The sequence below is a fragment of the Adiantum capillus-veneris genome, chromosome 21, assembly GCF_014529385.1.
Source record: "Adiantum capillus-veneris isolate H3 chromosome 21, ASM1452938v2, whole genome shotgun sequence".
Lineage (NCBI taxonomy): Eukaryota > Viridiplantae > Streptophyta > Polypodiopsida > Polypodiales > Pteridaceae > Adiantum > Adiantum capillus-veneris.
Window position 1 is genome coordinate 96,800,342 of NC_140951.1, and position 72,089 is coordinate 96,872,430.

The following is a 72,089-nucleotide window of genomic DNA, read 5'->3' on the forward strand; positions in this document are numbered from 1 at the left end:
ACTGTGAGAACTCACCCTAAGAGAGCCATGCAGTAAGTAATGTGTTCCACTCATAACTAAAGTGGGACTCAGGTGTAAAAGAGGGGCCTCCCCTTTTTGGCACCAACAATAATATCAAATATCAAATACTAAATTCCACAAGAGGCATCGTGGAGTTTGGGGTAAAATTTTTAGGCCTTTCTTGTGTAGATACCGAGATTTTTTTCTTCCCTCTCTCTTATGCTATGCTCTGTTACTTTGTGTACTCCATGATTATGTCTACATCTCTTACAATCCCTCTTACACTCTCTTACACTCTTTCCTTGTCAATTTATTCTCTGTGTGTGTGTGTGTGTGTGTGTGTGTGTGTGTGTGCGTGTGTGATAGTTTAGGTGTGTGTGTGTGTACTTGGAAAATTGGAAGAGATGGTGAATGGTTGACAAGCAGGTGTGCAAGCAAGATTGGGAATTGGGAGCAACCGTTCTTCCCATCTCACTTCCGAGAGAGAGAGAGAGAGAGAGAGAGAGAGAGAGAGAGAGAGAGAGAGAGAGAGAGAGAGAGAGAGAGAGAGAGAGTCATCCTTAAAGGTTAGATTGACCTATGGGACCAAATACAACATGTAGCGAGCTTTAAGACTATGGATACAATGGTGGAAATTGACAAATTCAATGCATGATTTTTTTTGGGAGAGAAAGGAATGTATACGGTGGCCCGAGCTAGAATGTAGGAATTCATTAAGTTTAATGTGATCAAACTTGCTTTTCTAGAATGTCAAAAACGTAAGTTTGATGTGATCAAAAGCTGAGCACTCCAGTAGAGTATGATGCTCATACTCTCAAGTTTTCAAGAGACATAATGTATATACAAAAAGAGGCTCTCCTACATTGTCTCAATATCTAGTCTCACATTTAAGGGAGTAGGATCTAGGCCAAATGGTTAGCATGGTATAGATTGTACGTAAGGGAATAGTTGGGGAGAGAGGGATAGAGACATCAATGGCATGAATCATTTTTGGAGAGAGGGATAGAGACATCAATAGTTGGGGAGAGAGGGATAGAGACATCAATGGCATGATTTTGGACCACGTCCTTTAGCTTAGCATAATGGCCAAAACTCCTACAAAAATAAACAAATAAGAAACCTTATTTTGCTTTCATTTGTATTCCTATTTAAGGTGAAAATGATGTAAAAGTGCACATGAATAAAAAGTGTGCACCTTATCGTACTAAGTTGTTTATGCATCATTGTGATTAGTTTATGTAGACTATTATCATGCTTACGCACAAAACATAGATATAGATGCAAGCAATTGCGACATCTAGAGAGAAGCATGGATGGAAGGGTCAATCACATTCTTGATCTTAAAAGAATGCAGACTCGTCTCTTTGAAGCTTGAAGTTCTCCTAGTATATTGGAAACTATGAGTCCTAATCTTTTCACAGCTCCACTCTTAGACATGAAAAGTTTTTTGATTGCACAATATAGCAGTTATGGGTCTTCATCTTAAAAAACTTGGTGACTTACCTAATTTGTACTTCAAGATTTGGTAGCACTTTTCTCAACCTTGGGTAGACGAAGGAAAATACATATTTCCTACTATATAGGAGATTATTGAAGGAGTACGAGCGGAAGTGCGACGCGAGAGAGAGTGCGAGAAGAAGAGCACGACGATATGGTGAACTCGCTCTACTGTAATGTGTAGAGCATAGTGAGTTCTTATTAGGTTTTTACAAAAGAATATGTGTACATACTTGGCGGCCCGCCCACTTACCTGGGCGACCACATTGGGATTTATACCCCAACAACCTCCCACTTAAAGTCCAATGTGGTACTTTAAGTGTGAGAGAAGCTACTATACAAGCTAATATACAAGAGATGTAGAGAAGTGATGTACTACCCTACACCTTACTGCTTGCAAAAATGCGCAAAGCTCTCTGAGGGAAGTCCTTTTGTAAGTAGATCAGCAGGATTTTCTGTGGTGTGAACTTTGACAAGATGAAGTTGCTTATCCTCGAGCATTTCCCTGATGAAATGATACTTCACATCCACATGCTTTGACTTTGAGTGATAAACTGGATTGCGAACCAATTGTATAGCACTTTGACTATCACAATATAACACAAGCATCTCTTCTTTGATTCCCAAATCTGTTACTAGTCGATTAAGCCAAATTGATTCTTTGCATGCCTCTGATGCTGCAACATATTCAGCCTCTGTAGTAGACTGAGTAACACAATCTTGTAATCTAGAACGCCATGATACTGCTCCACCAGCCAATGTAAAGACATACCCTGACGTAGACCTTCGGTTGTCTAAGTCACCTGCATAATCTGAGTCTGTAAAACCCTTTACACTTAGCTCCTAACTCCCATAGCATATACGCATACTCTTTGTAGCTTTCAGGTATCTCAATATTCCTTTCACTGCCTCCCAATGTTTCTTGCCTGGGTTTGACATGTATCGACTTACTACTCCCACTGCAAATGCAATGTCTGGGCGAGTAGCAATCATTGCATACATCAAACTACCCACTGCAGACGCATATGGAATCTTATCCATTTCAGCCTGTTCTTCCTCAGACACAAGACAATCTTGTTTGCTAAGTTTCACATATGGTGGCAATGAAACACTCAATGCCTTTCCCTTCTCCATATTGAAACGTTGCAAAACCTTGTCAATATACTCTATTTGAGATAACAAAATCAACTTCTTTGATCTGTCTCTCTCAATGTGCATACCAAGTATATGACTTGCCTCACCCATGTCTTTCATGTCAAACGATTTTGCCATCTTTGACTTCAAAGCTGAAATTTCTTCCAAGTGCTTGCCAGCAATCAACATGTCATCCACATACAAAATAAGGATCAGCCAACTGCCATCCTTAGCCTTCTTTGTATATAGACAGTGATCGAACTCACTACGTTTGTAGCCTTGAGAAAGCATAAACTTGTGGAATTTATGGTACCATGCCCTCGGTGATTGTTTTAAGCCATAAAGACTCTTTAACAACTGGCATACCCAATCTTCCTTGCCTTTCTCAACAAACCCTTCTAGCTGCTGCATGTAAATTTCCACATCTAAATCACCATGCAAGAACGCTGTCTTGACATCCATTTGGTGCAACACCAAATCTAATATGGCAACCAATGCAAGAAAGCATCTCAATGTAGTCATCTTGACCACCGGAGAGAAGACTTCATCAAAGTCAATGCCTTGTTCTTGCTTAAAGCCCTTGGCAACAAGCCTTGCTTTGTACTTTGGCTGACTATCATGAGCGGTGATCTTATACCTGTAAACCCATTTACAAGGTAGAGCCTTTTTACCCTGTGGTAATTTAACTAGCTTCCATGTCTTGTTTTTATGCAGAGCTGTCATCTCTGACTGCATGGCCAATTGCCAATTCCCGGAGTCCTTCATTTGCACTGCTTCCTTGTAACATGAAGGCTCATTGCAATCAGTCAACATGACATAGTTCATAGATGGAACAAACCTATCAGGAGGTCGCGTGACACGTCCAGATCTACGCACAATAGGTGGCTCAGGCTCAGCCACAACCTGTGGTTCCACTCTATCCTGTCCTTGCTCCTCTTGAGCCCTGACATTTTGTCTTGCACGTGTAGGTCCATCTTCTTGGAAGACAACTCCTCTAATCTCCTCAACCCTCTCTGGTTTAGAATGATATTTGGATTCATTAAAGTGAACATCATTGCTGCGGAAAACCTTTCTGGATTCGGGATCCCAAATCTGTACCCCATCTCACCAGAATTACCATAGCCTAGAAAGATGCACTTTCTACTCTTTGGCTCAAGTTTGTTCCTGAATTCCTTTGGAACATGAGTATATGCCTCACAGCCAAAGACTCTGAGATGCTTGTATGAGGGCATTTTGCTTGACCATACCATCTCTGGCACTAAATCCTTCTGCAAAACCTTGCTAGGAGATCTATTTACAAGATGAACAGCTGTTGATACAGCTTCAGCCCAAAACCCATTTGGCAGCTGTGCATTAGACAACATACTTCTGACCTTCTCTTGTATGGTCCTATTCATCCTCTCAGCAACACCATTTTGAGGAGAATTGTAAGGAGCAGTAAGTTCACGTTTTATACCTTTTGACTCACAAAAGTCCTGAAAGGCCTTTGAAACATACTCTCCACCATTGTCAGTCCGTAAGCATTTAAGCTTCTTGCCACTCTGATTCTCCACAAGTGTCACAAACGTTTTGAAAACACTAAACGCTTCATCCTTGTGCTTGAGAAAGTAAACCCATACTTTCCTCGAGTAATCATCTATAAATGTCATAAAGTAAGAAGCTCCCCCTAGAGATAGGTTAGGCATAGGTCCACACAAATCACTATGAACAAGTGCCAACTGTATATCTCTTCTACTGCTTCTATGCTTATGTGGCTGTTGTGTTTGCTTACCATACAGACAATGTTCACAGAATTCAAAATCATTAAATGAAAAGCCAGGCAAATAACCAAAACGAGACAAGATTTCCATTCCCTTCTTGGACATATGTCCTAACTGGCTATGCCACAAAGAAACATTCGGCTGCTCGGTTACATTGATTACATTTTTAGAGACATTTGATACATAAATCATGTAAAGTCCTCCAGACTTTACTCCATGTGCTACTGTCATAGAACCCTTGGATATCTTCCACATGATCTGTCCAAAAGTGGTGACGTAGCCAGCATCATCAGGTAAACCTGTGCTGATCAAGCTCTTTGTAATTGCGGGAACATGTCTCACATTTTTCAGCGTGAAAGAAGAGCCATTCTGAAACTTCAATTGAACATCTCCAACACCTAAGATCTCACATAACTGCCCATTGCCTAGCCAAACATGATCTTTAGTGGTCACATAAGAGGTAAACCACTCCTTGTTTGGAGACACATGAAGTGATGCCCCTGAGTCTATAATCCAGTCACTCAGTGCATTTCCATCAGATGCTGTAAGAAGAGCTGAGTCCATTGTATTCTTCAAGAAGTAGATGTCTCCTGACACTAGACTGTCATCCTCTGCAACAGTGTTTGTCACATTTATTTCTTGAATCTTCACTGAGGACTTGTTCTTCTCACCATGGTCTTCAGCTTTCTCTTTGCCTTTTTTATGCTTTCCATTCTCTGCAGTCTCTTTTCATGTGACCCTTCTTGCCACAATGGTAGCATTCTATGTCACTCTTGCCTTTAGCACTGCGGGACTTGCTACGAGACTGATTCCTCTTTCCACGTTTGTACTTTTCTTTGGTCCTTCCCCTGACAACTAAGGCTGATCCTTTGCCTTTGTCCATTGTCTTTCTATTGGTTTCTTCAGTAAGAAGAATTCCTTCTACACCTGCTATGTTCAAACCATCTGGAGGTGCACAATTACTCAAAGCTGTGCGAAAAGTGTCCCAACTCTTCGGCAATGTGATCAACAGGAACATAGCTCTAACAGGTTCATCAAACTTGACACCTTGAGTTGACAACTGACTATAGATTGTGTTGAATTCATTCAGATGATTGGACATAGGTGTCCCTTCTTTCATCTTCAAGTCAACAAGCTTCTTAAGCCAATATACCTGTGAAGCTGCACTCTGCTTCTCATAAAGATCACTCAGCTTTAACCATGCTTGATAAGCCGACATCTCGTCTGCTACATTGAAGTAAACGCTTTCTGCCAAAGTCAGCATAATGGTAGAAAGTGCCAATTCATCCATTTCGCTCCATTCATCTTCGTCCATATCTTCTGGTTTTATCCCCTTGAGCTTTATAGGTTTTATCTGCTTCTTTTGTACCAACATGTGCCAAATTTGCTTCTTCCACAATGGGAAATTGGTTCCATCCAGCTTCTTGATATTATAAAGAGCAGTGTCCTGTGATCCAGCCATAGCTACGCTTCACAGTAGTTTACTTTCCTGGGAAAAATTCGGCAGAGTTTCCCCTGTAAACTGACCTCTGAACCAATATCAACCTGTCAAATGAACCAAGAAAGCTTCAGATTCTGCATAAATTTCGGCAGAGTCTCCTTTGTAAAATGGCTCAGGTGTACTCAAAAACAGACCAAAAAGAGCTCAAAAAACACTATCTCTCTGACACTGTAAGCTGTGGGTGAACCTATCCTGCATGTGTACTGTCTCTGACTGTCCTGTCACTGTCCTGTAAGCATAGACTGCGATAATGCCTCAACGGCAGTAAAGCAAAGATGCAATCCCAACTGTCTAACTCATAGTCAATACATCCTAGCTGCCTATCTAAGGGTGCTCGAGGGATCGCTCCAAGACCTGTATCACCGAAAGGATCTCAACATTCGAGAATCCCCCAGCTCAATAAAACCTCACTTGACCCTCAACAAAGGCTGCAGTAAATCTGACAATACATAGACTTCCCACAAAGTCATACATCCACAAATTTCCCACTGTATGTTGTAACCGCTGCGGCGATTGTTTGCTGCGTGACTCACAGCCAACAAACCCTCAACAGACATCCATCATCTCTGACAATACATCCCATGTGAAAGTACCTGCAATGTCAGGATGAAATCTGGAATATCAAGCAGCAAACACAAGCTACCTGATGAACTAGTGGATGTTGCCTACAGACTGTGTGTAGATGCACCCGTGTCGTATGTGACACGCCTCCAAGAACTGTGAGCCGTCCTTCGATGTGTAGACAGCCACAAATCAACACTCTGGGAGTGTCGATATCCTCAGCACCTGCAGTCGTAGGCCGAAAACCCCAAATTTGCAGAGTCGAATCTGCACCCGTCGAGACCACGTAGTTGAAAATGGCCTGCGCAGACCTTTGTCGAAGCCGAACGGTGGCGAGATGACCTTAGAATGAAATTCTGACAACACCAAGCCCTTCGGGCTTATCCCACGAGATTTGGGGCCGTGTCTTCGCCTGTCGAATTTCACTCCAATCTGAGCTGGTGGCTCTATCCTCCTGCAGTGCTGCCCCGAGCCTCGATCTGAGCTTTGATACCAGTTGAAGGAGTACGAGCGGAAGTGCGACGCGAGAGAGAGTGCGAAAAGAAGAGCACGACGATATGGTGAACTCGCTCTACTGTAATGTGTAGAGCATATATAGTGAGTTCTTATTAGGTTTTTACAAAAGAATATGTGTACATACCTGGCGGCCCGCCCACTTACCTGGGCGACCACATTGGGCTTTATACCCCAACAATTATGATGTGCACTACCACCATGCATTGCTCACAAGAAAGATGCAAGGATAGAAACAAGTAACAGAGTGGAGCACAGACATTGAATCCAATAGTGTTCCCATCCATGAAATCAATTGTAGGACCCACTCCATTCAAACAAAGTTTTATGATAACATTGACTTCACTTAGATAAGTTAGCTTTCATATTTTCACACCATGCACTTATCTGATTTGTATAATCAACCTTGGTAGCATTGCTAGACCAAGGTAGGCCAAAAGAGGAATCTCTCTCTTTCTCTCTCTCTCTCTCTCTCTCTCTCTCACACCACACACACACACACACACACAACACACACACACACACACACACAACACACATAGTGGAGCTCTCCTAAGTTTGTTGAACAAAGGCTAGCACCTCATGAAAAATAATGTCTATGAGAAGCTCCCAAGTTTGGTATCAAAGAATGCTTTGCAACATGTAGATATATTGATGCTTGTTAAAATATGTCAAGAGATTGTGTTATGCATCACTTTAAAAATTCAATAGATTATACACGTAAGAAGAGAGTATTGATAGTGTTCCACACGGAAGAGAAGATAGCCCTATGAGAATAGAGGTGATGTGTCTTTCGGACCGCAAACAACATGCGGGTCTCACACACACACACACACACACACAGTGGAGCTCTCCTAAGTTTGTTGAACAAGGGCTAGCACCTCATGAAAAATAATGTCTATGAGAAGCTCCCAAGTTTGGTATCAAAGAATGCTTTGCAACATCTTAGATATATTGATGCTTGTTAAAATATGTCAAGAGATTGTGTTATGCATCACTTTAAAAAATTCAATAGATTATATATGTAAGAAGAGAGTATTGATAGTGTTCCACTTGGAAGAGAAGATAGCCCTATGAGAATAGAGGTGATGTGTCTTTCAAACCGCAACAACATGTGGTTCACATACTGTTAACTACTATGACAAGGCCAACCAAGCAAGACTAGTTCTTTTGTTCTTGAGACATACATCTATACTTTTACTAACTATGCAAACATTGTTTTGCTAATAAGTTTGGATTGGGATTGGTACACAAGAAGATTTAGAAATTTTCTCATGCAGGAAAAGAGAGTCTTTTTCAATGTTTTTCATACAATGCATAACATCATGAACTTTTTCTCGAGAGGCACCGCATGCCTAGCCCCCCCACGTCCAGGTCGGCGCTCCCCAGCCCCCAATCGTACCTAGCCAGGTATGCGGTGCCTCCCTCATAGAAGTTCATGATGTTGAGGTAAGCCACAATGTGGGGATTATTGTGAGAATTTGTCCAAAACTTCTTGTGGTAGGGGGTAGCCAAAGGCACTACTCCCCAAGCATTTGGTGGCACAATTTCATGGACTCAATCAAAAAGTTCCACGCGTGACTGCCATACTATTAGGCTCGTGAGTTGTGACAAGTGAATAAAATTGAAGTCTACTCTACCTGTGTGGAAATGTAGTGAAGCAACAAGGGGGGGTGAACTGAGGCACTACATTTTGCGTCCCTGGCATAAATGGGCAATATACATTAATGGAGTAGGAATACAGACTACCCTAGGCTAAGGCCGTACTGCACAGCGTAATAAAGTTGGAAGTTGGAAGGGGTGATGCACCGATCCGGGACGGGTCCATAAAAGGAGGGGATCCACCTTCGCACTTCGACGTTGGCAAGTTGGCGATGGACACCCTAGTTGATGTCCGCTTCTCTGCATGGCAACCACTGCTGCGGCTTGCTGTCCAGCTAGGCTTTCCCTTTGTGGGAGCGCTGCTGTGCTGCGCTAGCTTGCTTTACGCTTGGCACTTGGGATCGTACAGCAAGCACAAGGCTGGCAAGCTCCCCCCCGGAAGCGTGGGGTTGCCTCTGCTGGGCGAGACTCTTCACTTCCTCTTCAGCAAGGGCCCATTGGCACCCCGCAGCCTTTCTCTCGTCCCGGCTTCGCAGGTACGTCTATACTCTCTATCTCTCTCTCTCTCTCTCTCTCTCTCTTTTTCTCGCGTCTAGCGGAAAACGACGTCTTGGGTTCAAGACTCGTCGAGTCTTGTGGAATTGTTTGGCCATGACGTCTCACTCTTCTCTCTCTCTCTCTCTCTCTCTCTCTCTCTCTCTCTCTATCTCTCTTGTGCGCGCGCGCACACACATATGCAAACTAACACCCTCGTGTATCAGATACGGGACAGTTTTCAAGACCCATCTGCTTGGACGCCCAACTGTTGTGTCCATGGACCCCGAGCTCTCCAAATTTCTTCTAGCCAATGAGGATAAGCTGGTGAAGGTCTACCTTCCACATTTCATCACCAAACTCTTGGGACCCACAGTTTGCCTACAAGGTGCCAGCCATCGTGCGTTTCGCGAGCTCGCAAACCTGAGTGTGAACTCCAATGCCATCCAACGGCAGCATCTGGATGCTGTGCAAGAGCATTACTTGGCATGCCTCAGGTCCTGGCATCAAGGGCCCTCGTCTCCAGCTGTTGTGGAGGCCCAGCAACAATGCAGAGAGGTACTACACTGTTTTTTTCTAATTGCAGTTTCGAACAGAGTCTCACAATAATTCCCACATTGTGACTTACCTCAAAAACAGGATCTTTGAGAGGCACTGCATACCTACATACATTGGGGCAGGGCCGTGGCCCGGTGGTCCATTGTATGCGGTGCCTCTCAAGCCGTAAGCCATAGCCTCGAAGATATGCATTGTATGAAAAACATTGAAAAGGAAGTCTCTTGCTGAAAAATTCTGAAATCTTCATTGTTCATGTACACCTGAAGCTTTTCTGCGAAAAATTTGTGAGTTCACATTGATTTTTTGCTTCTTTATTGGTGCATCTATATTGTGCAGTGGGCATTTACCTACTCTGTGAAATACTTTCTCGGGTTGGAGCATGATGACCCGATCACCGCAGCACTCATGCAAGATTTCTTCCTGCTTTTAGATGGTGTTGCTTCAATCCCCATTAACCTACCAGGAACAACATTTAACAAGGCCCTCAAGGTAATCACCATGTTTATTTTTTCTATTCAAAAGTGAGATAGGAACTATGGAGGAAGTTTGTTATTGTTATTGTTTATTTGTTATGGTGTGTGTGTGTGTGTGTACCTAAACCGTGTTTATCAACTCCGAGTCAAAGCAAAGCTAAAATTGGTAACTCTTTTTGCTTTGGTTTCCTCGATGTTTTCAAAGTTATCCATTGCAGTAAAAAGCTCCTTCCAAATTCAAGATAACATAAAACTAGTATGCCTTGATTGCTTCACTATGTACATGGAAAGAAGTGATAATAGTATGGATTTTACCGCAAGGTGTAGCTTTTGGTGATGGCTCCATAGCATCTCTCCTCAAAGATTCCGCCCAAAACTCTGTGACCTCGCATCACAAAGAATATTGTGCATTAAAAGATGCATGGAGGTGAAATATATTAGATAACAATAAAGATTGAGAGAGATGCTTTTGTGCATTGCAATGTTTGTGCCCAAAAAGAAAAAGAGAAACCATACATATGTATGGTGTGGAGTTTGGCAACCGTTCTCCACATTTATAATAAAACCGTAGGGACGTGTCCATTTTCTCGTCACTTTTATCTCCTCCAGTGTTGAAGGGGGATTTTATGCTTCTTTGATATTGGAAGGATTTTTTAATGAAAAAATATTGTAGTTGTACAAGGAAGAACTCATTACCGATGTTTTATAAAACATGTATCTTTTCACATTGCCAGGTCGTGGTGTATTGTCCGCATGTCCTTTTGTTGAGGACAACAAGTCTTTGTCACCTTTATCTAAAATCTTTTCAATAAAAATGGTTGGTTTAATATGTACATGATGTAATCTAAGAGCTTGAGATCACATAGAGGTAATCAAAACACAGAATACAAATTTACCTTTGATACCCGTCGCTGCATCGAAACACAATCTTGGATGGATCATTGTTAGACCTTCCTTGCATTGTTCTATCACCTTCCAGCTAGTATGTGTTATGTCATCATCATCCCTTCTGCAACTTCTACCAACATGTTGTCTGTCACATTCACTTTTTCTATCATGCCTACCATTACCTACACTACTTTTAATGTTCGTGGTCCTAGGGTAGGTTGAATCTACCGAATTGTCCGTCTATAAGCTCACACACATACACAAAATCGCAATATTTTGGGCACCTCATGTGGCATTCATACACATACACTAACTCATAATATGTTGAGCACCTCATGTGGCACCTCATGTGGCATACATATTGATCAAATCATAGCCAAGCAGGCTATCTTTCTCCAAGAGTCCTCAAGTATGCTATCTTTTTGCAAGAGCCCCTCGCCTTACATTTGCAAAAAACGGCCTAGAGCTTTCTGGCATTGTCCTTGGGAGCAAATCCCACAATCAAGAGAGAGGCCATTGCTCCGCATCTACCAAAAACGGTCTAGAGCTTTCTGGCCTTGTCGCTATGGCGAAAATCCTACAAGCAGTGCATTCCAAGAGTCCCTGCTCAGGACAAGGAGTATTTTGAGAGGTTTTGGTGCTCTCCAAATTGCACGACATCTAGCAAACATGTTAACCAAGGCATTGCCAAGCATGACATCTTTTTCAACAACCCATGACTAACAATATCAATGTGAATTTTTTATGCCCATATCAACATCTTACATCGAGTCCCAGTTTTTCAAGATGCATGCGTATGTGATTGCATCAGGGGAGAGGCCCTCAATTTGCATCGGTTGCAAACATTCTAGAGCTTCTTTACCATAGTTATTATGGGAAGTCAAGGTATTCCAAGAGAGGACATTAGCAAGATGGGGTTTTGGATCAGTACATTGATATTGCACAACATGCATTTGCAGTTGTGGTCTCTTCAGGGAGGCATGCACCATCCTGTGGGGTGGAAGCTGCTAATAAGATCATCGTGAACTCTTTTGCCCATACCAGCACCTTGCATGATGCGAGATGCCTTCAAGATGCACATGTAGGTGATTATATCTGGAGCCTTGAGGTTCTCTCATCGCATCTGTTGAAAACAGTCCAGAGATTTCTGGCCCTGCCCAAACTTGGGTATATCCCACAAGCAATGCACTCCAAGAGACAAGATTTTGGACAGGAAGTTGATTCAACCGTGTTGATTTTCTCTCTCTCTCTCTCTCTCTCTCTCTCTCTCTCTTGTTGCAACAAAAAATAGTCCATAGCTTCCTAGCCCTACTCCTGTTGGGCATATCCCGCAATCAATGCACTCCAGGAGACAAGAATTTGAACAGAAAGGTTTGTTGATTAATCTCTCTCTCTCTCTCTCTCTCTCTCTCTCAACATTGTTCCCCATTCCCACATAGGCATAGGCTGCTAGTAATGTAGTTCAAGGGATACTACTTATCATCTAAATGTGTACATTATGAAGCTCTACACACTTGGCATAAATAGTACCAAAAGCATGCAAGTACTTTGACTCCACAAACCCACGTCTATGAAGGCGATTACCGATATGAACATGGTGGATCAAAAGGAACAGAAATAGTGCCAGATGAAGCCCCAACAGAGTTGGCCAGATAATGAGAATCTATATGGGGCACATGTCATGATGTCATATTGAAATACACAAGCACTCTTCCATGCATACTACAATAAGTTATTGCTCCACCATGCATTCTGGAATATGCTAGTGCTCACTTCCATGCCTTTGCTTCCTCTCTAACTCAAGTAGGTAGAACATTTCATAGTCAAACAAAAAACAACATTCATAATCAACAATAAATTGCCCTACCTATCGAATGTCATTGCAATTCTAGTTCGAAACAAAATCTGTACCAACAATTAAGATTTGTTGTATTAGCTCCATTATGCATTCTGCAATAGGTTACTGCTTCTCTTCCATGCCTTGTCTTTCCCTCTCACTTCTAGACATGTTGAGGTAGGCCGAAAATAGAAGCATGCCATTAAAGCCTGAACAACCCTTGTAAGATGAAATTTGACTCCATGATCCATGCTCCACATCATAGAGAAGGAGAGCACTATAAAAGTCCTTCCTTATACTCATCTAGATAATCAACAGCCATCATACATATATGCCTTCCATCAGTAGCAAAGGAGATGTCATGCTCACTAAGAAAATATGCATCGTATGGTTCAACAAGCTCTCTGGCACACCACCATCTTGCTGCAAACTGACCCCAGCATGCTTGAGAACAATCATTCTCGACCTGAAGCTTACATACAAGCATACCCTCTACTAGTGTGTTTTAGAAAATTCGGAGCAAAAACCTTTTTACAACTCCCATGTATCTGACTTTGTGTGGTAGCCCTAGAGCATACACCTACCTTCAGCACTTCCCTAGAAAGGATAAAAAAACAAGTCAGCATTGGGAATAACGCAAATGGATCTGCAATCTTCTTCCAATCTCCTTGATGAAAGGGCACGGACACTTGTGACACATTGTAGACCATGCAGCAGATGAGGCCTCCAGCTGATGCTATTTAGAAGTTTTCGACAGTCCCCGGTTGTTCGTAGGTATACTAGTAAGGTAAGCTGATCATTTGGGAATAAGTCAAATGGATCTGTAATCTTCTTCCAATCTCCTTGATGAAAGGGCACGGGCACTAGTGACACATTGTAGACCATGTAGCAGATGAGGCCTCCAGCTGATGCTATTAGGAAGTTTCTTGTAGAATAGTCCCCGGTTGTTCGCAGGTAAAAACACAAGCGATGTGAATCAGTTGTGATTGCGTTGGAAATGTGGCGAAAGCGATGAAGGGGAAAATCGAACCATCGATTGAGGGGGGAAATATAGGTGGTAAATTCCTTAGCAAATAAGTTGGAGCATGGGACCTTCCTCACCACTTGATGTTCTACATTACTTGAGGGGAGTAGATCCAAGAGTTCCATGCCCAGGACACGCATAGCAATTGATAGATGTAGGGGGAGGGCCACACATGGTAGGACATTGTACAAAACAACGTCATCGGGCAAGACTAGCTTTTGCTCTGGCTCCTGCTTCTCCTGCTGACCGTTGATCCCCCTGTCGGCCACATTGGAGGGCTCCTGAAATCCCCTCCTACTTTGTTATTTTTGCCCTCCTCCCCTTGAGGCTTTGGCACACCCTTTTCGTCGGCCTTCCTATATTTTCTCCAATTTCTCCTTGTGGTCTCGAGTGGTCATCCTCTTCATTCGGCCTCTTTCTCTAGCCGAATCCTCCTACTCTGCGTCCAAGGTGTCGATCTGCAAAACGTCACCTTTGTGTGTCGTTTGTGATTGGATGCATAGCCCTCTCTGCGGAGACAATGATTGGTCCACCACAGAGAGCCCAATGATCCCTATTCGTGACGGGCTATTGAATTTCCATGTAGCTTTTCTTGGCTACTCTCAATGTACAAACATTCTTCTATCTCTCTCTCTCTCTCTCTCTCTCTCTCTCTGCAACATGAAATGCCCCAGTTGGACTTATCCCGCGGTCGATGCACTTCAAGAGACAAGATTCCAACTAGGAAGCTCTCTCTCTCTCTCTCTCTCTCTCTCTCTCTCTCGGAAAACAGTCCAGAGCTTCCTGGCCCCGCTCCTGTTAGGCATATCCCGCAATCAATGCACTCCAATAGACATGATTCGGAACAAGAAGCTTTGCTTCTCTCTCTCTCTCTCTCTCCGACTCTCCGAAAAACAGTCCTGAGCTTCCTGGCCCTGCCCCTGTTAGGCATGTCCCGCAATCAATGCACTCCAATAGACATGATTTGCTCTGTATGTGTTTAAGTGCGCGCGCGCGTGCTGCAGAAGACTACTCACCTGATTCTCTCACGGAGTCTCTCTCTCCCCGGCTACCATTCCTTTTCCAAAATTACGCGCGTGCTGCAGAAGCCTATCACCTGATTCTCTCTCCCGAGTCTCTCTCTCCCCGGCTACCATTCCTTTTCCAAAATTACCTCACCATCCTTCGCCCTCTCTATTCTTTAATAGTTATTAACTCCATCCAATGAGATGCTACCAAGTGGCGTCAGTCTTCTTGAAGCATTCTCAAAAACGATTTTACATAATCAAGGTAGAAAAAATCTAACTTATTAATGTCTTTGAAAAAGTATATTTAATTGGCTTAATTTTTTCCAATCATTTTATTCAAAACCCTTAATCATAGTTGGGACGGAGCAAATATAACTTTGTCTCTTTCTATTGGCTCCTATGTTCTAACCATAGTCACCATCCACAACGAAAATAATAGAATTGATTAAAGCCTCATATTCTGGAGTTTTGATCGAAACCAAACTAGTCAAGAAATGGCCTTTTTTTTAATATATAAAATCAAAATTAAGTACAAATAATTTGACCCCATGACCAACCATGATGCACGATTGAAGCCAAAGAAAATGCCAAAAGTAGAGATACCTTCAAAAGCGACAAGAAATTAATACAAAACACTTCAAGCGTTGGTACACAAAACTTTTGACAATTAAGAAACAATATATATTTTGTTTTGGCCAAGATTAAATGGCATTTCTTATTACTACTACTAAAACGGCGCCGCGTTCGGAGGCGGCATGGCCCCTCTTATCCTCAAGCCTCGTGCAGAACAGCCCGTACCGTTGCACAATGTCTACCATGCCAACCTTTGTGGGCGCAGTGTATGCTTAGAGAATGCAAGCACATGCATAGGTAGCACCACAACATTGTGACATAGAGAACATCTGCAGAGACACACCAGCTTTTAATGTGTGCTACCAGGAGCACCTATAGCTCTCTCTCTCCTCCATGGTGGTGACAACCTGTAGCTATACTACTCCCTCTGCTCCATATAGTTAGCCTCCAACCTACCTTGCATGCATAGAGCTTGGCAGCATCCTCCATTGCTCGCCCTCAAAACCCCTTCCGCCACTGCATCAGCATTGCCCGGATCTGCGTATGCGGTTTGTTGGTTACTTACAACCATCCTGTGGTGTTGCTCCCACGTCCTCTGCAGGCTATTTTTTTAAGTTTTTACACTATATTTTTCATTATTTTCAAGCGGAATTTCCCCTTTTCCTTTGCTCTCAACTAGCAGTTTTTAAATTGAAAACGTAGAGCAATGGAGTGGCCCAATATCTGGGGTGGCCCAAACTCCAATCTCTCTCTCTCTCTCTCTCCTCTCTCTCTCTCTCTCTCTCTCTCTCTCTCTCTCTCGTCATTGAGCATGGGTGATTCTCTACGGGAGGTGATATGCAAAAGCAGCCCACGATAAGTGCGAGCGAGCTGACACATGTATCTGACACATGTATCTCCTCTCTCTCACACGGTTACAACAGGTCCCCCCTCCCTCTCTCTCTCTCTCTCTCTCTCTTTTGTGGCACTCAATGCTCTCTCTCTCTCTCTCTCTCTCTCTCTCTCTCTCTCTCTCTCTCTCTCACACACACACACACACACACACACGTGCGTGTGCGGGTATGTGCGACCCTGAAGACCCTCCTGCCCCCCCTCTCTCTCTTTTTTCACAAAATCCTTGTCTCTACCTCTCTCTCAGCGCACAGTTGCAGGCAACACATCCGGAGGTGGCCGAACTGCTTAGAGATTTCCATGTGTCGGGGGGGAGGGGGAATCCCTCCCCCTTTTATTCACTCTTACTAATGGTGTGTGTGTGTGTGTGCATCTCCACATGAAACATAGTATTTAAGTACAATGGGCATTGCCTCTGGTGGCACCACTGGTTTCGGCAGCAACATAGCATCACATCTCTCTCTCTCTCTCTCTCCTCATCATCATCACATCATCAAAGCATCTCAGTTCTCTGTGTGTCTCTACCCTTCAAACATCTCTCTCTCTCTCTCTCTCTCTCTCTCTCTCATCATCATCATCAAAGCATCTCAGTTCTCTTTGTGTCTCTACCCTTCAAACATCTCTCTCTCTCTCTCTCTCTCTCTCTCTCATGTGTGCACTGTGTCACCAATGTTGTCGGGCTGCACGGAACACTTACCTGCAGAACAGCATGAGCATGCTGCAACACATGTCCGGGCAGGGGCGAGAGGGGGAATATTTTCCCCCTTTATATATAGTTGCTAACCTGACGTGTGTAAAACTTTAGCAATTTGCGTCTCAAGAATCTGGTCGAGATTTTACAATTTTAGTCAGTTAAAAATACATTAAATCCTTATTTTTACAAACAATGACTGAATGGAGGAGTGGAGAAGAAATGTTCACCAAGTTTGGATGAGCAAATGACCAAGTCTCTCTCTTGTGCGCATGCATTGGCCTGAAGCAATTGGAGTGAGCTACATGGAACATACACATGCGGCACGTCCTGGCAAAGGGAGGGGAGGGAGAATCCTTTCCCCCTTTATATATGGTTGCTAACCTGACAAGTGTAGGAATTGAGTAGTTTGCATCTCAAGCATCTGGTCGAGATTTTATAATTTTAGCTAGTTAAAAATACACTAAACCTTGGCTTTTATGTGGACAATGATTAAAAGGATGAGTGAAGAAGAAATATTCACCAACTTTGAATGAGAAAATGAGCCAAATGGGGGCTGCTTTTTCTGAGGCTGTTAGGACGCCAGGTTTGAAAATGACATTGGTGCCTCGATAATAGTATGATGCTAGCTGCTTTCGCACTAAAAGGCAGGATGCTAACCTCTCTAGTCCTCCTCGAGATGTGTTAATCTATGTGATCCCTAAGTTCACTCCACTGGAGTCGCCTCACTCAGTGGACCACTCAATGCAAGCCGCCCTGCCTAGTTGTTATGATAGGAATGGTCATCATCAATTCTTGTTCCTAGAAAGACAGTCTCCGCCACCTCCCTATCTCTAACGCAAAGCACCATCTGTCTGCTCAGTGTATGATCTCTCTCTCTCTCTCTCTCTCTCTCCTCTCTCTCTCCTCTCACTCTCTCTCTCTCTCTCTCTCTCTCTCTCTCTGTAGTGCTCTTGGCACATACCTTAGAAAGATGCACAAAAGCTTATGAGTGTCTTTGAACGCTTTTGCCTACCTAGCGGGCTGATCGTGAATGGATCCAAAACCAAGGTTATGCTTGTAAAGACCCTCAATGATGAAAATCCATGCATTGTATACAACAATGAGCAACTTGAAGTAGTTAATAGCTTCAACTTGAAGTAGTAAATAGCGTCAAGTATTTTGGCCTTGAGGTTCCGTCCAATCATAGATGGAAGGATTGCGCAATGTGTCGCTTGGAATTCGGAAAGAGGTCTTATTATGCATTTGAGAACATGTGCAATGTTGGAGAGATCAAGTGTTGGGCTCTCAAAAAGCACCTCTCTGACGCATTGGTGACACCGGTGCTTCTTTATGGAGTGGAGGTGTGGGGTGGTAGCATCAGGAAGTCTACTTGAAAAGAGTTTTGAGAATATCCAAAAGCGTTTTCTCACCAACTTTCTCCAAGTCAAGACACAAACACCCTACATGCTCTTACTTCTTGAGTCCGGATCGCTTCCCATTGAGGTCTTGGGCATGCAAAGGGTTGTGGAGTACATGCTTAAGACACAAAGTAGCCCTTTGTATCGACTTCCTAGAAACACATATGAAGCAAGTCAAAAGGTCCAAAAGACTAAGTTCGAGGTGGATACTTGACATCAAGAAATGGTTTGGAAGATGGGATGCATGTCACTTGGTCAAGGATGCGTGTCGATCGACTCCCAAGTTAATGAGGCCTTCTTACAACGCCAATGTATCACGGCTTGGGAGAAATCTGGAGGTTCTCTCGCTTTAGCCATTACATTAAACACATTGGCCCCAACTACAAATCTCTCTTCTTCTCCGAGCGCGGTAGCCGAACGCATCCCTACATCCTTGAGCCCATCCCATTGAGTGCAATCCGCACCATTGCAATCCGCACCATTGCCTCCATTCGTCTTAGCTCCCATTCTCTACGTTGCGAGACAGGACGTTGGGGCACTCACAAGGAGTTTCATCGACTTTGCACCTTATGCCCTCGTCAAGTGTGAGAGAGTGAGTACCACACACTACTTGAGTGCTCAGCTTTTGACCACATTAGATCCTCTTTTTCTCATATATTCAGCCATGAGCTCTCCCTTCATACCTTCCTCTCCCAACCATGATATAGACTCTCTATTGCGACGTTCATTTCAGTCATTTTTGAGCATCGAGAGTCACTTATGACTTCCACTCACACAATGTGACATGTTCATTTGGTCTCATAGGTCATATTTGATCTCCGAGGATGATAATAGAACTATCTATCTCTTTGTCTCTCTCTCTCTCTCTCTCTCCCCCCCCCCCCCCCCCCCCCCCCCAAATACACAGTCAGACGGCATTGGCAGGATTCGCATGATTCTCTCTCTTTCTCTCTCTCTCTCTCTCTCTCTCTCTCTCTCTCCCCCCCCAAATACACAGTCAGACGGCGTTGGCAGGATTCGCATGATTCTCTCTCTCTCTCTCTCTCTCTCTCTCTCTCTCTCCCCCCCCCCCCCCCCCTCCCTTATGTATTGGGAGGAGGGGCTTTAACGTCTCTCTCTCTCTCTCTCTCTCTCTCTCTCTCTCTCTCTCTCTCTCTCTCTCTCTTATGTATTGGGAGGAGGCCCTTCAACAATTTTAGTGAGATAAAAATACATTAAACCCTATTTTTTAACAAACAATGATTGAATGGAGGAGTGGAGAAGAAATGTTGACCAAGTTTGGATGAGCAAATGATCAAGTCTCTCTCTTGCGCGCATGCATTGGCCTGAAGCAATTGGAGTGAGGTACATGGAACACACATTCGACACGTCCTGGCAAAGGGCGGGGAGGGAGAATCCTTTCCCCCTTTATATATGGTTGCTAACCTGACATGTGTAGGAATTGAGTAGTTTGCAGCTTAGGAATCTGGTCGAGATTTTATAATTTTAGTCAGTTAAAAATACATTAAACCTTGGCTTTGATGTGGCCAATGATTGAAAGGATGAGTGAAGAAGAAATATTGACCAACTTTGGATGAGAAAATGAGAAAAATGGGGGCGGGGCTTGCTTTCTTTGAGGCTGTCGGGACGCTAGGTTTGAAAACGACATTGGCGCCCCGATAATAGTATGATGCTAGCTGCTTTCGCATTAAAAGGCGGGATGTTGACCTCTCTAGTCCTCCTCGCGATGTGTTGATCTATGTGGTCCCTAAGTTCACTCCCCTGGAGTCGCCTCACTCACTCGGCCACTCAATGCTAGCCGTCATGCCTAGTTGTTATGATAGGAATGGTCATCATCAATTCTTGTGCGTAGAAAGACAGTGTTTGCCACCTCCCTATCTCCAACGCAAAGCACCATCTGTCTGCTTCAGTGTATGATCTCTCTCTCTCTCTCTCTCCCCCCCCCCCCCCCCCCCCCCCCCCCCCCCCCCCCCCCCCCCACACACACACACACACACACAATCAGGCGGCATTGGTAGGAATCTCATGATTCTCTCTCTCCCTCTCTCTCTCTTCCCCCCTCCCCCCCAATGTATTAGGAGGAGGGGCTTTAACGTCTCTCCTCTCTCTCTCTCTCTCTCTCTCTCTCCTTATGTATTGGGAGGAGGGCCTTCAACAATTTTAGTCAGTTAAAAATACATAAAACCCTTTTTAAAAAAAAACAATGATTGAATGGAGAAGTGGAGAAGAAATGTTGACCAAGTTTGAATGAGCAAATGACCAAGTCTCTCTCTTGCGCGAATATATTGGCCTGAAGCAATTGGAGTGAGTTACGTGAAAAATAAGCGTGTGTGTAAGATAGAGGGTCAAGTGGAGTAGTATCTCCACAATCTCGAAAAAATGAAAATCAAAATGAAAACACTCATTGTGTGGTGTGTGGTCGTGTGTCCGACCACCTAGTGTGGGAGGACACTTCTGCTGTTCTTGGCATGTAGCCTTTCCAGTGCTCATTATAAGGAGCTGCCTCACTCGTTGAGGGCAAGCTTAGTTTGGTCCAGTCTCTCTCTCTAAGTGTCTTGTAGTGAGCACACTACATTGGTGGAGGCGGCGGGCAAGGGTTAGTTAAAAAACCCTTTCTTGGTTTTCTTGGGAAGCCAAAGATGGCGATCTTCTCATGGGATACAGGGTAGCAAAGCCTTCTGCGATTCCGGGTGATAGCACCACTCTCTCAGCCTGTGCTAACGCTGAAGCCATGCACGCAGAGCTATACGCCATCAAATAGGCCTGCCAGGCCTCGCAAGCGGTGCAAAGCCCGTGGAGGGCAATGTGGAAGAAGAACAAGCCTCAGCTGGGAGTGACGGTGGCGCTTCAAGTCTTCCAGCAGCTCACAGGCATTAACACGATTATGTTTTATGCGCCCGTGCTTTTCCAGACTGTGGGCTTCAAGAGTGACACTGCCCTCTACTCAGCTGCCATCACGGGGGGGATCAATGTGCTCTCCACGCTTGTGTCGGTGGCACTTGTCGATCGGCTGGGCCGCAGAAAGCTACTGCTGGAGGGCAGCATGCAGATGTTAGTGGTGCAGGTTTCCATCCGAGTTTTGCTTATGAAGTCGCTGAAGGCAGGGCTCTTGCCACCATCAACGCCCACATTGCGATCTGTGAAATGCATGAAGGTGGAGGATCAAGCAGTTGGTAAAGCGAAAGCAAGGGATACCACTCAACCTAAATTGGAGTCCACCAACATGGACGAGGTAGAGTATGTGAATAAGGCATACCCAAGGTCCATTGTTGAGGTCGATCCTGTGACTGTGTTTCGTCGTATAATAGTAGAGAGACGCACAAGCTTAACCATGGCTAGGGCAGAGCAGCAAGAAGATGATGTGGCCATCAAACAATCCACGGCTCCCCTGCCTTTCATCCTTGACAGCAAATGGTCAGACGCAAGCGAAGGACACTATCAAAGCTCCCGAAAGCAGATTTCCCTAGTGAAGTGACGGTGCCAGCGAAGATACCACTGGGACGTAGTTCAAGGTGCTGCCCAAGACTTAATTGATTGCCTATCAGGCCGCTGATAACCTTTGCATGCTCAATGATGCTCGATCACAAATGTCGAGTTCTAGAAGAAGGACAAAATCAAGAATCATATTCAAGGGTTGTTCACAGACATAGGAGTTGCTGCATCTTTGGTGCAGAGGTGCCTAGTCTTTTCATTTGCCAATGTAATAATCGAGCTCCATGATTCAGTTTCAGTTTTAAGGTCTCTTTCTTTGTAGTAGGTTTTTCCTAGTCTTTGTCTTACTCGATCACACCGAACCCCTTTATAACGATGATGTATGTCGCAAAAAATTTCGCACCCAATCCTCAGTCAGTCCTTCCTCATCTTGTCCATTTCATATGGATAGCGACCTAATGTTTGCACAAGCGAGATGTATGAGTTCCATGCCTTGATGATGATCGGCATGATGTCGAGTCTAGTCCCCCAAGCTCAGTTTCTTAGCCCCTAAGCCGTTGTATGATCACTCCCTCGAGATGAGGCGTCGGAATTGATCTCTCTTGTGAAGTCCATTCTCAACCCAACATTGTAAAAAGATGTCCATCTTTTTCTCCCTAAGGGGGGAGGTGTGGTTTGTGGTCGTGTGTCCGACCACCTAGTGTGGGAGGACACTTCTGCTGTTCTTGGCATGTAGCCTTTCCAGTGCTCAATATAAGGAGCTGCCTCATTCGTTGAGGGCAAGCTTAGTTTTGGTCCTGTCTCTCTCTCTAAGTGTCTTGTAGTGAGCACACTACAATAGAAGTGTAAAGTAAAAAGATTTTTTATGTCCGTATAAATAGAGATGGTCAAGTGCACCTTATACATACCTAAAGGGAGAGAGAGGAGTCTCCCTTAGATTCTCCCCCATCTTCTTTTGCTACATACAGAGGTGGAATCTCAATCAGATTCCTTGTAGACGATGAAGACCGTCCTTATGACGGAATATGTAGCCGGATCCAGCTTCTACAAAGTCTAGGGCAGGATTTGAACTCGAGAATTTCATAGTTCTGTCCTTCGTCATTCACGCTAGCAATCTGAGCAATCTGTGCTCTCGAGTCTCTATTCCTTCAAATTTACAATTATAAATGATTGCACGATCGTTTAAAAAATACATTGTAGCCAAGATCCCCCCTACAAAAGTACAAAAGAAGAAGAAGAAGAAGCAGCAGCAGCTCTCCTGCAAGAGATAGGTTGTAGACGAGTTCAACCATTTCGAGCACACACGTCCCACCCTTCTCCTCGGCGGGTCCCTTGCTACGTCCCGCATGCACTTCCCCATGTTTGCGCCTTGAAGGCTGCTGAAAACAGAGGTCTGTGAGAGAGAGAGAGAGAGAGAGAGAGAGAGAGAGACTTGATCTCCAAGGCATAGGGTGGAGTTCCCCAGAGAGACAGAGAGAGCCTACGCTGCCTCTGAAACAGCGAAGTCCGCCGACAGCATGCTGTATGAATGATGTGTGAGAGAGAGAGAGAGAGAGAGAGAGAGAGAGAGAGAATCTCTGCCAGATTTTGATAGATTTGACGCCTCCGTACTTTTTTGAGGCCTCCTTCATTGGGGAGAATCTCGTATTCAGAACCATCGCCGAACCACGCGCATAGTAGTAGGTAGTAGCGCGCTGCGCCGCATACCGATTTAATCTGGCGCTCTCTAAAAGAAATTCATTACATTCCGCCCGCCACCCCTTCATTTTTACCCCTTCTTTGCTTCACCTGCGCCTCCCCTGCCTCCATCGTCTCCTCGATCCCATCCTTCTGCCACCTTGTCTTCCCCTGCCTCATCTATAGGGACAGTTCTTAACCTATGGGTCCTATGTTCTTTTGTCATTGAATCAACTCTTGTTTACGAAGACACTAATTTACATTATATTCTTTTTGTTTCGTAAACAAATCGTTTGGGATAAACGCGCTACACCTTTGTCTTGGATCTGACGTTAGTGTTCAATTGTCCGTCAGTCGTTTGTACGCACTCTTATTCTTTCATATACAACGAATAAAGAGCTCCTCACTCACAATACTTCCAGAGGTTGCTCCACCCACACTCTTGTGCTCCTCCTCTTTCTCGCACACACCACACCGTACTGCGCACGCATGCATCCGCCAAGTCGTAGCGATGGCAGTCCCTCAACAACGACGGAGCTCGACGATTGGTGGCATCGGATAGGCAAGAATTCGGTGAGCTTTGGCTACACCCGGAGGAAATCAGGTAGATCTTGACACACAAGTGTGTGGGAAATTTGTTGAGAGAATTAGGGATCTCTACAAAAATAGAGCATGGGATCTTCACGGCATCGAGTGTAGAGAATTGGAGAGCAGGAGTCCAAAGGCAATTGATTGCAAGTAGGAGCTCGAGAAATAGAGCAGCAAGGTGTATGGGAGCTCGCCAGCAAACGGAATCGGGCTAAGGGTCAAGTTTGAGCTCGGACCAAGCAAAGGGTTCCCTGTCTTCTCCTTTTTGCTTGCATTTCGAAAACAAAGGAGAAGACGAATGAAAAAGAGTGCAAAATTCTCTTGATTGCATGGGAGACTCTACCTTGAAAGTATTTTTTTCGTCGTATGATGCTCAACATTTTCATGAGTCAGTCATTAGAACAACGGCTTGTTTAAGAACTGTTCTTCTATAGGGAAGGGGAGTAAAGTAGGATATCTCCCAATTGACTTGGAGTACATTAAGTTACCCATCTAATTTAGAGAACATGCACATATGCCATAGCATTATCGTCTACATCATTAGTTCAAGGAGAATCTCTGTGGGATTCTCTCTGTGGGATTCCTTTGCCAGGCTTGCTTCACAAGCGGAAAAGGCCTCCGTTGGAGCGGTTCCCATGTGAGCCCTCTTCCCCAACTCGCAAGCAAGTCGGTACCTCCTGCCGCTCTTCTCAAATCGACCCCCCATACCTGATCTCCCCTTTGCGGCCATCGCTGCGCTGGTGCCTCCCTCCCCTACTCATTGCCAATCCACATGCTCCCCAACATCCTCCCATGCCCCCTCACGACCTACGGACCTGAGATGTCCACTTTGAAGCCCTGATCGACAGCTTTGCACAGCTTTTTCTCGTCTCCGCCCTTTCGCAAAATTGCTACCCTGTGGCTTTGGTGCTGTTTAACAACAGTGCCAGGGTGAAAGCATGTTAACCTGTCGCGCTTTTTGTGCTAGTTAGCGATTTCAAGTTAGCACATCTTCAAAAAGTTGGACGTCCGGTAAATTTTTTATAAATAATATCAAAATTTGTCGGAGGTTGTACATTTGGATTCCTTGTTTCAAGTGTTTTCTATTGATATATTATATGTCATAGATCTTGGAGATGTAGCTCAAGTTATTGTATTAGTTAGCATATGTCAAAATTGTGCTAGTTAGCATTGTCCGGGACATGAAAAAGCATGACAAGTTAACATGCTTTCATGAGAGAGAGAGAGAGAGAGAGAGAGAGAGAGAGAGCGACACAGAGATCGATCTGTCGACGAGAGAAAGCATGACTCTGTTGTTCGTGCAGTCCTCTGATGCTCTGTGTGTCCCGTAGCTCTTCCATACCATGCCTTCCGCTCTTGCAGAGACGAGTCCACGAACACACTGCATGTGCATTACGCTCTTGCACCTCCATGCCAAACAGACAGAGGAGAAGCGAATGACCACGGCCTGGACCCGAGCTCAGCCCGCTGGCAAACCAAAACAAGATGGACATTGTCCACTTTGAGCATTAGAGTAGTGCGAGAGAAAGATAGTCGACCTGATTAGAGTGCAACAGAGAGAGTGAGAGAGACAGGGAGAGAGAGCCGCCTCTAATCGTGTGCAGGAGAAGAAAAAGAAGAGGAGGAGGAGAATTTTAATGTCGTGGGAAGCTATCCCGAGATAAAGAGTGACCGCTGACAAATGTCAAAACAAATTTAAAAACAAGAAGATCCACGTCTCCACCCTCTCTTTTGCTTCCATTCTAAATTGGCATCTTCGTGAGATTCTTTCCAAACAAATGAGAAAAAGATTATAGGGCATACTCTTTTATACTCGTTTGGCATACATAAAAGCTTGTAAATAGAAGTTCTACCAATAATCCTCACCGATCACATTACCTTTTTACATTCTTCACCGACATGTTGGTTAATTATAAAAATTAACTTGTAATTTATTTTTGTGATTAGAAGGGAAAAATGGAATTATGCCCATCCATAGGGAAGGGCATTGCTTCCCGCTGCTCGTCTTTTGACCCACCTCACCTATCTCAACCTACAACCTCTTGCGTTGTTGCTCGACCGCCACTTGCCCCCTTTCCCCAGTCATTCACATACGATCCAAAAGGATCTTTGTTGATTCCACTTAAACAAATCAGCCTACATTGACACCTATTTGTTATATGCACATGCATCCCAATTCTGTATGCAAGGTCAACTTTTTAAATCAAGATTTAGTGTCACATAAGTGTATGAATGATAGGATAGCTCTACATCTTCTTGGCCATTTGTTCTTGTAAAGGTTATCTTGTAAAGTGTTTCTCGTGTCTTTTTTGCTAGGCTTCTAAAAGAATAAACTTTACAATAGGAAAGCTAGTTAGGTCAAGGAGACTTGAACCTCGAAAAGAGGCCAAGGATTTCCTTGACATCCTTTTGAAGCGAATTGCCGGAAGTGGAGATGAGTATGGTGGGCTACATGTTGCAGATTGGATTTATGCATTTGTGTTGGCAGCTTATGAAAACACTGCGATACTTTTTGCGAATATCTTGAAGTTCCTCTCTGAAAACGAACATGTCATCCATGAGCTTCAAGTTAGTGCAAATCTCTCCCCCCTCTCTCACTATGTTTAGGAATACAAATCACCAGAAGATTTAGAAAATTTTTCATATAGGAAAACAGAGTCTTTTTCAATGTTTTTCATGCAGTGCATAACAATATCATAAGCTTCTGCTCGAAAGGCACCACATACCTATCTAGGTACGATTGGGGGCAGGGGCCGACGGTCCCTCGCCCCTAATAGTACCTAGCAAGGTATGCGGTGCCTCCCTCACAAAAGCTCATGATGTTCAAGTAAGTCACAATGTGGGAATTATTGTGAGAATTTGTCCAAAACTTCTTGTGCATGTGTACTAAACTTATGTTCATTTATGCATGCACGCGTGCGCGCACACACATATTCATCACTAACATATTTTAAGTCGCATAGTCTATCTATCTAGTATCTACCAAAAATGTGTATTCTTGCTTATGGACAAGTAGATCTATAGGTAGCTAATAAATGGATGGATAGCTTGATTTGGCCCCCCTTGATCTATGATATTTTTTAGAGGGAGAATTTTCCCCTTCAAAAAACCAAGCCGAACAACGAGAAGCTAACATGGGAAGACTACCAAAGTATGCGCTTCACAAAAAATGTAAGAAAAGCTTTGTAATTTGTCTTCCTTTTGCATTGGTTATGTGGAAATGAAGGATCTATCTAATGAGTTCATGTATGTTCTGTGAAGGTGGTGAAGGAGACATTGAGAATGGCCAGCATTGCACCATATGTTTTTAGACTCTCCCTTGAAGACATTTGCTTTAAAGGTGACTTCCCATTCACTTGAGGCAACTTTTTCTATTTGCATTAATTCACATGATCCAAATATTTTTTTTTTAAATTAACATATCTCTTACTAATGTCCATGATTAAATGCCTTAGACTTGCAAAAGATTTACTTTATCAAATGTATAAAAGCTAAGGTGTAGTTTTTAATTTCTCTGTACTATACTCTTCATCTCCAAGTAATTTTTAGCACATGTAGAGAGGCTCGAGCAAATCGAGAGAGATTAGAAAGGTATGGGAGTCCCACACACAGAGAGAGAGAGAGAGAGAGAGAGGTTTTAATGTTGTAGCAACAATCCCGAGAGATCTCAAAGATCTGTCGATGAAATCAAGGCTTCATATACAAGAAGCAATTGTGATAAACAATCTATCACACTTGGGTGATATAATTAATCCATTTTTTTCTTCTTATTTTCACACACACACACACACACACACACACACACACATATATATATATATATATATATAGAGAGAGAGAGAGAGAGAGAGAGAGAGAGAGAGAGAGAGAGAGAGAGGACTTCAAAGATGGTAGTGACTAACTCTGTAGCTATCAACTTTGCTCGAAAGATGTATTTTTTGGAAAACTTGGAGAACCCCACATATCGAATATTTTAGAGGTCAATTGCCTAAATTTGAAGGTTTTCAACACTAAATTTCTTAAAGTTTTCTCACCTTCAATTTTTGAATTTATAGGTGAATTTCAATACTTGTATGTGGGATTACGCTTAACCTAGGGTTTCTTTCAAGTAATGGAACTTCTGAGCTTAATGAAAAATTTGGATCAAATTTGGGCCATCATCCATCCCTAATTTTGTGATCATGTAGGTTAACACACATGTAATCATATATTCACTTAGGTTTTTTTTTTTGGGGCAAAACTCACGATTGTGAGTAGATTATATTAACATAGCAAAAAAATTACAAGTTCTTGCCATGCTCAAGCCGAGCTGTTCAAGCTTCCCTAGGTTACCACTACATCGGTTGAAAGGGGAGCCACCCCAGGCAAGTGATTAGCCAACCCTTTTACTCAAGAGAGCCCATATCGGCTACATCCTTGCTCCACTCATCAAAGTTGAATTGTTTCCCAAAGGCCATGACTGCCTTCCTACTTTCTTGGACTATCTTGGTGAATTTAGTTGTTTCCAATGTATTCTCGAATATCCGATCGTTTCTTGCCTTCCAAACATGATGGAAATAGAAGTATCTCACCATTTGCACGACTATGAGAAGTGCCTTACTCTTGAACACCTTACCTCCCCAGAATAGATCATTCTTGAAGAAACCTATTTTCCAGGTTTTTTGGACCCATTTGCAGATTCTCCATGCTAGCCCACAAATCATTGGGCACTCCTTGTTCAGAGGTGAGCGAGGTCGTCCCTAGCTTATCTACATTGTGGGAATTTGTCTGGACCAATTCCCCTGGAAAATACCTTACCCCAGTCAGCATGGATCCCTATAGAGCCTTCCACACAAAAAACTTCATCCTATGTGGGTCGTGGCCATGAAGGCTGCTATATATTGTTTACAAGTGTCTCCCATCTTGACTCCGATCAGTTCTTCCCCCATTGCTTGTTAAGCAATGTGAACCAATCTTTTTAATACATAAGTAAATAGTACATTTCCTTAGTTTGAGGTTTAAGGAAGTGTCTGTTCTTAGGCCACTGCCACGCGTTTAGAGCTCTACTCACTAGTAACCTTTTTGTCCCATTCAGATTATACTGGAGAGCTAGATGGTCTGTTTCTTTCCAATTGCAACTATTGTAATCCCAGAGTTGACCAAGACATTTGATACCTTCGTTATTAATTTTCCTAGAAACTTCTCTCCAGAAAGGGGTTTGCAGGATGCTTCCGACCTTGGGGACTAATGAGTTATAGAATTAAAAAAGTATCTAAACAACTTTCCCCTTTCCAAGGACTCTATGGTCCTTTTGAATTTTCAAGCGAGTTCGCATGTCATACCTGCAAGTTTGAGAATGGCCCGCCAAGAAGCAAGCAGCTTGTCGTGTACTTCAAGCCCTTTCCACAGTCCTCCTGCCATGCATATCTTAGAGTACTCCATCATAGCCCTAGCCATAACATCCCACACCTAGTCCTGTTTTGCGAGTGCAACCATAAACTTTGTGCAGAGGGCTTCCGCATGAATGCTAGGATTAAGAATCCCAAGGCCGCCTTGCTCCAAAGGTTTGGCAATCGTGTCTCCCATTTAGCCCACTTCCTGGGGCCTGAGCCTTTAATGTTGTTTTTCCATAGGAATCTCTTAGTTGATTTCAAGAACCCTTTCCAATTACACTTGGCCATCTTAAGCAATGGCCCATTGAAGGCTAATTAGGGGAAGGAATTGATGATCATGATTCTGCTCGAAAAGGAGAGGAGCACGTTCTCCCGCCTTTACATCTTGCTCTTCACCTTCTCCAACACCCATAGGAATCTTTTCTTTTGGGCTACATCAACCCCATAGGGGCTCCCAAGTGCCAAAAAATGTTCCCTTTTGTTACAATATTCCCTGTCCACATTGAAAGGTGGAATGAGTCATTTTCAGAGAGATCAATCTTGACTTTTCAATGCTACCCTTTGATTGTGATGCTAGAGAAAACCTTGCAGAGCCTTCTTGATGTCCTGAGGCAATCTCTGAGAAAGTGCAAGGTGTCATCCACAAAGAGCTTAGCGAGAAGTTGGTCGTTGTTAAGAAGAGTTAGCCCTTGATTCTCCTCTTTAGCTGCACTATCTTCAAGTAATGTAACCAGAGGATGGTATCCAATGACAAACATTAAAAAGGAATGGGGGCAGCCATGCTTAATAAATACTTTTACCTCAAAGGCCCCCACAATCCTTTCATTGAAGAGGATATTTGATTGTCTCCTAGTATCAAGAGTGTTGACAAGTCAACACATCCGAGGCCGAAAGCCTAGCGACTTCATGACATCTTCAACAAATGACCATGTAATCTTGTCGTAGGCCTTATCTATATTGAATTTTAGTAGAACACACTCTTGCTTAGTGACTGAAGCATATTCAATACCAACCATTGCTGCTAGAATGTTGTCATATATTGACCTTCCCTTTATGAATCCATGCTAGTGAGGGGTGAGGACTTTGTATAAGAGGGGAAGAGCTGCAGGTCTATAGATTTGGCATTTATTTTATATGAAACCGACATCATCATTATGGGGCATCGATGATTCAAATGGGAACAACATACTTGTTTATGGATGGGCTTGATGAGGCCTCTTTTAATCCTCAAGTCCAACACCCCATCAATCAGGTCTTAATTGGCCATTTGTGTGATTGGATATCTTGGATCGGTGAGTGCCTAGAATTGGCTTCAAAGAGGGAGGTCATTCTTTTGACACTCCCAATAAGAGTCGATTCGGCACCTTGCACCTCCTGGTAGTGATCATTGGGTTGGCCTGTGATTTGCGAAGGTGGTTGAACATAAGTTGATCCATTTCATCCAGATCCTTAACCTCATTTCCATTGCCATCGATGAGCGAGTGAACCAGACCCCTATTTCTTTTGACTTTGAGGGCCCTAAAAACATGTGCATGATTGGCCTCCTTCTATTGAAGAAGGTTTCTCTAAATAGACTTTTGGCCTTCCTCACCTCCTCCAGTTGGCGGTCAGTTAAGTCCCTTCTAGCTTTGAGCCATTTTTTGTGATATGCTTTCGAAGCAGATCGTTCCTATTTTTTGATGGTAAGTTGATAAGAAGTTCCACTTCATCAACGAGTTGCTTGCATCGTCCCTCTTGGTATTTCTTCCTTGGTCCTGCAATATTTATGGCTTTTTGCATACTCTTGGTAAAGATATCCCAGGTCCTAGGTCTTCCTGAGAAAGGGAGCTAGCTCCAAGGGATGCCACATTGGCGAGATGAAGGGAAGAGAGATTGGAAAAGACATGATTTTGATTCTATTTGCATGTGTTTGTAGCCAAGTTGCTCAAAATCCTATCTTTTTGGATTACATAAGGAGTCCTTAGTAAAGCGTTGGATTTTTGGTGCAATTCTGGAGTACTGGATAAAGCTTTTCAATTAGTGTCACATAGCAAAGAACTTTCTTTTTTAATATTTCTTCTAGGTCTTTTTGAGATGTTGAAATTTGTGTACCTTTCTCTTTAAAGAGGATCATATACAATCTTTCTAATCTTCTTTTACCCCTTTTTGGTCTGCAGAAGACCATAGTGAGGTGGGTGGATTTTGGGTGCAAATTGTAGACCGTGGATGTAAGTTGATCGAATGGAGGACACGTATACAATTGCTTGTTTTTTAATATGTTTTTAAGGTTTTTGTGAAAGGTGTTGACATTTGTGTACCTCTTTCTTTAAAGAGGACCATTGAAAATTGGGTCACACAAAGTCTTTTTCGTCCTCTTCCACTTTTTTTTTTGGTTATTTTAGTTTGTAAAAAAATCATGGGCTCCATTTCATTAAAAAATTATTTATCTTTGTTATTTGGATTGCTTTAAAGAACAAAGCATCAGTAGCACATTCATAGAATTTGATCCTATGATATGAAATAATGTAATATTTTGATTTGTAAAAAATCCTTTTTATTTAAGACCTCTTAAAAGGACATGATGTGAAATAATGTAATATTTTGATTTGTAAAAGAACCTTTTCATTTAGGACCTCCTAAAAGGACATTTCATGATTTTTTTTTAAAATTCTTATTGAATCTACTTTTTCTTAAGAATTTGTTAATTATTATCTATGCTTATTCGATCTACTTTTTAGTTTGTAATAAGGTCCTTTGTTTTGTTGTTTTAAAAAAAAAAACATTTTTACTTTATTTTGTTTTAGAATGTCAATGTGATCTTTTGAGCTTGTTTAAGTAGATCCATCTTAATAGACAAGGCATTTCTACTACTTCTTTATAGAGTTTAGAAAAAATAAGTGTCATCTTAAGGATGATTCATTTTTTTTTCAATTTGAAGGCCATAAAAAACTCCCATTTTTTTTCAACATTTACACAAACTTTAACTCGCTATTTGTTGACCATTTCACCTCTATGTAGATGTGTGTGTATTTGTGTGCGGGGGCCGGGGACAAAGGAAAAGTGCATTTCCCATATCCATAATCCGTTGTCGAAAGCAGTGGTGCGGACCATACCGATCGATTGACTAGTTTGGAATCGTTAGCTTCTTACGCCCGTGTCACATTGGGACATGCAGACAACGTTTATTCTCTTCCCAACCAATCAACGGATGTGTCGATGGAGTCAGTTGTCACACTGGGATGATGTCCATGTTTCCCCAGCTTAGTTGGTTGTCTAGCTTAGCGACATACTTTTTCCAAAACTATATCAGCATCCCATGCCCCAACACTAATCCTGCCGTTTGATTGGACGCATAACAACTTTTCTAATTTCTTGCACACGCTCAGTGTGATAGCATTTGTGCTAGCTATTGTAATCCGAACTCTTCTCATGCAAGGGCATGTTGATCATGGTCATCCAACGCATGATGGACATGCAGCCCAGTGTGATAGGAGCCTAATTATGTGTGTATATAGACAATACAATTCTATATCAAAACAATACAATTTCACAATTGATTGAGACCTACTTTCGATAAATCTTCCCCCTCCCCCTTACCTTCGCCAGGCCATTGTGACTCCTCACCTTGTTTTCTCAACATGCTAGAATGCTTCCAAGTGGTTTTTCAAGCATTATTTTTTAATGTTTTTGGAAGATATTGCACTCTAAATAGTTTAGTGTTACACTTTTTGAAAGAAACAGAATATTTTATTGTGATAACAAATGTTTCAAAAAATTATTGTCATTTTTTCACGTTCTCTCACAAAGAAACCTTTTAATATTGAATTCTTCTCATAGCCTTATGTAAGCCATATTGAACTTTCAAATATATACATCTACTCATGGCAAGTAAGCTAGTGAGCTAAGATGAAAAAGCTACAAACTTGAGAGAGAGAAAAATTAGTCATATGGATAATGCTTATATCCTAGTCTCCAATGATCATGTTTTCTGAACGTTAACACTATATCCACATGCATTCCCACTCTATTATTCTAAGGTTATGAGAGAATCTACTTCTCAAAAGAGTTACTCAGTATATCCAACGCCACCAATTAATGTAGCAACATAGGGATGGTGGTATTGCTTCGCTTGATAATCATCAGCCTTGGGTTTCTTTTTTTTCTTTAGATTTAAAACTATGGATAATCTTTTCACCTTGTTTAAGTAGATCCATCTTAACAGACAAGGCTTGTCTGCTACTTCTTTATAGAGTTTGGAAAAAATAAGTGTCATCTTAAGGATGATTCAATTTTTTTCAATTTAAAATCCATAAACAAACTTCCCTTTTCTTTCAACATTTACACAAACTTTAACCTCACTATTTGTTGACCATTTCACTTCTATGTAGATATGTGTGCATTTGTGTGGGGTGATTTTCAGATGCAAAACTTTGGCATGCACGTTTTGGTCATCTAAATTTTGCCAGTTTGCTGCGTTTACAGAAATTTGATATGGTTGCTTCTTTGCTGCCTCCTGAAGCACCTGCCAAACATGTTTGTGAAGGCTGTATTTTGGGTAAGATGCAACGTTCCAAGTTTCCAAAAGATGGTTCAATTCGGGCCACATACAGGTTGCAGCTTGTGTATAGTGATGTTTGTTGGCCCATGCAAACTCCGTCCTTGGGCAATTATCTTTACTTCGTGACTTTCATTGATGATTACTCTAGGCATACATGGGTATTTCCGCTTCAAGCGAAGTTTGAAGTTTTTATGTGCTTCAAACAATTTCTGGCTATGGCTGAAAATGTCTTGAAATGTACTATGGGCACCCTCCGTTCCGATCGAGGGGGGAGTATATGTCTCATAATTCAATGCATTTTTGGCTAGTCGTGGGATAAAACACCAATGTACAGTGCCTTACACACCTCAGCAAAATGGTGTTGCTGAGAGGAAAAACAGGTTACTTACGGAAATGGCACGATGTATGGTCAAAAGTCAAGCTTTGCCACATTCTTTTTGGCTGGAGGCCATCATGTGTGCCACTTATATACTAAACATGTGTCCTACGAAAGCTTTGCAGTCTATTACTCCATATGAAGCATGGTACGATAGAAAGCCTTCTATTGAGCACATGTGTGTTTTTGGCTGTTTGGCATATGCTTTGGTGCCACAAACATAACACAGTAAATTGGACGATAAGGCTGTCAAATATATTTTTGTTGGTTATAATATTGAAAGCAACGGTTACAGGTTGTATCATCTGCAAACAAAACGTATTCTAGTTTCATGGGATTTAGTGTTTGTGGAAGATTCTGTTCAGCCCTTGCTGTCATATACTAGAGACAGTAATGTAAGCTCGCATGATATTTATGACACTTTGTTGCCTCTTTTCAGTGGTGGAAATATGAATGTAAGTTCCAATGAGACAAATGTACAACCTATGGGGGTTTCTGAAAATGTTGCAGATCAGCCTATTACTGATGCAAATGTACATGATGTACTTGATGAGGAAAGGGCTGAAAATGAGTAGGCTAGAGGTATACCAAAATGGCTGGTGCACACTTTGTGTTACAGTAAATTGGATGCATCTTTGTCTAGTTGTACTCGTAAAGGCTCTCGCCATGCATCTTATGCATCAGATTGTTATGCTACAAGTTGAAACACAAACCGGATGGTGAGATTGATCGCCATAAGGCTCGACTTGTTGCAAAGGGTTATGCACATAAAAACGGCATAGATTATGAAGAGACTTTTTCTCCCACTTCTCGTATGTCTACTGTGCGTTTTCTATGTGCATTGGCAGCTCATTTTGGTTGGGAAGTACATCAATCAGACATTGTTACTGTTTTCTTGAATGGTGACATTTGAGGAAGTTTATGTAACGTAACCTTGTGGTTTTGTCAAGAAAGCACAAGAGGACAAAGTGTGCAAATGTAACAAGTATTTGTATGGGTTGAAGCAATCTCCTCATGCTTGGTATAAGAAAGCTGACACTCGTTTGGTCTGACAAGGCTTTCGTAACAGTTCAACAAAAGAACATTGAATGTAAAGCGTGAGGGTGATGTACTTCTTGTTGTGGTTCTTTATGTAGATGATTTGCTAATCACTGGACCAAATGAGAGACATACTGTTGAATTTAAGGTTGATTTGAATGCTACTTTCAAGATGAAAGATTTGGGGTTGTTGCATCACTATTTGGGCATACAGTTTAAGCAGTGTGATGGTGGTATTGCCTTGTGTCAAAAGAGTTACATAGAGACATTGCTATGTAAGTTTGGACTTGAGGATTGCAAACCTATTGCCACTCCCATGGAACCGGGTTTGAAGTTGAGTCTACATAATGCTAGCAATCCTACTGATGTCACTCTTTACCAAACTGATGCTGGCTGCCTCATTTATGTATGCAACACGAGGCCGAATATCCAGTTTGCAGTCTCACAGGTCCCAACAGATTTATGCATAGCACCACGGTCTAAGCATTGGCAGGCTATCAAGAGGATTTTCCGCTACCTTAGTGGCACTTTACATCTTGGCTTGTTTTATCCCAAGGGGCGATCATTTCCACCAGACTTGTAACATGCTTTTTCATACTAAGATTGGGCTGGTTGTTTTGACACGTGAGTGGTTTTTGTTTCATGCTTGGTAGTTCATGTATATCATGGTTGAGCAAGAAGCAACTTACTATGGACACTTTGAGTTGTGAGGTTGAGTATAGGGCAGTCTTCACAGCTACGGTTGAGTGTGTATGGCTCAGACGTCTTATGGGTTGATTTGGGTGTTGGACATGATACTGCCAAAACTATCTACACTGACAGTCAGAGCGAATTGGTAGTTGCGAGGAACCCAATTTTTCATGCTCGCACAAAGCACATTGATGTGCATTACCACTATGTCAGGAGAGGCTCTCAGTGGGAGAGATCAGCTTGGCTTATGTGCCAACATAGGACAACCTTGCAGATCTTTTCACAAAGGCATTGTCTCGTGAGAAGCTCGAAGTTTTCCGCAAAGCTTTGGGCTTACTCCCCTCTGTGGATTGATCATGTTCTCAGGGCATGGCACTTCCCTTTACTTATGTGCCAGCTCTTGTTCACTGCATCACTCCAGGTGGGATTTGTTACTATATACACGTGGTAGTGATGTGTGTGAAGACACTAGGACCATCGGGGCATTTTTTTCCTCCTTAGGAGGTTTTTTCCCCGGTGCATTGTATATACACCCATCACTCTAGGGCTATGGATCTTTCCATTGCACATCAAGTAACAGACTCTGTATTGTGTGCCTTGAGCTTCCTTCGTCTTCTCCAAGCTGTGTGTGTTTCTCTGCAACCCTAATTCCAACAATAGGATAGTGTTGTTAAGCAGACTCAGCATGCCTTGACTTAGTACAAGAAAAAAGCTAGAGAGATTAGAGCATACAAAAAAATGATGATTAACAGGAAAATTTCTTTGCTTGAAGCAGCTTCTCATCTATCCAACTCTCCTCCCTTAGAGCTTTTGACCTTAAAAGAACAGCTGAAAAAGGAAGAGCTCATTGAAGCCTAGGGTACCCTTGCTTGGACCAGGGCTTTTTGGTCTTGCAAGATTGATAGGCCCAATGCACAAATGTTTTTAACATAGACTTTGACAAAGACTATGATATGATAGAATGGGAATCTATATTGCAAAATGGATTGAGCAATAAATTATTTAGTTTTGTGCATTTATTGTTTGGCAATGCTACAACTGAAATCTCAGTTAATGGGTCTTTGATCGATGCTATTCCTCTGTGTAAATTGCTTAAACAGGGCTGTCCTTTGTCTCCATTGCTTTATGCCATATCTGCAGATGCTCTAGGCTGGTTGGTAAAAGATCTGATGTCTAAGGGAAAAATAAAAGATATTCAGGTCGAAGGTTTGAAAGATCAGTTGTGCCTTCAACAATTTGCAGATGATACCAATGGTATGGTAAGTAATTACACTGAATCAATTGAAATTTTTGGGAAAGTCTTAGGCTGTTTTGCCTAGCTATTGGTTTAGTTATTAATCACTCCAAAATTGGATACAAAGTTTTCAAAGGTACATGTACAGAACTGATCAAATCTGTAGGATGTAAACTCATTGAGACTTGCCAAATCTTTAGACTACTTGGTATCCCTATGGAATTCAAATTATCCTTCAATCAAAGTTGGGATTGGGTCCTAGAAAAATTTGAAGGAAGCTTTTTCTTTGGCACAATCATCAGCCAAGTTTGTTTGCCAGAGTCTTTGTGCTCAATCACTATTTTTTTTCTTCTATTGTGTACTTTTTAGCTTGCTGGAATCCCTCTCAATTTCAGCTAAATAAGTTGTTCTTACTAGTGAGGCGGTCCGGGGCGGGCAACAAGAAGAGTGGCCTCTAAACACCCTTCGAGGCTCCCGTGCTGCTCAAATGGGGTTGGGGCAAGCTCAATCAGAGACAACAACAATCCATAGCCAGAAACCAAACAAGAAAAGGGGCACCACTTAGTTGTAGATGCGAACTAGGACGCACGTGATATCTCCTTGTACTCAAACGCACAAAGAGAGGGGAATGCAAGATAGCCACACACACCAAACACAAACATTCACCACGCTAGAGAGAGGTAAAGAGCACAAATCAACTTGAGCAACTCAGTCTTAGCCTTAAAGACTAGATGCACACAAAGCTTGATGAGAAATAGAGAGACAACACAAAACTTGACCTTGTTTCCGATACACAAATTGTCTTAGGGTCACGGGAGCCCTCTCACCGAGCACTCTCTTACAATTGACCTTTTAGGCAAACAACTCAACAATCCCTCAAACCACCAAGCACGAAATGGCACAACAAACTTCAAGGACAATATACCTTCAACCACCTGATGAGCCAACTTATCAAATCAATTTGGAGAGAAGAGTCGTAGTTGTAGCATTGCACCCAAAATTATAAATCTTATTTATGCACAAGAGTAGGCTACAAGTGTGGTGAAGAGTATGGCATACACTCCACTCCTCTAGATGGCATAACTAACTTCAAGCTTCTCCATGTACCTATGTGTAGTGATGGAATAGAGCATTCACAATGCACACACTCTACACAACTAGGCTTGAAGAGTGACGTGTTATGCGTTGAGAATGGTGTGGTGTAGTGTGATCATGTGATTTTTTACAAGGGAGAGAAGGGCTCTATTTATAGGTTTTAGAAGCCCCGATTAGGATTAGACCTAATCAAGTTTATTTGAAGAAATAAAAGATTATGCATATTTTTATTTTTTTAAATGAGGGTGGGTCTCTCTTGTCCTTTGAGTCACATGGATGTGGGCTCAAGGGAAGATAATTATTGAGGATGAAAGAAGAGAGGGATTGAATGAATAATTTGGGAGTGCCTACTCTAGTAGAGGATGCATTTTACAATAAGGTTAGTGGTTAGTAGTTAGTAATTTTGAAGTCGGCCATAAATTTCATGTAAAATCACCCTTGACTTGAAAATTTCTGAAAAAATTATGGAAAGTACTTCAGCTCACGAGCTACGTTTTGTCTTTTGAAAATATCCTCAAATTTGGATCATAAGAAGGTGCCAAAATTCGAGAAAAAAGCTGTCCCTGCAGCACCTAATAAAGCTTGAAGTGGGCCACTACTTGATTCTTTTTCCTTTGTAGTCTTCCAAGTGATCCCTCCATACATCAACCATGACCTAATATTGCCAAGGAGCTTGCAAACATGTATGGTATAGGATGAGTATCAAATATAATATATACTTGTGGGGTAAGAAGATAGGCTAGCTAGTCATGAAAAATGGACACATGGAAAGTATGGTAGCAAAAAATATATAAAATAAAAGGAGGAAAATCATGGGGGAAGGGACTCTCAGTTATTCTCTCCTTTGAGTAATTCATGGAATTTATTTGAAGATAAAATCTATGTACTTGTGAATATTTAACTCGGAGGGATGGAAAAAAATATGACGGAGCCGATAAGGTTATTGGTGAATTTTATAATGAAGTCACATAAAGGTTTTTTAAGGCTTGTGTGAGTTGAGCTTAAGGGATAGAATGATAGTAAAATATGTATAAGGAATGACACGTGATGGAAGCTAGCATACTTAGGCCTGATAACACACACCTATGAATATGTATTTATATAAATACAATTTTTTTTGAAAAAGAACCTTTATACTTAGATCCTTTATTTGATAAAAAATATTTACATGTAAGGAGGACCGTAATATTATAATTTTATTTTTTTAGTCTCCTAGCCCAATGACTCGCTCAATGATTTGATATAAAAAAATATGATAAAAACCCAAACGCACGCACACTATTTATAATGAAAATGCGAGCCTAGTCATTGTGCTAGGATGTTTTTGTGGGGTGAAGTGGCTTCTTAAAATTATTTTATGAGAGCCGAAAAACGGCTATCATTCAGCCCTCTCCTAGATGATGGTACATTCATGTACCATCAAAAGGCATATCTTCCAATGAGAGTGTTTTTTGATCCTTCGTGATATTTGGTGGCTTAGTTGAATCTTCATCTTGTTGTACCGAGATCAAAGACTTACATGGTATTGTAGTTGTTCCATGCTCTTGTAGATCCTCTGGTAGAACTCGACTCAAGTAAGGCTTTAACCGATACCCATTCACCTTCTTGGGATGCTCCTTGCCATCCAAATCCATGAGTTGATAGTAGCTAGAGTTTAAGGTCTTCTTGACAATGTATGGTCCCTGCCATCTTGTATTGAACTTCACATCAAAGCGATTGTCAAGGCGATTATCGTACCTTAGCACCAAATCTCCTTCCTTGATCCCTTTGTCTTTCACCTTTTTGTTGAGCTTGTCCTTTATTTGCGTAGCCTTTCTTTTATAGCATTCATAAGCCGCCTCTCGTTTCCATTCTAGTTCTGCAAGGGTGAGAAGTCGATCTTCCCATGCTACTTCTTCTCCTTGTGCCACCTTTCCATGAAGTCGCATTGTTGGAATGTTGAGTTCGATGGGTTGCAAAGCTTCTTGACCATAGACTAGGTGGAAGGGTGTGAACTTTGTCACTTCCTTGTAGGTAGTCCAATAGGCCCACAATGCTCCATCCAAGAAGTCATCCCATAGCTTTGTCTTGTTTTTTATCATCTTCCAGATGATTCTTGCAATGATACCATTAGCCTTTTCTACCAAACCATTTGACTGAGGGTAGTAGGGTGTGCTATGCCGATGTAGAATGTGAAGCTCATCACAAACGTCTGTGAGCAAGCCCTTCCTAAACCCTGGACCATTATCAGAAACAATCTCCAAAGGTGTGCCAAATCTGCAACAAATGTGAGTGTACACAAACTTACTAACTATCCTCTCATTCACTCTTGCCACACTTTGAGCTTCTACCCACCTAGTCATGTAGTCTATAGCCACCAAGATATACAATGTTCCATTTTTATTCCTGGGCAATGGACCCATAGCATCAATGCCCCATTTTTCAAATGGACCATTTGCAAGGACTAACTGACGTGGACCATGTAACAGAAACTTGTTTTCATTGATCTGACAATTGTGGTAGCTTTTACACCGATGTTGAACATCAATGTGCAAGCTTGGCAAACATATCCGGCAAGCAAAATCTTTTTTGTAGTGAGTTCCTGTGCAAAATGACCACCACATGCTTCCTCATGCAAACCTTCAAGAATGGCTAGAATCTCCTTGGTTGTTGGTATTCTCCTACAAACTTGATCTTTTCCCCTTTGGTAAAGGGCACCTTCCAAAAACAAATATGAACTCGCCTTCTTAATGAGCCTCCGCTTTTGAGCCTTTGTGAAGCCCTCTGAAAACTCGCCCTCTAAAATGTAGCTCACAGTGGGAGCCAATGACTCCATCCCCTGGTTCCTCGGTTGCTTTATCATTGTTGCTTCCATGATGGCCTGCACTTCACTCTCAACACATGCAACTGCTTTTTGTGCAAGTAAATCTGCATCTTCATTTTGTTTCCTAAGGATATGATATAGTTGCACTTCTTCAAATTGATTAAACAACCTACAAATGGCATGAACTTTTGTCCTTAGTTCATTCTTGCATGCCCAAATGCCTAAAATCTGCTTCACAATGAGAAGTGCATCTCTCTTTACCATGAGACGTCGTATACCTTGGCCAATGCACATTTTTAAACCATGAAGTAGTATGTCATATTCTGCTTCATTGTTGCTAGTTGAACCTGGTAGATTAACCTTCTCTTTCATGACCACCTCTCCACTTGGGTTGAGCAATACTAGCCCTCCCCCTGCTTTTCCTGTGACTCGTCGAAAATCTCCATCAAAGAGCAAGGTAAAAGCATTAGGAATACTTTTAGGTGGTGGAAATGGTAAGGTCTTTACTTCAGGCACCATAATCTCCTTCTCATATACCCTATAAGTAAGGATCCATGCCAATTGTGCACGCACACTATCTTCTACTTTGAAAGAGTATTGAAACTCTTGCGACTCCATAATCCACTTTGAGATCCTAGTACTAAGATTCATTTGAGATGACACCCAAGGAAACAAATTTTCTGCAGTGAGAATTACAAAAGGTTTTGGTAGTAGGTAGGATCTAAACTTTCTCACCGCAAACATGAGAGAAAGCATCATGAGTTCTACTTCTGTGTAGCCTCTCTCCAAATCAATGATGACCCTACTAGCAAAGTAGATGGGGCGCATCCTGGTACTGTGGGGATCTTGTTGTAATAAAACTACACCAATCGTTTCCTTCCTAACACTAGAGCTAACAAAGAATGTGTACTCCCAACAAGGAGGCATGAGTGTTGGTAGCTCTAACAAAATGACTTTAATGTTACAAAAGTACTCTTCAAGCTCATCAGACCATGCAAATTCTACTTGTTGTGTCAACTTTTGCAAAGGATGAAGTAGCTCCAAAGCTAAGTGAATAAAGTGTGACATATAATTCACCTTTTGAATGAATGAGATGACCTCTTTGAGATTCTTGGGTGATGGGAGCTCAATAAGAGCCTTTGCCTTTGAAGGATCCACCTCAATGCATTTATAGGAAACCTTGTGACCAAGCAAGATCACTTTATCCTCAGCTATGTGACACTTGTCGGGGTTGAGTTGACCTCCCATGTCATAGAGCTTCTTTAAACCTTCTTCTACCCTTTGTAGATGCAATGATTTTGAGCTATAAATGCAAAAATCATCAATAAAAACCCTAATGGACTTTCCAAAGAATGCTTGAAACATGAAGCGTTGGAAAGTTGCAGGAGCATTTGTCAGACCAAATGGCATGACTTTAAAAGCATAATAACCCCAAGGAGTGATGAAGGAGTGTTATCAGTCCAATCTTCTTCCGTCTCACTTTGAGATGATTCTTCATGGAGCTCCTCTTGGCGTTGCTCCTTCATGTCAAAGACAACCTTCTTATGATTGTCATTCCTGCAAATTAGCTTTCCACTCTCCCAATCCTGCAAAGCTCGCATTTTCATTAGCCATGGTCTTCCTATGATAAATGGGTAACCATTTCCTTTGGTAGACATGACATAGAAATCCGCTGCCTTCTTAATGCCAAAGGCCTCCACAAAAACATTTTTACAAATGCCTACGCACCTAGACTTGCTATTGTTTGCCATCTTGACTTTAATTTCAGGTGTCTCATGGATATGCATGCCTAGTCTTTGCATGAGCCCCTCTGTCATGATGCAAATTTCTGCACCCCCATCCACTAGACCTTTCCTAACCAATCTTCCTTTGATCTAACAATCTAGCACATGTGTAATATCCTCGTTCATTTCAACATGTGCAATTTTTACGACAGGAACACTCTCTTTTATCTTTCTCCTAGTGCTAACTGCCTTTGTTAAATCCCTCCTAACTTGTGGGCATAATGCAAGAAACTGAGGCCATGAGATATCAGGACCCTTACCTCTCATGTCTTCCAACAAGTTGTATGGAGCCATACCATGTCCAAGAGGGAAGTCTTGGAGGTTGATACGACGTTGAGTCCTCTTAGCTTCCTTGGTCTCCTTTGCCTTCTTTGATCGTCCATGATCACTTTGTGATGTAACCCCTTCTTTCTCCTTACCTTTTCCTCGGCCACGCTTAATGCCATTTGCTTCCATGTCAACCTCTCTTGAAATTTTCACCTCTACCACATGCACATTTGGGTCTGGCAAAGGTGGAACTCCTTCTACTCCTTGTGGAGGTGGTCTTGCTCCATTTGGCCTTTGTAGAAGTCGTGGTTGCTGACTAGTTCCTTCACCTGCATTCATCACTGGGTAATTCAAGTTAGGTCTCCCTGGCTCCCCACGGGGCCAATGAAAATTATACATCCCATGTCCAGACTCACCGCAATTCCAACATTGCAAGACTCTTCTAGGTCGTGAATCTCGCTCTTCAGACTTCTTTGCTTGTCCCTTTGGACCTACAGCTTGTGCAAGGTGAGTTGACAAGCTGCTTAAAGATTCATTTAACTTCTCAATCACTTCTGTTGTTACCTCAGGAAGCTCCCTAGATGTTGATGCTTGTGACTTACCTTTGGGTCTAAGACCTTCTATTGGAACCTCCCCCCTTAAGCACTTGAGTTTCCTATATTTCTCAGCAGCCCTAGTTTCAGCTGCATCAAAGGTAGCAGGTGCACCGGCCTCAACTTTTACCTTAAGGTCAGGAAAGAGTCCGGATATGAACCTCTCCTTCTTTAGAAATTCTGCACCATCACCAAGGTTAGCAACATTTCGTATCCATAGAGCCCAAAGATGTAGAAACTCTTGCTTGTACAAGTAGGAGTCATCTAAGTCTTTTTCCTTATGAGAAACAATGTCTTACCATAATTTCTGAGTGTTTTGGGGATCAAAGAAGTATTTCTTGAAACGATTCAACACTTTCGTGTAATTTCCCTTAACTTCCTCAGGCAAAGAGTCAAACCAAGTGCTAGCATCTTTCCTAAGGACTACCTCAAACATTTCTACACGTTCCTGATCAGTTACTATCCTCTTGATATGGCAAGACATTTTGAAATTTGCTAAGAATAATTCTGCATCCTCCCCGGGCTCTCCAAAGAACAAGGGGTAGCCACTCATTTGCCTAGTTGTATCCATGTTGTTGGTTTTACTCAAAATTTTCTTTTTCTTTTTTTATTTTTTGTTTTGCAAAATCAAATTTCAAAGTAGAATGAAAATGTAAACGTCAAAGCTTAGATCGTAGCGAATTAATGGCAAAATGAACGGATTGACTGAGGCATTGATAGTCGCTACTTGCCTGGGTTCAAACATACGACGGAAAACACGTTGAAATTGTAACTTTGTGCCAACTATTACATGCACGTCTTGTCTAGCCAAAGGAATGAATGTACGATACAAGTCCTCTTGATTCATTAACCTAGCTAAAACAAGATAAACACATGTACATCAAAAGAGACATTATAGTCTACAAGTGGGAGTATAATAGGATTTGGAGATTGTAGAATATCCCTTAATGCTTCAGAACCATAGAGGAATACAATATGTTGTTGAAAAAAGATTTTTCTATCAATGCGAACATTTATCCTAATCCCTTGCAACCAATGAGACTGATGAAATTGAATTGCATGAGCAGGATTAGGAGGTGGTGGATTGTTCGTGTAAACACAACTAGTTTTTGAAGACATACCTTGTGTATGCTAATACAACCGCTCGGTCCTCAGTGGGGGCACCAATTTGAGGTGGTCCGGGGCGGGCAACAAGAAGAGTGGCCTCTAAACACCCTTCGAGGCTCCCGTGCTGCTCAAATGGGGCTGGGTCAAGCTCAATCAACCCACAGCCAGAGACAACAACAACCCACAACCAGAAACCAAACAAGAAAAGGGGCACCATCTAGTTGTAGATGCGAACTAGGACGCACAAAGAGAGGGGAATGCAAGATAGCCACACACACCAAACACAAACATTCACCACGCCAGAGAGAGGTAAAGAGCACGAATCAACTTGAGCAACGCAGTCTTAGCCTTTAAGACTAGATGCACACAAAGCTTGATGAGAAATAGAGAGACAACACAAAACTTGACCTTGTTGCCGATACACAAATTGTCTTAGGGTCACGGGAGCCCTCTCACCGAGCACACTCTTACAATTGAACTTTTAGGCAAACAATTCAATAAGCCCTCAAACCACCAAGCATGAAATGGCACAACAAACTTCAAGGACAATATAACTTCAACTACCTGATGAGCCAACTTGTTAAGTCAATTTGGAGAGAAGAGTCATAGTTGCAGCAAACAATTGCACCCAAAACTATAAATCTTATTTATGCACAAGAGTAGGCTACAAGTGTGGTGAAGAGTATGGCATACACTCCACTCTTCTAGATGGTATAACTAACTTCAAGGTTCTCCATGCACCTATGTGTAGTGATGGAATAGAGCACTCACAATGCACACACTCTACACAACTAGGCTTGAAGAGTGATGTGTTATGCGTTGAGAATGGTGTGTAGTGTGATCATATGATTTTTTACAAGGGAGAGAAGGGCTCTATTTATAGGTTTTAGAAGCCCCGATTAGGATTATACCTAATCAACATTAGGAAAAAATTGGACCCCCTTGGGGCCATGTAAGGATCTCTAATTTTAAGGGATTAAAGCTAATTTTGTAGGGGATGGAGGGAACAAAGACAATAAATAGGGCTACTTTTGTAGCTCTCTCTCTAACTTCTCTCTAGATAGGTGAGGGGGGGAAAGTAGGGAATGAGGGTGGTAAAGTAGGAGGAATAGGGGGGATAAAGTAGGAGAGAGAGGGGAGTAAAAAGAGAGAGAGGATTAAAGGTAGAGAGAAGAACCATTCTCTCTCTACCTATCACCAAACAAAGAGAGTAAGTAGTTATGACAAAAGCCACTTTTCAGTTCGTGCATCAATTTATCCCCAAAAAATGAATTTTTTATAAAATCTTCAAAATGGATCTTTTAAGCCTTCAAAAGGTCCCTATATATATATATAACAATATTTTTTTAGAAGAATCTAGCTTTTATAAGTTCCAAATCTAAAATTCCTTGGGTCCCTCTCTACATTAACTCCAAGAATAAATAGACAATGCCACATCATCAAAACGTCCATCTAATAAAGCCTAAAAATTGAAAATTTTAAAATTTAAAAATTTTCCTCCTTTGAGCTCAAAAATTAAACCTATATATGAAAAAATATATTTTTAAGTCTTTTTATCCCAAAAATTGTCTGTTTATCCCAAAAAGTATATCTTATAAATTTTTTTCCCATCATAACTTTTTACCATGTCTCTTCGCGACATAACCAATGAATCACCTGCACCGTCATCTACTAAGTCAAATAATGTCAGTCTGCGTCTACCGATCGAATTTGCTCCCGCAAAAAAAATTTGACGAGAAAGCATCTCAATCGGCATCCGTACGACGGTTTCGAGGAGAAACCAATGTTGACTTGTGGCTTGATGGAGGGTTGTATCCAAAAGATCCGATCGTGGACTGTCATCCAACATTCCGTACACTCCCAAGCTTAATCAAATATGTGGGAGAAGGAGAACGTGGTCTTCTTGGGTATTGTAAGAGATTGGACTCCAATCACGCAGGTGCGTCGGCATATTTCTGACAACAATGTCAAGTGTTACACAATCATTCCACAAATCTCCAACAACAACTACATTCCACAAAGAAACAACTCAAAGATCTTAAAGAGGAGATGAAAGCTACAGAAACAGAGGTAACTAAGCTACAGATTGCAATGATGCACCTAAAAGCCACTCCATTTGGCATGCGTCAGCGTAAGAGGGAGTTCTCTTCCATTGAAAACTTAGCATCTAATGGAGGGGCACGTAAGAAGCGGATCACGACAACCAGGTATTTTTTTAAATTCACAGTGTTTATAACTCTCAAATAATTTTCATCAATTTGTAACTCGGTTCACCTTTTGAAATAGGACATATATACAAGATGTGTGTGGAAGTTTTAGACAAGAGTACCGTTGCAACCTTCTCTTGGGATGCATCTCAAAGGAAGATATACTTTACATCATAGGTTGTGAAAAGGCCAAACACATGAAAGATGCCATCACAAAGGAGATCCTAAAAAAGATCTCTAACCTTGTGTCTGAGGATGATGTCCAGAGAGCTTGTGATGAGGTTGGGATCAGCACAAATGCATACCATGCACTTCATGGATTGATGAAAGATGCATTACGAGAGCAAGGCATCACCGAGAATTTATTTCCTATTCCATATAGGGTCCGACTTGCAAAAAAAGCAAACAATGATCTCGTTCGGGAATCCCTTGGCGAATACGAACACATTGAAGGATCCATGGTGTACTCTTCCACGAGTGCCAGGTCACGTGGTAATATAAAGGGAGGCCTTAATCATGCTAGGTGGCGTGAAAATCGCTATAAAGTGGGCAAACGTTGGTTACCCAACATGTAAAACAAATGATGCTATGCAATGTAATGTTTATGTTTGTAGATGTTTTTGTTGAGTTGCATATAATACTTCTCCATTTATCTATTTTTTGTTTTTTATATTTTGATGATATTAATAGTTTTTTTAAGTGGCCTGGTCAAGTGTGAAGAGACCTTTTTTAAAAAAATAGAGGGCTTTTAGTGAAGAAGGAGTCTCATTTTCAATCTTGCCCCTTCTTACACCATGGCACGCACAAAGCAAACAACAAGAAAAGATCAACCTTTTTTTGCTCTCCCTCACTCAACCGTCCAAGGTGCTCCAAAACCACCTTGGATATACGAACAAGAGCTCATAGAAGAGATGGAGAGAGAATGGTCAGGTGAAGAGCAACAAGATGGACAACCTTCACGCAAGAAGAAACGGGTAGTGACATCAGACACAGAAACCGAAACGGACAACGAAGCACAAAGCCCACCATGGAGCGGATAGGAGATCCCAAGCAATCATCGAGTTCCGGCCGGGAAGACATTGCCATGTGGCTTCGGCGCTTTGTCGTCAGATCAGCCTAGAGGTGATCATGGGTTACTAAATGAAGAGGATTTTGAGGATGTAGCAGACAAGCCAGTTGGAGCGCAGGGTGGAGTTGAAGAGCCAGTCGGAGCACATGGTGGCCTTGAAGATGCGCAAGCTCCCCCTCGCAAGCCCTCTCGTAAAAAGAAAAAAATTTTCAAGGTTCGCCCTCGCAAGGCCCATGTCCCAGATCCTACCATCCCTCAACAACGGGCTCCTGCTGTGAAGCGACGCATTCCAAAAGTGTTGCAAGAGATTCGTCACTATCAAAAAACTTCAGACCTTCTCATACGCAAGGCACCATTCGCACGTTTGGTAAAAGAGATCATGCAAAGTTATCGAATGGTGTTTCGAGTTCAAGGTATTGCCGTAGAAGCTCTGCAAGAAGCGGCAGAATATCATCTAATTTCTATTTTTGAAGACACCAACTTGTGTGCTATTCATGCAAAACGGGTGACAATAATGCCCAAAGATTTAGCTCTTGCGCGTCGAATCAGAGGACAAAGAGATTGAATTTGACTTTTAGGCAATTTTGCCAATGTAAAGATATCTTTTTGAAATATAACGAGTCGTGGCTTTTTCAAATATAACGAGTCGTGTACATTTGTTTTAAGTGATAAGTAAAGCTAACTAGAGAGAGGAAAAGAGAGAGAGAGAGATGTGGATAAAAGAACTCTCAACCAAGTTTGGTTGATTGAATAACCAAAATAACATTGTATTCTTATAATTGTGGTATAAATAAGCTTTAATTAGGCTGTCTAGAGGCCTGCCGCAGAGGCGCGCGAGAAGTTAGAAGTAACATTTTACTTCTGACTTCTCGCGCGTCTCTGCGGCAGGCCTCTAGACAGCCTAATTAAAGCTTATTTATACCAAAATTATAAGAATACAATGTTATTATGTTTTTATTGATGGAGATTGGACTGAAAAAAACTCTATATTTTGATTCATAGAATTACACAAGTGTATCACAAGATAGAACCAATCATATACTATCTATCGTACAGTAAACTCAATATAGAAGTTGAAAAGTACCAGTTAAAATCAATTTCCATTCGAATTTTGAAATAACAAAGTACAAAGATGTGATATATCTCATTACATATTTGAAGGAGTTAATTACAAGATTTATGCATCTATTGACTGTTTCAGCCATCTAAGATATGGCGAGCAATGTTTTCTCGGCGCTCTTGGGCGCAAGGAACCTGTTTGTGCAGCACATCCCAAGCAATTTGTTCCACATTGCTTAGACCTACAACTTGGCTTAAGGCCACGTTACAAAGCACACGACCACGAATGTGTGTCGCAAATGTAGCACTGGCCAGAGATTTATTTACAAGATATATAACTTGGGAGGCTTGAGATATGGTTGACAGGCATAGGATGCGGCTCATTGCTTTCATCATTGACACCCAAAATTGACCACAAGGAGTGTAGTCCTTGTGGATTATCGCAAAGCCGTCCTGGGGGAGCTTGCCAAGGTAATGCGCAAGAGACGACTGCCATCCAAAAGCTTGGCGCCTACCATCTCCTCCCCGACCTGCATGCTTATCCAGCTCCACAACATTCTACAAAGAAATCAATAGGTAAATAAGATTCCAGAATTCAATAATGAAAATTAACGTAATCACAAAACAAAAATCAATTAATACCTCTTGTTTTTCGTCGTCTTCATCGTTTATGCCTTTGCTGTCAAGAGAAATAGATGAATTGGGAGCCATAGCGACACTCTCAAGTTCATCTATATGAACAGGCATAGGCCTGCGTTGGGCTTCGAGCAATGTGCGTGTAGCTACAAACTCATCCTCCGACACAGATGAGTGCGGTGCATCTGTCACCACCACCATTGCCAACTCCACTGTATCTATCACACTCTTTCAAGGGGAAGGAGGCTTCGATCCAAAGGATCGGAAGAGGGGTCAATGGCAGAGGACTCTACAGTGGCACAGAGGATGGACAGACACTCATCCATGCGGATGTCAAAAGTCTTTTCAAGATCATGTAAAAACAAATATTCCTCCCCATCTATCACAATTGGGGAGAGGTGTTAAAAAAAAACCTCTGGAGTTAATGTCTCCTCCAGCGCATTTGCAGCGGGCTTAAAGGATGCTTCTGCACCCTCATCACCCATGGATTTGGCAGCATCCATGACACCTCCTGGGTAGGTTAGGGCAAGAATATTTCCCTCTTTGCTTGCATCCCAGGGCGCTGTAATGGGCTTCTTTGTGTCCTTGACGACACCCCCAAGGCGCAAATGAGGCAAACTCACCTCAGATCTTTCAGGCTCCTCCGCAAGGAGAAACGCAAAAGTCGCCAAGCGACTTAGAAACTGGGTGCCGACCTTCTTCTTTTTCAAACGTGAATCTTCAATGTACTGACCTGCCTCACCCGCAATTACACAAAATTGTTGAAGTCGCTGGGTGAAAGGCCGATCACCTTTGTGTATGTAGCGAAGCAAATCGCATGGAATACACAATTCCCCTTGTCCGACAATCGGTACAGCATACTTGTCGATGTAAAATTCAAAAAATTCTAAGATAGGCTGAAAAGATTGGCTGTTTAGGTGAATAGTTGCATTCACATCAGGGAATTGGGTGAAGAAATTGTGAAGATCGTCACGATCTTGCCACTCGGTTGTTTGTAAAAACGCTTGGAAGCGTTGTAACGCCGTGGCTTCGGGAGGGGTGGAGGAGGATGCCATAATGCTAGCTCTTAAAGTAGGAATGCAAAGAATGTTGGGCTCAAATGAGAGTGTGAACAGGCAAAGAGTGTGAAAATGGTAGGGTTTAGGAGGCTTTATATAGAACGCCCCCCCCCCCCCCCCGCCCCCCGCTCCAAAAAAATATATCAATAATTAAAATATTAAACAATTTTCATTAAGTAACACAATTAACAAGAAGTTATAAAAAACTTACAAACTAAATTACAATCATTTAACTCAAAAAACACATCACTACAACTTTAAGATAATGTGCATTGCCAAAATTTGATACAACCATCTGCTTGCACTTACAATTGTGATATTATAAAAAATTTAAGTACAAAAAATAACTACTCTAATGATAAAATCAAATTCTCTTCCGTTGTCCACGCCTTTTCAATTTGAATCGTGCTCTCCATGCGGCTACCAATCTAGCAAAAAATAAATAAATTAGCATACCCAAGTTAGAGCAAGGAATAATAAAAAAAACATAAATATAACATAATTAAGAGAGAAAAATCATTCACCTTACGTCGTCCGATGCAAAATTTTGTATCTTCTCGATGCTCTAAACCCATTATCACTAAGTGCTCCCGCACATTGGCCAATGTCCAATGCTTGTTCACTTGGACGGTTTCAACGGCACCACTCGACAATTTGATTGCAATATCAAATACCTCAATTGTAGCATCGGTGGATTGCAATGGAATCCATTCACCAAGCTTGCACATCCACCTTTCATAGAAGTACCGCACGTAAAGAGTGGAGCGCACCTTGATGAAATGGATAGCAATGCCGAAACTTCCAACTTGACACCGAAAGCGATCTCCGTTGTGAAGTCCTTCAAGATACCCCCACTTCTCCCCAAGGATGGATTCCAATGTATCGTATTATAGATCTTTGCAAACATACATAGTATTTGTATGATGGAAAGACAAAGATCCAAAGATGCTAGCGAAGACATGAGCAGGACAACACCATCCAAGCCCAACTGAACGCGAGGCTTTTCCAAATTTTAATGATACTCTCACATCAGCTACAATCTTGGCTTTCAAAGACATTACAGTGAATGCATTTGGCTTTGGCCACTCCATGCGACGCAAGGTTGTAGCCTCCAAAGGTTGTAGCTCTCTGTAGCCTTCCTCATCTGTAGGTACAATGTACTTGTGGGTGTAGAAGAACACCCTCTGTTGTGCAAGGTTTGATGAAGTTGTGTTGGAGAAGAGCATATCCCCAAGACTTGCATGCATGGCCGTAAATGTGCCTGAAAGGCACAAGAGTGGTTGCTCCTCCACAAGGCTAGAAGGAAAAACATCTACATAGAAACAAAACAGTCCGTGAGATGTAAAAAGTCTATTTTTTTGTTAACACCAAAACCATTGAAGTGCAAGGGACATGCAATTACAAGGATAATCCCTTGGGTTGGTGATCCCTCGTAGACGCATGTGTCCAAACATGAAAACATGTTGAACGATTGCCACCGTACCCTTGTCTCTGACTTGCTTGAAGCCTAGTAGTCTTCCCTTCCAATGGAGATCAACGTTTGTTCTTTCACGAACACGATGGGGACCGATTGCAGAAGGTTGCATGTAGACCCACGCACCTTCTTGAAAAAGCTGAGGTTCCCATTGTTGCTCCTCATTCGTCGAGTTGTGGAGAACCATACTTTGAATGATTGGTTTGGGGCGTCTATTTTGACCATTGTTTGCCATGGATGCTTAAGTGGGAGCTTGAAATTGCAATGGAGAGCTTGGGGAAGGAGGAGGGAGACAAAGTTTAGAGAGAGAGTGGGAGCTTACAGTTGTAATGGAGAGCTTGAGGAAGGAGGAGGGAAACAGAGTTTAGAGAGAGAGTGGGAGCTTAAAGTTGCAATGGAGAGCTTGAGGAAGTAGGAGGGAGACAGTTTAGAGAGAGAGTGGGAGCTTAGAGTTGCAATGGAGAGCTTGAAGAAGGAGGAAGGTGTAAGAGTTTAGAGAGAGTGAGAGTTTTGTGTAATGGAAAGGGGATATGGAGAAAGGGAGTCTTGGAAAAAAGGTTCTAGAGTGAGAAAATGACTTTTTGATCATAGGGTAGGTTTGGGGGGAGTTTTGGATGGAATATTTTGAATTTAATTTTTTTTAAAATTTTGAAATTTTAGGGTTTTTGCAAAAACGTATTTGTGGACCCACCACCCCCCCCCTCCCTTTTTTCCCCTCCCTCTTTTACCCATCCATCTCCCTCTATGATACAAAGCAATAAATGAGTGGACAACCCTATTATTCTCTCTACTTTCTTAGGTTCTAGACTTATATACATTGCTCTCTTTCTATTGGCTGGAGCCTAATTAACCTTAATCCTATATGGCCCAAAGAGAGTCCACATTTTTCGTAATGCAAGTTTATTTGAAGAAATAAAAGATTATGCATATTTTTATTTTTTTAAATGAGGGTGGGTCTCTCTTGTCCTTTGAATCACATGGATGTGGGCTCAAGGGAAGAGAATTATTGAAGATGAAAGGAGAGAGGGATTGAGTGAATAATTTGGGAGTGCCTACTCTAGTAGAGGGTGCATTTTACAATAAGGTTAGTGGTTAGTAGTTAGTAATTATCACTACAAAATATTTACAAAATCATTCACCAAATGGTGAGAAAAGTTAGAGAAGGGATAAGCTTGCAAAGCAAGGTTGAAGCTTTGGAGAAGTTGACATTCACCTCTTTACAACACCGGTAGAAGAAGCGGTCAGTACGGCGGAGTAGCGCGTGTTGATGAAGCTATGGTATCTTCAAACCTTAGAAAATGCATGATAAAAGCCTTCATTTGTAGAGGTTAACCTTGGAGTTTTCCTAATTTTTGAAGTTCTTTACAAAGCTGAAGAGGGTATGGTAATATGGACATATATGTAGAGAGAAAGGGGAGCACCTAGGGGTGTAGAAATGAAGGATGAAGGCTATGGAGGTGTGAGAGAAGTGGCACTTGTGAAGAGGGTGAATGAGGACATAGGAGTTGCAGGTTTGGGAGTGGGAAGGAGAGGGAGGAGTGTGTAAGAGTGAGTAGGTGTGTGGAAGGGTAAGAGAAATAGGAAGATTTTTTGGGTGTATGAGGTGGTAGTTTTGAAGTCGGCCATAAATTTCATGTAAAATCACCCTTGACTTTAAAATTTTTGAAAAATTATGGAAAATACTTCAGCTCACAAGCTACGTTTTGTCTTTTGAAAGTACCCTCAAATTCGGATCATAAGAAGGTGCCAAAATTCGAGCAAAAAGTTGTCCCTGCAGCACCTACTAAAGCTTGAAGTGGGCCACTATTTGATTCTTTTTCCTTTGTAGTCTTCCAAGTGAGCCCCCCATACATCAACCATGACCTAATATTGCCAAGGAGCTTGCACACATGTATGGTATAGGATAAGTATCAAATATAATATATACTTGTGGGTTAAGAAGATAGGCTAGCTAGTCATGAAAAATGGACACATGGAATGCATGGTGGCAAAAAATATTTACATGTAAAGAGAACCGTAATATTATAATTTTATTTTTTTAGTCTCCTATCCCAATGACTCGCTCAATGATTTGATATAAAAAAATATGATAAAAACGTAAACGCACGCACACTATTTATAATGAAAAAGCGAGCCTAGTCATTGTGCTAGGGTGTTTTTGTGGGGTGAAGTGGCTTCTTAAAATTATTTTATAGTAAATGGATTTAAGGGAAGTCTCCTCCCTTTACTACTAGGATATACTGATAAAAAAGAACACCTCTAAGTTCTACCTCAAGGGGTACAAAGCATGGCAAGGTCTCCCTTTGGAAGATCTTCTGATTTCTAATGATGATTTTACCCCTAGGGGTTCTGTATTAACTTGCAGTTTTTTTTAAGCTTGGGCATACAAAAATGCTGGTTGGGATCCTCCTCAAGGATGAACTCTTAGCCCTTCAGTTTGGTTACAAGACATAATTTGGTATGGATGGTTCTCTAAGGCTCATGGGTGGCCCTTATCTATGACATCTCACAAATGTCTCAAGGCAGGTGTGAGGAACTCGAAAGATGTTTACAAAGATGGGGAGTGGATCACTGCTAAACAATTGATCCAACAATTCAAGATCTCTCAAGGCTCTTCTGATCTGGTCTACAATAGAGTCTTCAGAGTAAAGGAGGAGTTGCAGTGCATACATAGAGAACATCAAAATATTCTGCCAAAGTTATGTAGAGATATCTATCACTCAAAAGATTCATCTCCAGCTATGGACCCACATCTCCAGGTGGAACCTTTCTTGGAATGCCAAGTAGTGGATTTCCTTGCATTTGGGCATTCCCAATCTTAATCAAGCATGGTTGTCTGTTATTGCTCATCCTTCACCGAGGTTTGTGGACAGTGCCGAGAGAAAACTTAGAATTGTTGATGGGATTTGCAAGAGATGTTGGGCTCAAGAAGAAACACTGGTGCATGTGTTCATCTCTTGTAAGCACAACCCATGCTTCAAATCAGTACAACAATAAGCGTGCGGGGTTGCCAAGTCGAAGATATCTTGGAGATCTATCCTTTTAGGAGGATGTAGTTTTGCTGGCAATCCCCTATGGACTTGTCTAAGAAGGGAATTCTTATGGCAAATTTGGGTTGAAAAAGACAAGGCCATATTTGATGCATCCTTCGCTTCTTTTGCGGATTCTCTGAGTGTAAGGTTCAAAGGTATTATGGGGGATATGATTTTGTCTTGTCTCCACAAGTGAATCACTTAATGTCAAAGATATCGAGAAGGACTTTACATGGCAAAAATGGAGAGATATCTCTTTGTCCCATTACAATGCCCAGAGAATGTATGCCATTGCAAACTTTTTATCTTCCTGCTTGTAATGCCCCCTACACCTATTGGTCTCTCCTCTGGAGACTAGGATTGCTCCTTTCCTCCCTCCTGACTCTTTGTACTTTCTTCCCTTTTTCTTTAATTTAAATCAGTTGTTACTCTTTAAAAAAATGAAACCTAAATAAGCATTCTACCAAAATTTTGCCAAGTCAAGCTTGGACTAACCGTCAAAACTCTCTACCTACATGATGGAGTGTTTCATAACTAGCAACCCGCTTTTGGCTACTAGGATAATGATACCGGTGATGTAACTTAGTGTTCACATAAAACCTGTAAATAGTCATAATGCACCAAGTTCATTTTTGTTTTTACTTGTGTTTTTTTAAAATTTAGTTTTTCCATTATTAGTTTTAATTTTTTAAAAACTTGTTAAATTTTGGGGAAAATAAAAATTTTCAAAAGCACAAAATTTTCTTTTTATTTAAAACAATGTTCTTTGGGAACACTTGTGATTCGAAGCCAAAGGCTAAGTAGGGACAAACTACACCAGGGTAAAGGGGTCAGTCATGGGATGGGTTTCAATTAAAAAGTTATCACACCCCAATTCTAGCACCAGCAGGCATGGCTTTGATGGTTAAGCCAGCTGATGTGGAGTCACGCCATTCGTCGGATTCGGGTTCAAATCTGGTCTACAACCAAGTTTAAATTGGCCCTTGGTTGTACTAAATCGTTTTTTACACCTTTTTCTCGTCGGGATCAACGAGCGCCTATCGCATTTTTTGTACGCAGCACCGCAACTACTGAGATTTGTTTTCCAACTTCCGCCCATTGCCAAGCATCTGTGGCGCTTCTCTGAACTTAATTGGCTGCTCGCACGCTCAAGATTGGCGAGCACGAGCTTAAAGGTTCTCATATTGGCCCCTTTACCCTATACCATTCATATTCGATAGACAAAGGGCAAAATAGAGGCACATGAATGACATCTATCACAATATTTAAGCCCTTTACGCTTTTGTTGTGGCCCTTGCACACTAAGCTGTACCTTCGGCTCACAAACGCCATTTTAGCTTCTAAGTTGACATCCTTTTTTTTATCAAAATCTAGGATTTTTTTTCTCCTAGCAATTTCCATGTCGCAATGCACATAAACAAACGTATTTGCAAGGAAGAGGACTATTGAGTGCACCTTTTGCACCCTCGTGAGTTTCAAACCGTGTTATGTTGATGCAATGCCACCTTTCCCAAATTTGGTGCCCTTGAACCATGGCTTATTATTGCTAAGAAGAAATGGAGAGAGAGAGAGAGAGAGAGAGAGAGCCATCACCTTCACAATCGGGGGTCGCACGACAGCTGATCTGGGCCATTTGTCTTTAGAGCTTTCTCTTGAATAATCGAGCCTGCAGGTGACGCGGATGCTAGCCACCCTAGCAATGAGAATGAAATTCAATGAATGCCAAGTAGTGTGCACCAAGTCAACAGTAGGAATTGCCGCCAGCTCAACGGACAAAATTTGTTCTACTGAGCGCACTGTCAACACTCGTTGCAATAGCTACATTCAGTTGGTCCCACTCCCCGTGATTGTGAAGGCCGGGAATGGTCCATGAGTAAACATTCCCTGCAATACTACTCCCTCCAATGGCTCCCGACCTCCATCGATCGGAGTATTACAAGGAATGGTCAATGAGGGACCATTCCCTACACCTTCATCATGGTTTGCCTTTTTGAAGGGTTTTCTTGTCATTAAGGTATACTCTACTTTATCCTCTTGCTTCCTTTTGGCCAATCTTGAGCTTGACTGAAAATCTCAAATGGAGCTTGCTTAAGAAATTTAGTGATTAATATATGCCTAATACACTTATCAAAATGAGCTTCTACCTAGTTGCCTTCAATCTAATTGTAATAAATGTAAACTATGTGCAGGCACATTAATCCCTAGAGGTTGGATGGTTGTCCTTGATTTCTCAACAGTGCACCTCAATTCCAATTACTACCCGGATCCTCTTCGATTTGATCCTTGGCGTTGGATGGTATTTTCAAAATTACTTCAATTTTGAGAAGTATTTTTCAGGTTTTGATAAATTTTCTATTGTTTAGCCTATATTTATCATTCAATTTTTCTCAATAGCCTTTGTTTGGATGCTTTTAAGTGGTTACCTTCAAATAATTGCATGTTCTTTAATCCTAATTATTGAGATAGAGAGAGCCAAGACCAATAATTCTCTTTGCTTTTCCACTCATTTGTTGAACACACTCTCTCTCCCTCTCCCCAAAAATTCTATTATTTAGTTATTAAACATGACTTTTTTTAAGGAAGGTCTTTTAAATTATTTAACATTTTTTATGTTAAAAAAAATAAAAATAAAATGGCAAAGTGACCCTTCGCCTTGTGTGTTTGGTTGATCTAGGACTCTACCAACAATAGTGATGACTTCTTGGTACCATTTGGTGGTGGTCCACGAAGGTGCCCAGGATCAATGCTAGCCGTGTTTGAAGCGACAATTTTCCTTCATTATCTTGTCAATCTCTACAAGTAAGTGGTTTTATGCAAAATATGAAAAAGGAGGGTTATTTTATTTTCATCATTAGCATGGGGAAGGCAATAGAGAGTACTTTATACATATCTGTGTATTCACAATCAGACTACCTGTACACATCACACCCACAAGGGGCCATACTATGGGAGCAACTCCCACGATGGAGATGCTGGTATCATGCATTGAATGGAGCATGTGACCCTCAACCTTGGGGTTAGAGCACGTAGACTCAGCTACCTATCTATGGCTAGCTTCTCAGAGATAGTACATGAAAGCAAGGAGATTATATTTGTGGTGGGAAAAGGGAAAAACTTGGATGATTGGATTAAGGAAACTCTCGCCATCCAATCGAGTCGTCTTGTGTAAAGGGTCGTTAATAGTTCGGTACTTGGTACACTATCTGACATTCAAGGCTCGGCATGAACTTGAGGTGACTGTAGATTTCTTGATGGAATTCTAATACAATCACTGACAATTGTGAGTTTTGAAAAAAAAAAAAAAGGGAAGGCCACAAAGTCGGGTTGTCCGCGTTTAAGTATCAAGACATTTATAGAGAGATGGGGATTAGTGACATTGAATTAAGGTAAGGTATGTCAATAGTTAATAGATTTTTATCGGTTCTGCTCATTCACTCACCATTGTGAGCTTTGCACCAAAGAAAAAAAGAAGAATAAAGATATCTGCTCAGTCTTGGGTTTGCCTCTTATATAGGTGGAAACGGCTACATCGAGGAGACGAGCTAGATGATGCAAGGGATTGTTTGAGCGTTCCCATCCTTAGAAAGGGGTTGTTTCTAAAATTGGAATCCTTGAATCCCGGGAATTAATTATGAGTTTTAGATGCGAGAAATGATTGATCGGTTGATTGAGCATTCGATCTCCATGACTTGGATCATGGGTTTGATTGCGGCCGAGTAATGGCCGAAGACACTATTGTATCTGATCGAGCAAGAATGCCCCCAGCTGCTACAAACAAAAAGTAATCATGTAAATGGAGTTTTTTGTGTAAATTTCTTCAAAGTGAAGGATTTGTGGTGTATTCTTTTGTACTTTTCTTTCATTTTTCAAAGGAAAATATTGTGAAGATTGCTCTCTCTCTCTCTCTCTCTCTCTCTCTCTCTCTCTCTCTCTCTCTCATATGTTGTAACACACAAGGCACTTACATTCAGCATCCCCCACACACCCCGACAATTAGGTTAGAACTACGTACACTAACATTTTTTTGGAAGTAATTTGTAGCTTTCTATGCACATACACATTTTTTATTTTGCTACTTTTATCACAAGGAATTGTTCAAAAATGAGGTCCATAGCAAGGAGAAAGACCCGCTCGGCCCTTCATCCCAGAGAGGGCCACGTCCACCTCGACACCACAACATCATCTAGCTCTACGATGAGGACATCATATCTTAACATTTGCCATCATCAAACATAGTTGTAACAACAAGTTAGCTCTTTATATATGTACTAAATATATTTTGATATTTTTTGCACAAGAATTATGCAATAATGAATGGATTTTTAGTTTGACGTTGGCATATGTGAGTGTCTCTAGAGGAAGCCTATTTTGATTTGGCAGAATAGCGCTGTTTTTTTCTTTCATTTTTTCCCTTTAAATTTTTACTATAATAATTTTTAAGTGTGGTAGATTAGTTATCAATTTTTTCTCTTAAATACTAGGTCTTAAGTTCAAGACCTTTCAGATAGAGCTTTGAGGTTTCTTGATGTGTCCCTATCATATTAAAACCTCTCTCTCTCTCTCTCTCTCTCTCTCTCTCCCCGCCAAGTTTTGGTCAAGTGGATCTTCGAAGTCTATGAGAACTCATTTTTTAGGTGGGTTCAAATTCTCTCTCTCTCTCTCTCTCTTACACACACACACACACACACACACACACACACACACACACACACACAAGATGGCATTTAAACCCTTAGCCCTCCTCTCCCTCTGTCAATCCTTCTCTCCCTATGGGCAAATGCAAGCCCATAAGGAGATCTCTCTCTCTCTCTCTCTCTCTCTCTCTCATGCATGCTGGCCTTCAACCCCCCACTTACCCTCTTTGTCTGCCTCAATCAATCTTTCTCTCTATATAGGAAAATGCAAGTCCGTAATGATCTACAACTGCTCTCTCTCTCTCTCTCTCTCCCCCCCCCCCCCCCCCCCCCCCCCCCCACACAAAATATCCCTCATTAACCTCCCAAGCATCCTTAAAGACAATTGTTTTGCAACTCTTCTTACAAAGGTTGGTTAGCTCTCAATACAAGATGATAGATTTAGGAATTTAGCTGGTATTTGGACTCTTAAGATGAAACACTTATATACAGATCTCAATTCCCATGAAAATTAGACTATGTGAACAAGGATATACTGACATTACACGGGTATTTTGGGAACTTCCACAAGTTACGAGGGTAACTTGTTATCATATACAGTCCTTAACCTTTTTGTTTGGCCAAAACTCACAATTGTGAGTGAATGTATTAGAAATGCCATCAAGATTATACAATCAACCTCAAGCTCATATGGGGCCTTGACAGGCAGATGGTTACATTAGAGTCTCACAACAAGGCTAGTTAGAAGTACAATCACCAAGAGTCGGGTCCTTTATATAACAAGGCTTGTCCGGATGGCGATAGTCGCCCTAATCCAATCATCGGAGTTTTGCCTTTTACCTATCATACACAATTCTTAGCTTAAACAAAGGTCCTTTAAAAGCACTCAAATATGGCCATCTCCATTTGAGGCAAGATCATTTAGCATAACAAATTATTACCATTAATAATCTTCAAAAAATTACCTAATTAGAAGCTGCTTAATGTTTGAGAAGACTCACCTGTCCCATGATGGAACAAGTACTATTCATTGGAAACTAGACCATTACTTTTAAATTTAGAGATTGGGCACCAACTCATGGGTACACTACTTGCAACTCAATTTATCCAATAGGTGTTGAGCCCATCTTAAAAACCTTAACATACCAATTGTATTATCTCAAAAACAAGGTTAAATCCATTTCATTTGAAGGATCCATATATCCACTTTGTCAACGTGCTAAGTATAACTGACCATTCAGAGCAATAAGCTGTAATTGGAATGGCATTTGAACTTTGAGGATAGCGTAATTAAGAGAATTAGAGTGAGCATTTTTTTGAGATTACTTTGAGAACATAGAGGGTGAACTTAATTGATGGTAGCAACATGAACATAGTGCTTAATTAACTTGGCAAGAACGATACTTTTCCCCAAAGGACTTCAAACTCCCATAGGAACGCTTGAAAATCCGTTTCCAAGCCTTGCTTCAAATTTTCAAGCCTTCTCTTTACTTCATCCAGCTTTGCATTTGCTACATATTTGCTTCGAAAAGCCGCTTCCAGTGCTTCGTGATCCACCTTTTCCTCATTAGGCAGGCCATCGAACCATAGCCTCGCTTTACCACGAACCAGGAGAGGAAACACCTGTACCGCACCTTCTTCCCTTGACAAACTACTTTCCAGCACGAACAACCCATAGTCTTGGTTCCTGCATCTTCGACCCCAGTGAAAATGGAAAATCCCGTCCAAGCCATTACTTCTCTAGCAGCACCTGCTCTTTAAAGGCCGCACCTTTGGCATCACCAAAATCATCGCTTTGACTTCAACTAGGAGCATCGATGTGCTCCTCAGTGGGGGCACCTGAAGACGGAGAGGGGGAATGGAGAACACACCCGACACACACGCAATTGCCCCTTTATAGCTCAGGCTATTCACAGCACCCCTGTCCTATTGAAAACACCTTCAAAAAAGACGATTCACACTAGCAGGGCCTCGCCTGCACTTCGCCCAACGCACACACAACCTGCACAGTTGCTAGAGAGCGATCACACCAATCTTGCTCGCTTCCAGCTCTTCCACATCTCGACACCTCTCTCTCTTTCTCTCCCACACACACAGGGAGCCCGGGGGGACGCACACGCTCACACACATCGACAACACACACCTTGGAGACGAGCAAAGAAGAAAGGAGGGAAGGGGGGAGAGATGACGCCAAAACCAACAATGAAAGCTTTTCCTTCAAAACAAAAACACATGTACAAAATCCATATGGTCTGCTCTTGGTCGCAACAAGTCCATCACCTGCTTCATACAGAGGGGCACACACCTCTCTCAACCAAACCGAAACCCGTCGGCACACACATCGACGAAAAAAATTCATCACTCGCTTCGCATCGACGACAACTCCTCCTCTGGGTAGCCTTCGCTGGCTACTTCCTCTGCCAGGCCCTCGCCCTTTCAGTCGCTTCAAACCCTGCATGCTGGCTTTGGTCATCGAGCGCACGAAACTTCTTTTTCTTTTCAAGCCTAAGAAAAATTCCTCCCTCTTCTCTCGAAAACGGCTACCCCTTAAAAAAAGCTTTGAACTTCCTTTTTTTTTCTCCTTCCCCTCTTGACTCCAGCCACCTTTTCCCCTCTTGAGTCCAGCCACCTTTTTTTTCTCCTTCCCCTCTTGAGTCCAGCCACCTTTTCTTCTTTTACTTACAATTAAAAAGGCTTAAGCATTTGATTCGAATATCATTAGTGCTCAGGTTTGCCCCCTAAATTCTTCGATCATGCCACATGGGAGATCCCCCTGTCGGCTCCGAACCCTCACGCTTCCCCACCATTCCACACCTTGGCCTCGGATAACCTATTCAAGAGAAGGAAAAAACATCCGATCCCTTCTTGTCATAACCGCCTGCCCACTCGAACTGGGCCCATCTCGATGCCCATAACTCCGATCAGCGAGCCACCAATTTTGGTGGACTCCCCACATCGCATACAACTTTCCAAAATATCATTGCCAGCATGTCTATCAACACCGCCTAGTGACCACATACCCGACCCCTGGCAAATATTCTACAGGCCATTCTAGGGCTTTTTGGCTTTAAAAACCGCATTAGACATACACTTCTGCCACGAGATGCTCTCCCAGGGCCTTCGTTCCTTCTTTAGCCCTTTGCCATGCACCTGCTAGCACCCTTTTCACTGCATAGCACACTTCCCAACGCGGACCAACTTTGGTTGCACCAACGTAAATAAAGCTTCAAGTGCATCTACTACTCGCAAGCCAAGTATTTCGTTTGCAAGCATACTCAAGGGGCCCAACTCTAAGGATTATTGAAAAGGCCCAGCAGACGGGATGTCAAGTGAAGGAGAGATAAAAAAACTACAGAATACAAGAGCTAGACTTCAGCAAGAGCTCATGGAAGTCAACAAAATGATTGAGTCGGGCCCTAACAACAACAAAAGAACTTTCTCCCAAAAAGAATACAGTGGGCTGGTAGAAGATGGGTTGGTAGATCGAACCTTTTCTGCTTTAAAAAAATCTTTGCCACAGCAGGTGGAGGTTACCGAGGCTATTACTGTAGTGATTCCACCAATACTTATCAAAAAACAGTTAGCCATGCAAGCTAAGCTAACGCTTGTATTTGGGTTCAGTGGAAGAATCCCGAAAAGGTTTGAGATGATTCAATGGATTCAGGGTCCTCAAATTCTTAGTCATGGAGGAGTAGTCGAAAGTACTCTCTACCTAGCTAAAGGTTTTTGTTTAGTGAGATTTAAAGAGGCTTCCAATGTGGTAAAGGTAACTGCTGCTGAGAATGTTGGGTTTTTAAACTTGAGAAAGTTTTTGAATTGCCTGCATGAAGAAGTAAGAGACAAGGTGGAGGTTGATGGCCCGGTGTCATACAAAGAGGCTATAGCTCTAGCGAGAGGGCGGACCAAAAAGATGTTGAAAAAGCGCGAAGCTAGGCAGGGTTTGCAAGGCACTGTGATGCCAAGACAGTGTGATGCGGTGGTAGCCGAGCCAAGGATTGTGCAAAGAGAAGTGCATGTGCGAGAGAAACCGAGGGTTCTGTGGTTTCAGAGAGATAGGGCGGTTCCCATGCCGAAGATGCCGGCTAGAGCGGTTCCAGTTGTGGGAGATATGCAGGTGGTTCCTGATCAGACAAAGTATGTGTTGCCAAGTCGAGGTATGGCGGTAGAAGCTCCATCATAGGGTGGTAAAGGTCAAAGGGTTTGGTTTGTAGATGAGATCGAAACGATGAAGCTAGGGGAGATTCCCGAGCTTCAGACAGAGAGCGAGGTTGAGCCAAGTGAAAGTAGCTCTATAGATGCTGACACGAGTTAGGAGGCTGAGTCGTCTCAGTCAAGGTATGATGAGTTCGATCTCTTGCATGTGAGTAGAGATACGAGGGATGTGTGTGAAGAGCAGGGTGAAATGCAAACCGTTATGTTCGGTGGAGACAAAGTGGAGGAGCCCGAGCCTACAGGTGATGATATGGAGGTGAAGGTGATTTGCGGTGCCATGTTAATGGCCATGCTGATGAAAGTGGCAGTGGAGTATGCCATGGTGGTGCATCAGGTACAGGTTTTTTCCAAGAATGACGAGGTGGCCTTGCTTATGGATGAAGATCAAGATGAGGATAATGTGATAGAGAACGAGTTTCTCTCTTCCTTGATGGAGCATGATGCAGCAGTAGAAAAGATGCTTGAAGAGCAGGTGATGGAAGCCGGTAAGCAAGTGGTGCTTATTGACCTTGACGAGCCGATTGATGAGGGAGATCTTGATGATGATGGATCTGAGTGCATGGCAGGTGTGAAGGCGAGTATGGAGCCAAAGATAGAGGTGCTTCCTATGCAGCAAGTGCACTCTGTGGCAGGTGATGCAAATTCCCAGATTTTGTCTAAGCTTTCCAAGGAGCTTTGTGAATGGTGGTTGAAAGGTATGCTCATAAGTGCAGCTGTGAAGTGGGCTGTTGAGCAGGTACAGGATCTGCTAGACGAGGATCTAGCTTTACATGGATGGGAGGGCGGGTCATATATGTTAGGTCTGTTTGGTACGAGTGATGATGCAAGTATGCCGAGAGTGTTGGTTGAGCATGATAGTGCTCTATTTGATGTTTTTGTAAGTGCTTTGTTGCGAGTGGGCAGTATGCCGTTGGGTGCATGGAGTGGTAGGAGTATGCTATTGGAAATTTGGCTATGCAGTTGGGTATGTGCCTTGGTATGGCACTATGCAAGGGTGTTGCAGGTGGATGGAGAAAGCCAGTGCAAGGTGTTTGACCCAGGCGGTTGATGACAGGTAAAGCAGGGGGTTGGGCAACCCGCATGAACAAAGGCAGCGGGTGACAGATGCCAGGTTTTGTACATATGTTAGGTGGTTTTGTGGTGTGCAGAGAGTTTGTTTTGGTGTGGTAGTTTTTTAGTGCAATAAGCCTGTTTGTGGTTGAACATGAATGTTCAACAAAGGGGTGGGCAATGATGGTGCAACCAAAGTTGGTCCGCGTTGGGAAGTGTGCTATGCAGTGAAAAGGGTGCTAGTAGGTGCATGGCAAAGGACTAAAGAAGGAACGAAAGCCCTGGGAGAGCATGTCGTGGCAGAAGTGTGTGTCTAATGTGGTTTTTTAGGCCAAAAAGCCCCAGAATGGCCTATGGAATATTTGCCGGGGGTTGGGTATGTGGTCACTAGGCCGTGTTGATAGGCATGCTGGCAATGATATTTTTGAGCTTGTTAGAGTTTTGGAAAGTTGTATGCGATGTGGGGAGTTCACCGAAATTGGCGGCTCGCTGAGATCGGAGTTATGGGTATCGAGATGGGCCCAGTTCGAGTGGGCAGGTGGTTACGACAAGAAGGGATTAGATGTTTTTCCCGTCTCTAGAACAAGTTATTCAAGGCCAATTGTCTATGTTGATAGAAGTGCAGAGGGGGAGATTATGCTAGCTTTGCGCTCTCAAAATGAGTAGGTACATTTGTTGTTTTGAAAGTTATTGCTATTACTTTATCGATGTCATTCTCTTGCCATTTAATTTAAGATATTGTGGTTTAGGATTGGTAGAACCACTGTGAGCACAAATTTTGGGCAGGAGATCTTCTTGTTCCAAAAACGGGCTGTGGCAAGCAAAGATTCTTTAATGAAAGACTTTCCCCAAGATTGGGTTCGATGGATATAGGTAGAGCTTGCTTGTAAGAAGAAGGTATCTAAAGGGAGTTGGTACAACTCTCCTGCTCTTTTATTAGCAATGCTCATATGGAAGGTATATTTTTTTGCCTTAAAGTACCCTTTTTATGTAATTTCTAAAGCTTGACGTTATTTTGTAAAATCTTACTTTTGTTTTCATTTGCTCTACAAAAGGAAGACTTTGACTTGTCTCTTATCAAAGAGATGTAAGAGATCAATGATCCCTCGATTTCACAGCCAGAAAAGGAAATGGTTGCTCGAGGAAGAGTAGAAAAAATATTCAAAGAAAGAGCTTATAAGGTAAACACTTTCTCTTCTCACCGTTCATGTTTGAATTTCTACAAAATTGTGACATGTCATTTGAATTTGATTTATTTGATTGAAAAATTAATTTGATTTGATCTCGTGCTAATGCAACATAGATGTTGGCCATTGCCAACCTTGCCAATGGCCAGGGGTTTTTCTCTTTGTTATTTAACTTCAATTGGATAAGAGAGAAGGATCAAGTGGGCCTTATAAGAGACAAGGTCCACTCTTTGGCAGCTTCTAAAATATCACCAGAGAGGTAATAATTTTTGGATAAAAATACACATGAAATCATGAAATGAATCAATGCATTTATGGTTGTTTATTGTTTGCTCTATAGGAAAAAGGAAAGATTGCACTCTTTAATGCATTGCCATGTAGATGATGTTACTTCTGAGCGTTATATTAGTGCAATGAAATTTAGAATGTACTTGCGTAAAGAGTGGTATTGGGGAAGTATCTTGAAGCAATGCTTGAGGATCAAAGGGAAGATGATTGAAGAAATGCCGGAGGGCTTTGAAGCATGGTTTCATCATCAATTGAGGGACCACATTGATAAAGCTTTTGTGGAGCTTTGGAGTAAGCTCAACACAAAAGAGTCGGATGAAAAAATTCCAGAGCTTATGGAATCTTCGAGGAGAGTATTATTCAGATAATACAATTGATATCTTTATGGTTGTTATTCTATTTTTTACTTAGAGTTTGTATAATAAATAAGTCACTTAGGAAAGGAGCTCAAATAAAGTTAACTGCATTTTATGTAGATGGCTAATTCAGCTTTACGCGATCAAACTTTGTTGGAGAAGTTGTCAGTTGCTGTTGAAAGTTGGAGGGACCTCTCTTGTGAGGAGTGTATGTATCCACTATGGATGAGAGATTATGGTTTGATTGCTTGGGAAATTGAGTATTTCCCTTGGTGGCTAGATTACACTCGAGGCACCTACCCACGGAACTTATATAAAGATTATTTTATAAAAACTACAAAATTGTTAAAGTGCTCATACTATTTAGATTATGTTTGTGAGAAATATTTTTTTGTTCGCTTAAGAGCATGTTCTTGAAAGAAATGAAAATGGTATTGAGGAGATTTTCTCAGCTTCCAAGAAAGCCACCTCTTCGAAAAGAGTAAACAATAGTACAATCTCCTCTATAAAGAAACGATTGGATTTTGTTAGGTCCAAGAAGCCCAAGAAGTCTCCCAAAAAGAACAAAAAAGGTGCTGAAGGCTCCACAAGTAAACTTGCTTGTAAAGATATCTAGCTGTCACTTTCTTTCTACTCAACATTTCTTGATGAAATATTTTATTTTCTGATTATGCAGTGCCTTCCATAGATTGTGATGTGACCGTTATTGGCAACATGCTAGATGTTTACAAAATTTCTCTCGATGATGAGAAATGGTAAACACATGTGAAAGAGAAAGACTAACTATGTGTGGTGTGTGTTGTGAATGTTTGAAATACATGTATTTGATCGTATGCAGGATCTTGGATTTTCTTCATTAAGCCCATTTTGATGGGGAAAAGAGCAATGAAGTGGCCTCTCTTTTGTTTGCGGATTTTTCAACAAATTTTAAAGCTGAAATTTTTTCGGAGAATGAGGTATGCATCCTTCAAAACCACAATGGACAGTCTTGATAGTTTTGGAACTTTAATTAAATTAACAATGCGTATTATGTAGGTCCCTCCATGGAATCAATTCTCTCAAAAATTAAGTAAGAAAGTGGCCATAATAGCTTCAAAGTATGTGGCAGACAATGGGTGGTACATCACCTTAAGCTCCACTGATCACTTTGGCATTGTGTCTAGCCATGCCATCGAGATGGGATTCAAAATGATGCACACCATCCTTATTTTGATCCCCGATGGTTATGTGCGAAAGACCATTGAGATTGAGAGAGTAAGTAAATTTATTTGTTGATTGAAAAGAATGCTTGTAGTTTTCTTCAATTAGATCACATTCTAATTGTAATTTGTAGGTGGAAACACTATTGCTAGGATTGTTTTATCATAAGGGTCAACGTCCTATCTACGATAGACGAGATAGAGAGAGCGTGGACAACAACTCTTTCGATGCCAAGTCCGGAATACTGGTGGAGTGCGCCAAGGGAGAGTACATTCGAGGACACGCTCTTAGAGGTGCCACCGAGTGTAGCCTTGACTTCTTTCGGTAAGAATATATACTTCGTGCTATGCGTTATTGGACTATGTTACATAAAGTAAAAATGCGCATATTTTTTTCTTTTTTTATCTGGCTTGTGCGGACATTTACTGCGGAGCACACCTACATTGTTGATATTTTTTCTGGATGTGGTGGCTTGGGCAATGTTTGCGTTGAGTTTTCTAGACACTGTCTTTGCATAGATAGTGATCCAGAGGTCTTCCATCAACATCTTTCACGCTTCAAGGCTTCATGTGTACGTGCTATTTCAATAGTTGATGCAGATAGCGATGAGGAGACTGATTGGCAACAAGATGAGCCTTGATCACATTGCCCTTGATTGACATCAACATTGGTATTATCTATCATTTTTTATAGTTTGTGATTTTTATGGAACGACGTGTGACCATGGTGTTTGGGTGCCACTTTTTTGGTATTACTGAAGACATGTTGTTGGTGTTGATCGTCCTTATCAATTCAACCATGATTTCATATTTATTATGCTAGATAGAATTTAGTTGAGAGCTTCGGATTTACCAAATTAATATACCAACACATGCTTTTTTGCGTATGTAATTTCTTCTTCCCGTGAGCATTGACTGCTGCACGGAAGCAAGTATGGAATGGGGATTTTTTTTGTTTGAATTTTCATGCCGTTATGCTGCCGAAATTTTGATTGCTTGTCAATATAATCATGCTTTTTGTTCATGTTTGGAAACATAATCATGGTTTCATGTATACAAAAAAGTTAGGCAAGCTTCACGGAAGCAAGTATAGAATGGGAAATGTTTTTGTTTGAATTTTTGCACCGTTATGCTGCCGAAATTTTGATTGCTTGTGAATATAATCATGCTTTTTGTTCATGTTTAAAAACATAATCATGGTTTCATGTATACACAAAAGTTAGGCAAGCTTTACGGAAGCAAGTATAGAATGGGAAAGCTTAATGAAAGTTAGGCAAGCTTTTACGGAAGCAAGTATGGAATGGGTTTTTTTTAATTTTTCACGTTGTTATGCTGTCAAAATTTGGATTGCTTGTCAGTATTTCTTTACACTGTCAGTCTAAGAATATATATAGTTTTATATATAATATTTATATTATATATATAATATCTTTTTATTTATTTATTTATATGTGTGTGTTTATGTACGTAAGCTGTTCTTCAACTTGGTAAAGTGTTTTTAAGTACTTGTTTATACAATATATATAGTTATTTATATGTGTGTGTTTATGTACGTATGCAGTTCTTCAACTCAGTAAAGTGTTCTTAATTACTATTTTATATGCAAGAGTCTATGCATGTATCATTACTTTGAGGTCTCTGCCCAAACAAGTACAACCATCAATATTGTTTAGATTCCTAGTTTCAAATTGGCTTATTAGGCATTCATCCTTGTTTGCAACAACACCTACATGGACAGGAAACAACATTCTACTAAAAGTAGGGTAAATACTAAAGACATGCTCATCTTTTTCTTGCATTATATGAAAAACTCACATAGATTTTCTTTATGTTTGGCTTTCAAATAGCTTGTAGTTACATTTGGCGGTTCAGTTTAGCGACAATACCCTAAGCTATGACAGATCTTGAAGATGTGTTAGTAGACCAGGCCGATTAAAAGTATCACAGCTACTTCAATAATAATAAGTCAGACAGAGGGAGGGGACGGTCCCAAACCTTGACATATGAATTATTCTCGCCAAGGCACTGAAGAGTGGAACACCATCATATAGTTAAAATAAGCATCATATAATTAAAATAAGTTGTTTACATGATTAGGTAGGGAATCAAACCTGCACACACACACACACACACACACACACACACACACACACACACACAGTACAACTTGCATCACACTAGTACAATTTATCATGTGCTAGTGCATATTTATTTGAATATATAAAGTAGCGCATAATTATTTAAATCTTGCCTCAATCTTCTACCACATTAGAGCTAGAGATGTCGACCAGGCTGATTGTGCGTTTAAAGATAAGAAAATGGTCAATCTCCGCCTGTAAACCGGCCCTTTGAGAGCTGTCTATGTATCCCCATGTCTCCCACTTTCCCAGAGATTCTCGCATTGTCTCAAAGCCATCATTGAGTTCCTGGTCTCCGGTGTTGCGAGCGCGATTAAGGTGGTTGAACATCTGGATCGCCTTGTTTGTGTCACATTCTCTCTGTGTAAACATCTTCTTTTCTTCAAGGGGTACGTTGGGGGGGGGGTTTGTGAAGCTCTTCATGGATTTTTCCAACTACCTCATTACCAGTAGTTGCATATCCTATAGGCATTGTATAAGTACAGGGAAAATGAAAAAAATATCTCTTGATTAGCACCTCCGATTCACTTGTGCAGCATATGCTGCTTGCCTTGCAACATTTATATAGGCTAAAGCAGCATGCTCTCAAAAAAAATTGATAGTGATGGAAGAGTGGCATGTGTTAGTGACATGAGGGGTCCCACGCAGCATATGCTAGCTGCTAAATTGGAGCGTGCAATAATATATGCATGATTTGTCAATATGAATATTATGCCCCTATGTATATTATAACCGTCTACTAGTCCACCACTAACTTTTAAAGTGGGGCGTGCAATAAAATAAGCATGATTTGTCACTACGATTATTATTCCCCTATAAAATTTATAAGCATCTAAGAGTGCAATGAGTAGACACCACTAACTGCCTCTCTAAGGGCTCGGGAAACACTATGATTATTATTCCCCTATGAATACTATAAGCATATAATAGTGCAATGAGTAACCACCACTAACTGCCTCTCTAAGGGCTCGGAAGACATTATTTGTGGACCTGGATTTGGAACCTTTTCACACGCATATGAACAGGCAAACTCTCTCTCTCTCTCTCTCTCTCTCTCTCTCACACACACACACACACACACACACACACACACACACACACACACACACACACACACACACACACACACACACACACACACACACACACACACACACACACACACATGTGAGTAGAAAATGTGCACACAACCTCCTTCTTCACAACAAAACTCCACTTTTACTTAACTCCACTTTCATCTCAATTAAAATGTGGGATATTTATAAAATATATACATTAAACCAACACATAAACAATTCTATACCAAGTTATTAAATGAAATAATTTGAACCGGCTTGAGAACCTTCATCCCAAACTTGAGGCGGACTTTTTTCATTTTGAACCTATATTTTCTCTAGAACCCTCTCTCCCCCTCATCTCCCACTCTCTCTCTCTCTCTCTCTCTCTCTCTCTC

At 41.7% G+C, this 72,089-nt stretch overlaps 2 pseudogenes across 1 annotated transcript; both read left to right on the forward strand.

Annotated features, from left to right (window-relative positions):
• The first annotated feature begins 8,794 nt into the window (after nt 1-8,794).
• LOC147431398 (cytochrome P450 724B1-like) lies at nt 8,795-59,429 on the forward strand (annotated as a pseudogene). The gene is made up of 9 exons (XR_015185757.1): nt 8,795-9,104; nt 9,330-9,660; nt 9,997-10,149; nt 26,458-26,709; nt 27,226-27,312; nt 27,403-27,481; nt 57,762-57,868; nt 58,247-58,371; nt 59,087-59,429. The product of XR_015185757.1 is annotated as a cytochrome P450 724B1-like (transcript).
• LOC147431399 (uncharacterized) lies at nt 21,248-21,919 on the forward strand (annotated as a pseudogene).
• Nucleotides 59,430-72,089: the final 12,660 nt, after the last annotated feature.